The sequence below is a fragment of the Somniosus microcephalus genome, chromosome 8, assembly GCF_052327205.1.
Source record: "Somniosus microcephalus isolate GS21.2 chromosome 8, FLI_Smic_1.0, whole genome shotgun sequence".
NCBI lineage: Eukaryota > Metazoa > Chordata > Chondrichthyes > Squaliformes > Somniosidae > Somniosus > Somniosus microcephalus.
Window position 1 is genome coordinate 69099987 of NC_140994.1, and position 72089 is coordinate 69172075.

The 72089-nt window shown below is 49.0% G+C and overlaps 1 pseudogene; it reads left to right on the top strand.

Annotated features, from left to right (window-relative positions):
• Positions 1–6574: 6574 nt before the first annotated feature.
• LOC147113615 (interferon-induced protein with tetratricopeptide repeats 5-like) lies at positions 6575–57985 on the top strand (annotated as a pseudogene).
• The last annotated feature ends 14104 nt before the right edge of the window (positions 57986–72089 follow it).

Sequence of the window (72089 nt, forward strand, 5' to 3'; positions counted from 1 at the left end):
ACCAGCCCCCAGGTTTATTCTGCCCCGTAACTGTAACTGTGGGGGCATTAGTCTCGTGGGTCAGCCCCAACATCCCAGGATTATTCCCAGGGTTAGGGTTATTCCTAAGATTACTCTGGCCATCGCACTGGCTTACTTATCTTATTCCGTCTTCTGTTGTTGGTGCACCATTCCTAGAAGAGAAGGGGGAAGCGGGGTGTTTAGTACTATATGGCTTAACCTGCGTCCAATGCTTCCATCTCATACCTGTGGGTTCCTGTAGACAAACACATGTATCACTTGTCATTAGTACCGTATCCGGCCCCATCTATCGGGGCTTCCTCCCTCTCCTTCATATGACCTGCATCATTACCTGCTGACCTATCTTGGGTAGTTCATCTGGTTTAGTCCCGACATTTTGTCTTTCCAGGTCCTTAATTTGTTACTGATTTAATACCTCCTTGCTCAGAGCTTGTACTTCCTGGTTTAATCATATTAGATACCTTCTCAACCTATCTTGTATTGGTCTGTTTCTCCTTTTCCCCCTACTAGGTCTTCTGGTAGCCTCATTGCTCTGCCTGTCATTAATTCATAGGGTGTTAGTCCGGTTGCTCATCCCAGGGTTGTTCTTAATCTCATTAGTATACTGGGGAGTAATTCTGACCACCCTTTTCCGGTTTCCTGTATTGCCTTTGCCAGGGTGGTTTTTAAGGTTCTATTCATTATTTCCACCATCCTGGAGCTCTGCGGGTGGTATGGGATGTGATACCTCTGGGTTATCCCTAGCAACTTACAAGTCTCCTTCATTATTTTTCCAGTAAAATGCGTACCATTATCAGATTCAATTTGGAGTGGGACTCCCCATCTGGGTATTACTTCACTGGCTAGTATTTGTGCTACTGTCCTTGCTGAGCAGTCTCGTGTGGCAAATGCTTCCACCCATCTGGTAAATTGGTCAATTATTACCAGACAGTATTTCTTTCCCCTGTCCTGGGCTAGTGGTCCAGTAAAGTCGATTTGAAAGTTTTCCCAGGGCCCCTGTGGTCTCGGTTGGTTCCCCATCCTTACCTTATAACCTCGTCCCACATTATTTCCAGCAAATATTATACATGTCTGGTGATGCTTTGCCACATCCCTTCCCATTCCGGGCCACCACCAGTATTGGGATAGTAGGTGTAGCATGTTACTCCTTCCAGTGTGGGTTATCCCATGATTTAGTGTCAGCAGTTGTTGCCTACAGCACTCTGGTGCTACTACCTGATTCCGTTGTCCCTATTTCCATATCTCATCCTGCTTTTGTGCCCCCGCCTGCAGGGTTTAATCCACCATCTTTAACAATCTGTACGGACTTATCCTTCCCACGCTGCTCTTCGGCTATCTGATATTGCTCTTAACCTTCCAGTATTAAGTAGGATATTGTTTGTGGTTTGTGGGTTTCCTCCTTGATCATGGCAGGTGTCATATCGACCCTCCCGCAATCCTGTTTGTGTCTAGCCCTTACCTCTGGAAATTGTGAACACACAAGCCCAAAGACGCCCTCAGCCGTCCAATGCAAATTCCATGTAACTCTTCACTTAAACTTCAATTTCAATTCCTCTAACAGGTACCAGTGTGTTTAACTCTATTCTGATTGTTTCATTAATTAGATAGTTTCTCGGTGGAGTATGTGTCAATGCAGGGACACAAATGTCTCCAAGAGAAAGCTACCAATTTACTATTCGTAACTACACTTTTCTGACTTTCACTAGAAAGGTAGGAAAATTCTCATTATCCCAAAATCCAAACAGCAGTATTGTTGAACTGACAGGTTTTGTCAATGTTCAATTTCATTTCTATCAATTTATCTTATCAATTCCAATTTCAGAAACAAGTGATTCCCAGGCTAGGTGGTTTACACAGTGTTTTAACATTAGAGACAGAAGTGCTACAATTAGTTTACAAGGTAACTTCCATATAACAAAAGAAAGCAGAGAATCCATTGTGGCACTGCTTAAGAGCCCAAGGGGTTAATTTATCAAATCTTAATTTTCCTTCCGTCACTGTGGGGAAATATTAATATAAAATTAAGACACTTAAATTTAATAACGTCCAATATCTTTAAATTTCATTCAGCAATACTAAAGTTGTTGCTCGATGAACTTAAACAGCTGTCAGAGGAAAGAGTTAACCCCTTTGTAGATTTTTTAAGAAGGCAGAGCAAAACATTATCAGGTGCACGCAATTGCATCGCTTCACGTAAATTTATAAAATAAAAAAAGACTTTCACAAACGAAAAAGACTTTCACACTTTAACTAAACATGAACAGAAGAGATAAAACAAAACAAAATAGCACATGCTTGTGGAAAACAAAGGGATTAATTAAGAAGGGGAAAATAGAATATGAGAGTAAGCTTGCAGGGAACATAAAAACTGACTGTAAAAGCTTTTATAGATATGTGAAGAGAAAAAGATTGGTGAAGTCAAGTGTAGGTCCCTTGCAGTCAGTATCAGGGGAATTTATAATGGGGAACAAAGAAATGGCAGACCAATTAAATATATATTTTGGTTCTGTCTTCACAAAGGAGGACACAAATAACCTCCCAGAGATGTCGGGCAACATAGGGTCTGATGAAAGGGAGGAACTGAAAGAAATCAGTATTTGTAGGGAAATGGTGTTAAGGAAATTGATGGGATTGAAGGCCGATAAATCCCCAGGGCCTGATAATCTACATCCTAGGGTACTTAAGGAAGTGGCCCGAGAAATAGTAGATGCATTGCTGATCATCTTTCAACATTCGATGGAATCTGGAACAGTACCCTTGGTTTGGAGGGTAGCTAATGTTACCCCACTATTCAAAAAAGGTGGTAGAGAGAAAACGGGGAATTACAGACCGGTAAGCCTGACATCGGTAGTGGGGAAAATGCTAGAGTCCATTATAAAAGATGTAATAGCAGAGCACTTGGAAAACAGTGACAGGATTGGACAAAGTCAACATGGATTTACAAAAGGTAAATCGTGCTTGACTAATCTACTGGAATTTTTTGAGGATGTAACTGGTAAAATAGATAAGGGAGAACCAGTGGATGGAGTGTATTTGGACTTTCAGAAGGCTTTCGATAAGGTCCCACATAAGAGATTAGCGTGTAAAGTTAAGGCACATGGGATTGGGGGCAAGGTATTGACTTGGATAGAGAACTGGTTGGCAGACAGAAAGCAAAGAGTTGGAATAAACGGGTCTTTTTCTGAGTGGCAGGCAGTGACTAGTGGGGTACCGCAGGGATCGGTCCTTGGGCCCCAGCTATTCACAATATATATTAATGATCTAGACATGGGAACTAGATATAATATCTCCAAATTTGCAGATGACACAAAGCTGGGTGGGCGCGTGTGCTGTGAGGAGGGTGTCAAGATACTCCAGTATGATTTGGGCAGGTTGGGTGATTGGGTAAAAGCATGGCGGGTGCAATATAACGTGGATAAATGCGAGGTTATCCACTTTGGTGGCAAAAACAGGAAGGCAGATTATTATCTGAATGGCAATAGATTGGGAGAAGGGGAAGTGCAACGAGACCTGGGTGTACTTCTGCACCAGTCGCTGAAGGTAAGCATGCAGGTGCAGCAGACGGTTAAGAAGGCAAATGGTATGTTGGCCTTAGTAGCGAGAGGGTTTGAGTACAGGAACAAGGATGTCTTGCTGCAGTTGTACAAGACCTTGGTGAGACCACATCTTGAGTATTGTGTGCATTTTTGGTCGCCTTATCTGAGGAAGGATGTTCTTGCCATGGAAGGAGTTCAGTGAAGATTCATCAGGCTGATACCTGGGATGGCAGGAATGACGTATGAGGAGAGATTGGATCGATTGGGCTTGTACTAGCTGGAGTTTAGAAGAATGAGAGGGGATCTCATCGTAACTTATAAAATTCTAACAGGACTAGACAGACTAGATGCTGGAAGGATGTTCCCGATGGTTGGGGAGTCCAGAACCAGGGGTCACAGTCTAAGGATAAGGGGTAGGTCATTTAGGACAGAAATGAGGAGGGATTTCTTCACTGAGAGAGTGGTAAACCTGTGGAATTCTCTACCACAGAAGGCAGTAGAGGCCAATTCATTAAATATATTCAAGAAGGAGTTGGATATATTTCTCAAGGCTAAAGGGGTCAAGGGGTATGGGGAGAAAGCAGGGACCGGGTACTGAATTTGGATGATCAGCCATGATTGCATTGAATGGCAGAGCAGGCTCGAGGGGCCGAATGGCCTACTCCTGCCCCAACTTCTATGTTTCTATGTTTCTATGTAAAACAGTACATAACATCATATTTCTTATTGTCCTTTCTTCAGATGCCTTTCCAAATGACTGTAAAAACATTGAATACAACTGGAGAAAAATTCGTTTTTCATATTTAAATAAATTGCTTTGGAGGATTTCACTATAGCAACCGCGACTCCAAGGTTAAATCTTAGACTGAAACTTAATCTTTTGTTAAACAAGCTATTTTGTTTTTCTCAGTTTTTCCACACCAGCTTAACTTAAATTGTAGTTTGAAGTTTTGTTTCAATTCTGGGTGCACAATCTTATTTGCACATTCTTAAAACTTCCAAAATCCAAGATAAGACAAAAATGCTTTTTTAACACAGAGAAGTGGGTGGAGCACATACAACAGACATTTTTCTTTTTTTAAGGACAGACTTTCAGACAAAAGGAATACTGTAACTTCTTAAACATCCATAGTCAGGAAAACTTTCACACTTTAACACACACTTTCACACAAACTAAAATTTCAGCATTTTTTAAGGTTCCTTTCACTCAGCAATCTTGTGTTTTATTTCTCTCAGCACAGACGTTAATAACTTCTGTGTCAGTAAAACTTTAGGTTTATATTTTTCAGGTGGCCCTGACAAAGAACCACTATTGCTTTCTCCTCCTTATTTTTGCTTTCCTTACTCCACCAGTTGTTTTTCCACGCAATTTTCTGTTTCTCATCATATCCCTTCTTTACCATCTTTTTCTTAACTTTCTCATTTTTATCACACACAAAGTCATACGGCAATTTAAACCTTATGCCGTCCTGTTTGTTGCTTTCTCTAGTCAAAGCTTTGTCTCTTACAACAGCATTTTCATACTTACAATGCCTTATGCGCATCCGCCCCGGTTATTTTAATTGGGGTCCGGACTCCACTGTTTCAGATTCGTTGGATCTCCGGCGTCGGGCTCCTTTAGCGAGGAGAACTCTGTGAAGTAGCTCTCAACTCGTGGTCTAGTAAGGAGGGTTCTGGATTTAAGCGGCCCTCGACACTTCTGCTCATCCGGGAGATCCTGCCGACTACGCCAAGTTGCCCACCGGTAATGAACCACTCAGAGTCCAGGGTTTCACTAGAGTAAAATAGCTTTTATTATGAGTTACTGGGAGACACTCATCCAAGGACAAATGCTTTCTGAACACAGTTTCCCTTTAGGTTTTGTACAGTTTGTGGCATCGTTGTGCCGTGGGCAGAACCCATGTTTCAGGTGCAAGGTATTCTGTACCGAGTGCAATGCCCTTGTGTTGGGTGCATAACAGTTCAATCACAACTCCATATCTAGCATAACAAGTCCTAGATGGATATTTCCAGGCCAACTTCCTTATCACTACATTTCTGTTGACTCTTACAGCGTGTTCTCACATTTCAGCTGTCCCTTTGTTCTGTTTTACTCTAACTACACTTATATGCACATTGTGCATATTAGCACAAAGTTGTTAACCATTTAGTTCCCTTAGTGTCCAATTTTATCCCCTTTCAAGGGGTCACAATCTCAGGATACAGGGTAGGACATTTAGGACTGAGATGTGGAGAAATTTCTTCACTCAGAGTGTGGTGAACCTGTGGAATTCTCTACCACAGAAGGCTGTGGAGGCCAAGTCACTGAATATATTTAAGAAGGAGATAGATAGATTTCTAGACACAAAAGGCCGTCAAGGGGTATGGGGAGAGAGCGGGAATATGGTATTGAGATAAAGGATCAGCCATGATCATATTGAATGGTGGAGCAGGCTCAAAGGGCCATAAGGCCTACTCCTGCTCCTATTTTTTTCTATGTTTTTCTTTCTTTCTCTTTTTTCTTTCTCTTTTTTCTTTCATTCTCTTTTTTCTTTCTCCTTTTTCTTTCTCTTTTTTCTTTCTTTCTCTTTTTCCCTCCATCCTTCCTTCCTCCCCCCTCCCCCCCGCCCCCACTCTCCCTCTCGCCAGATTTCCCCATCCCTTTGTGTGAAAAAGTGCTTCCTGATTTCACTCCTAACTGGCCTAGCTCTAATTATAAGATTCTGCTCCCTTGTTCTGGATTCCCCCACCAGAGGAAATAGTTTCTCTGTATCGACCCGATCGAATCCCATTATCATTTTAAACATGTCAATTAGATCTTCCCACAACTTTCTAAACTCAAGCATGTACCAAACAAGTTTATTCAACGTGTCTTTATAATTTTACCTTTTAAGCCCTGGTATCATTCTGGTTAATCTTCAAATGTGAGTGTCTATTGGGAAATTGGAAATTCTGTTCCTCTTGCAGTCTCAGCCTCTCAGGTTTTGTGGGTGGTGTGAAGATGTTATAAGGTATGGGCAGAAGTGGGTTGGACTAAGATGGCTTCCATGGCCCCAATGCCTGCTCCGTTCAGCGCTGATGAATTTCCAGGCGAGTTCCTGAAACAGGGGCGAGTTCCCTCATTAACATATGCAGGGGGCCTAATGCCTGTTTTAGGCAGCCATCAGGAATGCCTGAATATCATCGACCCAATGGCGCGGATGTATTTCAGGCACACTTGGGTACATGAGAGACAGCGCTGGGAAATTGATGCTTTTTGCCCTCATTATGTACCCAAAAAAACAGGTTCTGCATGGTCCAATTTCCACTCCACTTACTACAGAAAGTAAGTTGGTGTCTGTACACCTGGGGTACAGTTCATGGAAATTATCTCATCGCTCCGCTATCATCATAATTCCACCCACTTAACATTCAATGAATTATTTTATGAAGTTCAGCCATTGTTCCTATGCAGCAGAATATAATATCAACAGAGCAACCAATATTCACACAGCAAGTTCAGAACAACACGTGAATCATTACATAATCCAGGATCTGTTATGTATGTACCTTTAAGGGAAGAACTGGTTTTAGACTGCAGTACCGGCAGTGACCACCCCTGTATAAAAGGCCCTAGCAGGCTTCTGTATTTCAGTCTGACGTTGCCCTCCTGTTAGAGCTGCCTCAGTCAGCAGGAGGAGAAGGAGCAGCCAAACCAGGAGAGTGGAAAGTGGTGGTCTCCTGACCAGGGAGAGGAGGAGAAGGAGAAACCACAGACCACCACTACCACAACAACAACTACAACAACAACTACTGAGGTGCCTGGGGAGAGAGGACAGAGGAGAGGAGAGGGAAAAAGGAGGCCAACACCGACCAGAGGAGAGGCCTTTCCACCACTGCCTCCCCAAATTGGCCTCCATTCCAGGAGAGGGAGAGAGGGGAGAGAAGCAACAACCAACACCCACCATCAACTGCTTGGAAGGAGGGAAGGATAACATCTTCACTGAACATCTGCAGGTGGGTGTTATTTGGTGCACTCTCCAAAAGACTTTGTACTGTAGGTGGGGGGAGGAAAGAAGACCGGAACACCAAGGGGTGTCTGTGTGTGTGTGTGGCTCTTGTAGAACACTAGGCCACACACACCACTATCAAACAGCCCCTTCTATTGCCTGGCCTGGGACAGCTGGAGCTGCCTAGGTGAAGTGGTTAATTTCCATTAAACATCATTAAGACCTGGTGCAGGACTGAGTCTGGGCATCTCCAGCTTTCCCAGGTGAAGACATCTTCTCCCCCTGCCAGAAGACCACCAACAGAGACTTTGTTTATTCCATCGGAGAGTGCACCCCTGCCGACACCCACCCACCCACCATCCTGAGTGGCAACCCTGCACTTGCGGCCTCTCTCCTTCCCACCCCCCCTCTCTCTCTCTCTTTGTCTCTCTCTGCTCTCTCTCTCAAGAGGCACCTCTATTAATCTTTTTGTTGATTGCCACTTGAGCAGAGGGGAGAAGGCCCCTCTCCCAATTCCAATCAATAAGGGGGAGAGCTGTGCCTTCAATTTAACAGCTCCCTCTGCTCAAGGGAGGACTTTAAAATAATCCGAGGCCATTAACACCTTCAGGCCTGTGACTTGGGGTGAGTGTAGCTCTTTTTAAAAAAAACGCCCCATAATGGCGTCTGCTTCATCGCCGGTGGCAGGGCCAGCTAGGTCTTATGCGGCGGTGGCAGCCACAGCCACGGCTGCTCCCGCTGCTTCTGCCGTCCCGTCACCTTTCTCACTAATAACCAAAAAGCTTGGGGTGAAGAGCTACACCCACCCCACAATGACAATTGAGGCATGTGTAAAGGCTATGGCTGGGGTTGTCAGCCCTTCAACCATCCTCGCCGCCTCAAAAATGTATGGGAAGGCTGTGTTCTTCCTGGGGTCGGAGCGGGCGGTGTCCCTGGCCGTCGCCAAGGTGCTCACCGTGGGCGGGACCTTCCTGCCGGTGGACCCCCTTGAGGCCACTGCGCAGAGGGTGGTTATTTCTAACATCCCGCCCTTTGAGCCTGGTGAGCTCCTCCTCCCCAACTTACGCCAACTCGGGGAGGTGAGGTCGGGGTCACACCCATCCCGCTCGGCTTCCGGGAAGCCAGCCTTCGCCACGTCTTCTCCTTCCGGCGCCAGCTCTTTATTCAGCTGGCGCGGGAGGAGGACACCGACGGGGCTTTCGTCATCCTCCACGAGGGAACCGCCTATCGCGTCTTCTGGACGTCAGATGGTATGCGGTGCCACGCCTGCAAGGAGGTGGGGCGCATCAGAAAAAACTGCCCCGCCTCCAAGGCCGCCAGGTCATCTAGTGCGGCCAAGGCTGGCGCCGCCGCCGCTCATCCCCCCGGGTCTGTCGGCGCATCCCGAGCAACCGATGCGCGGTCAGAGGCCGATGCCACCAAGGCCTCCAGCGGGGGGGAGGGAGCGCATCCGGGCGGAAGGAAGGCGCGGCGAAAATCAAAACACCTCAGGGTGGGTCCCCCCGTGGAGGGCTGGCCCTTAAACTTAGAGCCCCTGACACCCGCGCTCCTCGCGGAGTTGATCGGGGCAGACGCGAGTGGGAGGGGCCTCGTGCCCGAGCCTGTGGCCGCAAACGCCGTAGCGGTAACGCCAATACCTGCGGCCGGGCTCGGGCCCGAGGAACCCGACAAACCTGCTCCGCTGGAGGGAGCAGAGGAGGAGGCCTCTGCAGACATGGAGGTCTCCCTCGCTCCCTCCGTGCTAAAAAGAAGGCACGACCCCCTGGAAGAGGAGGAGGACCGGGAGGAGGAAGGTCCCTCCGGGCAGGGGGAGTCGTCGCCCGCCGCGGGTACTGCGCCACCCCCCCCGCTGTCATCATCACCAGCGATCGGCAGGTGTCGCCTGTCCCTCGGGAGGCTGAGGCAGATGTGTCTGTCCGGCACGTGCCTCCCGGGGATGGGGATGAGACCCTGCCCGTGGTGGGGGTCGTGGATCAACTTGCGGAAATTGACATTTTATCTGTGCCGTTACCCCTCGCCGGGTCGGGCGGCCTGGGGTCTGGGTTGGGCGAGTTTGAAGAAAATGAGCTCGCCCAATGCGACCCGGACATCTCCCAGGGGCTGCTCGACCTGGCCGAGGTTTTAATTCAAGACACCCCACCCGCTGGGTCAGAGGTTGGTGGCGGGGAGGAGGATGGCCCCCTGGCTGCGTCTCTGGTGCCGGACATACTAGAGGAGCTGGGAATTGTTCTCTCCCCGGTTTCTCCGGTCATTCCGGCGTCTGGGGCGGAGGGGAGCTCTGAACCGCCGCCGTCTTCTGGCCCGGCGCCCCTAGAGGAGCCCAGGGAGGAATCCTCTGCCGCCAATCCTGGGGGTGGGATCCGGACGGAGGCGGGGCCGGCTGGTGCGGCCGAGCCGTTCGCTGCGCACTGCGCGACGGATGGGTCAGCCGCTGGTGACGACCCCCTGGAGGAGGATGGGAACTCGGTGATGGGCACGGAGGACGATTTGGTCTCCACCGTCGACGAGGCGCTGGATGAACTCATGCCCCTCGCCGAGTCTCTCCTCATTCCCGTAAGGGAACTCCGGGACTTTATGGCCACGTGCCAGGGTCGGCACAATAAGGTCCGGCTGGCCCTCGACAGGTGGTCGGAACTGGCACTGCTCATCGTGTCCGTCCGCGCCACCGTTAAAATTATGGGCGCGGACGAGGGCGTGGACCCGCTCGAGCTGCGTCGGCTCAGAACGTTTCTCATTGGGCTGCTGAGGAAGTGGCGGCTGACCAGCGGCTGCACTCCCTCCCCCCGTTAGGTGTAGGTAGAGGTTGCACTATGCTTCTGACATGAAGATAACCAAAGCTAGCCTCAACATCAACGGCAGCAGGGAGGCGCGCCGCAGATTCAATAACTTCTCGGTCCTTCGGGACGGGAAGTATGCGGTGTGCTTCCTGCAAGAAACCCACACCGTTCCAGGAGACGAATCCACGTGGCTCCTGGAGTGGCAAGGAGGGGTCAGCATGAGTCACCTCTCCAACAATTCCAGCGGGGTGGCTATCTTGCTGGCCCCGCATTTTCAGCCGGACATCTTGGGGGTCAAGGAGCACATGCCAGGCCGCTTGCTCCAGGTCACTGTTCACCTGGGGGGCGTGCCGCTCCATCTAGTGAACGTGTACGCCCCTCAGACCGGTGCGCAGCAAGTGCGCTTTTGGGCTCCGTCAACGCGGGCGAGTGCGTCATCCTCGGGGGGGATTTTAACTGCACCCTCGAGGCGAGGGACCATTCAGGTGCCCCGCGAAGCCCGGCGGCGATGGAGAAGTTGAGGGACCTGGTCGGGTCCTTCGACTTGGTGGACGTCTGGCGAAATCTCCACCCCGACTCCAGCGCCTTCACTAGCGTGAGGTCTGGGGGAGGAAGGTCCAGAATCGACCGCCTCTACATTTCCCGGGCGTACGTCTCCTGCGTTCTGGCGGCTTCCATGCGGCCGGTGCCATGCACGGACCACCACCTGCTGTGGGCGGAGCTCGCTCCGCTGCGCGCATGGGGGGGGGTCCGCGTATTGGCATTTTTACAACCTGCTGCTGGCGGATGCGCTGTTCCGGGATTCATTTCGTCGGTTCTGGGCCGACTGGAGAAGGAAGCTGGGGGGCTTCCCCTCCTTGAGGCTATGGTGGGACGTGGGCAAGGCTCACGTCCGTCTCTTCTGTCAGGAGTACGCGAAGGGGTCGACCAAGAGGCGGGAAGTCCGGGTAGGGCGGTTGGAGAAGGAGGTGCTAGACCTGGAGTCCCGTCTCGGTCAGGTCGTCGAGGACCCGGCCTTGCGGAAGGTGTACGAAGAGAAGAAGGGCGCGCTGAAGGACCTGCAGCTCGTCGGGTCCCGAGGCGCGTACGTGAGGTCGCGGATCCAGCTCCTGCGGGACCTGGACCGTGGTTCCCCCTTCTTCTACTCGCTGGAAAAAGACGGGGGTTCCGTAAGCAGCTCTTGGGGCTGCTGGCCGACGACGGATCTCTGGTCTCGGATCCGGAGGGAATCAGCGCGGAGACCTGCGCCTATTACGGGGCTCTGTTCTCTCCGGATCCGTCCAGCGAGGATGCGCGCAGAGTTTTGTGGGAGGACCTGCCGAAGGTCAGCCCAGAGGGCGCCGAAAAACTGGACGCTCCGCTAAGTCTGGCGGAGCTGACCGGTGCCCTCTGCCAGCTCTCCAGGGGAATGTCCCCGGGGCTGGACGGGCTGACCGTGGAGTTCCACAGGGCGTTCTGGGACGTCTTGGGGGGCGACTACGCGTGGGTCCTGGGGGAAAGTTTGGCGACCGGGGAGATGCCCCTCTCTTGGCGCAGGGCGGTCATTGTCCTGCTGCCTAAGAAGGGCGATCTCCGCCTCCTTAAGAACTGGCGCCCGGTCTCCCTCCTCAGCACGGACTATAAAATCTTTGCCAGGGCCATGTCTGCTCGCCTTGGCACCGTGCTGGCCCACATGATCCACCCCGACCAGCCCTACATGGTCCCGGGCCGGACCTTCCACGATAACATCCATCTGGTCCGGGACCTGGTCCACCACTCCCAGAGGGCTGGTCTGTCGGTCGCCTTCCTTTCCCTGGATCAGGAGAAGGCGTTCGACAGGGTGGATCAATAGTATCTCTTCGGGACTCTGCGCGCATTCGGGTTCGGGACGCATTTTGTCGCCCGGATCCGACTTCTGTACGCCGCCGCGGAGTGTCTGATTAAATTTAATGGGTCCTTGACGGTGCCCCTTCGCTTCGGGAGGGGGGTGCGTCAGGGGTGCCCCATGTCCGGTCAGTTATATGCCGTTTGCGTGGAGCCTTTCCTGCGCCTCTTGCGGAAGAGGTTGACGGGACTGGCTCTGCAAGGGCCGGGCGTGGAGGTTGTCCTCTCGGCTTACGCCGATGACGTGCTCCTCACGGTCACGGATCCCGCTGACTTGCGGAGGATGCGGGAATGCCAGCAGATTTACTCGGACGCATCCTCCGCCAAGATCAACTGGGAGAAATGTTCCGGACTCCTGGTGGGTCAGTTGCGGGTGGACTCCCTGCCGGAGGAGTTCAGGCCTTTCACCTGGAGCACCACGCACCTCCTCTATTTGGGAGTCTACCTTAGCCCTGCCGAGGACGCCTGGCCGGCGAACTGGCAAGAGCTGGAAGCAAAAATCACCGCTCGCCTAGGACGCTGGACAGGACTGCTCCGAGTGTTGTCCTACAGGGGTCGAGTGCTGGTCATAAACCAGCTGGTGGCTGCCATGTTGTGGTACCGGTTGGTCCCTTTGATCCCTCCCCCTGCGTTTGTCGCCAAGATGCAGAAGAAGCTCATCGACTTCTTCTGGGACAAAAGGAAGCACTGGGTCGCTGCCGTGGTTCTGAGTCTCCCGCGTGGGAGGGCGGTCAGGCGCTGGTGTGCCTTCGCACCCAGGCTGCGACTTTCTGTCTTCAGACACTGCAGAGATACCTGTACATCGAGAATCCTCCGAGATGGTGTGCGCTGGCGACGTATTTCTTCCGCCAGTTGCACGGCCTCAATTACGACACACAGCTCCTGTTTGTGAAAGTGGGCTGCAGGCGTGCCGGCCTGCAGGAGCTGCCTGTCTTCTACCAGGAACTGCTATGGGTTTGGAACTACATCGCTTCCAGGCGGAGCACTCCCCCGTCAGGAGCGGCGGCTCTCCTTCGGGAGCCGCTGCTCAGGAATCCGCACCTCCACGACCGCGGGTTCGGGCGGCTGGCGGAGGGCAGGGCTGTGCCTGGCAAGGTGACCAGAGTCGGGGACCTGCTCGATGGCGGAGGAGCGGGCTGGATGGCACCGGAGGAGCTGGCGCGGCGCCTGTCCTGGGCTAATGTCCGGCTCGCGGTCGAAGCCATCGAGTCGGTGAAAGTGGCACTGGGCCCCGACTCCACTAGGTGTATTGAGGCGGCTCAAGCACATGGGGCGATCCCGTCCGAGCTTACCCCCGTTCGGACGGAATTCCTCATCGGCGCCCGGCCCCGAAACTCCCCTCGGGAACCGACACCTCACAACTTGAGCCTTCTCGAGGAAATACCCTCCGTGCCTTTTCATTCCGCGCAGAGGGGTTTCCTGTACGGGCTGCTCCTGCACACTCTCCACTTTGCCATCTTCGTCTACTGTCCGGACACGCCTAGGCGTGGCGTCTTGCCGACCGGCGGAGGCGGAGGTCCCCAATGGAGGGCTCTCTACGCGGGAGTCCTCCCTTGTTCCATCAGGGACTTGGCCTGGGGGGTGTTGCACGGAGCGGTCCCGTGCAATATGGTTTTAAGTAGGTTCACGGACTCCCAGGCCGCCTGCATTTTTTGCGGCCTGGAGCAGTCCGTGTTTCACGTTTATGTCGAGTGTGAGAGGTTGCAGCCCCTCTTTCACTACTTGAAGGGGCTGCTCCTCGATTTTTGGTTGCACTTCAGTCCCACGCTCTTGATCTACGGTCACCCGGTGCGGAGGGGAGTGGGCAGGTTGGAGGACCTCCTTGTAGGCCTGCTCCTGGGCCTGGCTAAAAGAGCCATCAATTGGTCCAGGCAGTGGGCAGTCGAGGGGGTCGTCCGGCCGGATTGCCTGCCTCTCTTCCGCGGCCATGTTCGTGCCTGGGTGGCCCTGGAGATGGAGCACGCGGTGTCCGCCGGCACGCTTGAGTATTTCCGCGAGCGGTGGGCGCTGCGGGGACTGGAGTGCATCATCAACCTGGAAAACCAAATTTTTATTTGATTTGTTAAGTTTTAGTTGAACTTTTGTTTATTTACAGTCCAATTTTTTTTTTTTTTCTTTTGTTGGGTCCAAACAAAAGAGTGCCCTCCTGTTCAGTAAAGTACCTGTTAAACTGTTCTCCCGAAGTCCGTGTATTATTGAGGCATGGACTTTACAGTGGCGACGAGTAACTTCGAACTCACCTGCAGTGTGGCATCATCTCACGGGGATCTCGCCCTGAGACGAGGGTTCTTGGAGGTCATAGTCTGAGCAACGGGCATCGACCGCGGGCAACCACCCAAAGAATTCATCGGTGTTCAGAGAATTGCGGGAGAGACTGTGGAGAGCTGTGCTTGGCTCCCCAGTTAAAGTGTTCCAGCAAATCATGCTGGTAGCAGGTAGTGTGCTGACCCTTCCGGACTGCAGCGGGCTCAAGCTCGATCGAGCGGCTCTACAAAACGAGCCGCGCAGCGTCGCTGGGAAAAGAAAACAAGAGAGAGAGAGGGTGGAGCGCACAGGGCGCAGTCGGTGCTCAAGAATCGGACAGCGGAGAGAAAATAAACGGGGGGGAAGGAAAGCGAGATGCGCCGAAGCTGCGGGTCGCCACCATTACCCCGTAGAATGCTAGGAGCAGCGCGGCAGCAAGGGGAAGAAGGAAAAGCGCGGGAGGCGCCATTTTATCCCGTTGGGGAAGAAGGAAAAGCGCGGGAGGTGAAATTTTATTCCATTGGGGAAGAAAAAAAAGCGCGGGAGGCGCCATTTTAAATCACCCAAGATGCCGAAAAGTGGCAGCATCACTGCTTTCGACAACGAGGTAGAAGACTGGACCACGTATGTGGAAAGAATTGAAGTGTACTGCAAGGCTAATGAGGTGGCCGATGGAAAGAGGGCGTCGGTATTATTGAATTTGATGGGCGCGAGTATGTACGGCCTATTGCGGAATTTAATTACCACAGCTAAACCAATGGAGAAAAGTTTTGAGGAGATTGTTAATACCTTACAGGAACACCTAAACCCTACACCGCTGCTGATAGCAGAAAGATTCAAGTTCCATAAAAGAAACCAGCACAAAGATGAGAGCAATGCTGACTATCTTACGGAACTACACAAGTTATCGAAGCACTGCCAGTTCGTAGCAGGACTGGCAGACACCTTGCGGGATAAGTTTGTCTGCGGGCTCCAGAGTGAAGGAACCCAGAAATGACTACTTTCAAAAAAGGACCTGACGCTAGAACAGGCTTTCAGCGTGGCAGTATCCTACGAAGCAGCAGCACGGGGAGCTGTGGAAATACAACAGAAACCACAAGAATACAGCGCTAACGAAATGGCGTATGGAGCAGAAAAGTGCTATCGCTGCGGCAGAACAACCCATGAGCAGAAGGACTGCTGGTTTAAGGACAAAGTATGCAGGCAATGCGGAAAAATGGGACATATAGCAAGAGTCTGCAGGTCGGGAAAGAAAACTAACACGACAAGAACTACTAAGGAACAGTACAGGAAAGTAAAGAAACTGACAGACAGTAGTTCGGAAGATCAGGAGAGTGATAAGGACTCCGGGAGCAGGAGACTAAGTTGCCTAAAGTTACACAACGTGATCGCAAAGGAAGATCACCGAACCATTTGGGTCACCCTCATGATAGCAGGATCACCAGTAAAGATGGAATTGGACACAGGATCAGCCCTAACTATCATGAATCGACGAGACTATGAGCGGCTATTCTCACACATACCCTTAAAGGACACGTCCATTGTATTGAAGACATACACGGGGCAAAAGGTCTACCCCAGAGAAAAAATAAGGGTGCCAGTTAAATATAACGGCAAGGAAACACAGAAATTATATATGTATATATTACGATATGGAGGACCACCATTATTGGGACGTGAATGGATCTGAAAAATACAATTGGATTGGCATTCCATTCTGACGCTAACTGTGACTGACAAAAAGGATGATGACGTTGCACCTGGACGTCTGTCACAAATTCTATCTGACGCGGAAGAGGTGTTCCAACAAGGACTTCGGACTCTAAAAGGAGTAAAGGCAACCATAAAGATTGAGGATAACGCAAACCCAAAATTTTTCAAGGCCAGACCGGTGCCATACGCGATCCGCCCAGCCGTTGAAGCTGAACTGGAGAGTCTGGAGCGTTCGGGTGTGCTGTCCAAGGTGGACTGGAGTGAGTGGGCCACACCCATCGTTCCTGTAATGAAAAAAGCATTGAGCAGCACACCTGGGGAGCCAAAGAAGGTTCGCATCTGCGGGGAATTCAAGGTGACTGTGAACCCAGTCCTGCACACAGTACAGTATCCACTTCCGCGGATAGAAGATATTTTCGCCTCACTATCTGGAGGGAAACGTTTTACAAAGATTGATCTGGCCCAAGCGTATCTACAAATGGAGGTGGAAGAAGCATCTAGAAAATACCTCACGATAAACACTCACAAAGGCCTTTACCAGTACAATCGACTGGTATTCGGGGTAGCATCGGCCCCGGCTATTTGGCAGAGGGCAATGGAACAAGTCCTGCAAGGGATCCCGGGGACCCAGTGTTATTTGGACGACATCCTGGTTACGGGCGAAAATGACAATGAACACCTTGCCAACCTGGAGCAGGTGCTCACGAGATTACAGGAATATGGGCTACGAGCCAACCGCCCCAAATGCGAGTTCTTCAGGAGACAAATCTCGTATTGTGGCCACATGATTGATGAGGAAGGGTTGCATAAGTCGCCGGACAAGATTGAGGCTGTAGTCAAGGCTCCAGCACCGGAAAATGTGTCGCAACTGAGGTCGTTCCTTGGGTTGGTGAACTACTAACATAAGTTCTTGCCGAATTTATCTACAATTCTGCACCCACTGAACGCCCTGCTGCAAACTGGAGTGACATGGAAATGGAGTGATGAGTGTAAGCGTGCCTTTCAGGAATGTAAATGCCTAATCACTTCAAAAGAAGTATTGGCCCACTACAACCCAACACTACCGATTCAGTTGGCATGTGATGCGTCACCCTACGGCATTGGAGTGGTACTGTCACACAAATTCCGTGATGGTTCAGGGAGGCCAATAGCCTTTGCGTCGCGCTCGCTAACCTCAGCCGAGCATAACTATGCCCAGATTGACAGGGTAAAACCAATTTTAAAACAACGGTTTTGAATCGCTACCCCACCTTCCAGTTCTGACTGCAGGGCTTATAATTATTGATATTAAAACAGACACGTAGTTTGGATGAGAGAAAAAAATCAAGTTTTATTAACTGAAAGAAACTATAATCAAAATATCAAACTATCCCACACGCACACAGTAATTACAGTAAAATTGCTTCAAATGGGGTAAGGCAGACAGCAAAAATGAGGGGTAAGTGACTACAATGTTGGTTAAACAATCTTAGTAATAGCCCCTTAAATTACCATCCCCCAAACTCCTTAACTAGGTTGCTTTGCTGAGGAGTCAGAAACTCTGCTCACCTGTGGTCCAGCGAAGTGAGAGAGAGAGAGAGAGAGAGAGAGAGGCTCGCCTATGGTCCCAGGAAGTCAAGAGAGAGCTAGCTTCTCAGCAGCTTATCTTATATATGGTGAGCCCCCCCTCCCCCCCTGCTGTTCTGTCCTGCAAGGGCTGTGTGCAAAATTCCCCACCCAAAAGGGTCCAATACACAAGAGAAAGCTGTGATTGGCTAACTCAAAGTGGTTAGACTGGGTTAATGTGTCTTCCGGAGCTCCCTGGGCTGAAACAAAAGGGAGATACAACTGCTCTATTGTCCAGTGCTGGGTGATTTAAAACCCATTCAAATGTTAAACGTTTCCCATTCAAGGTACAAAAGTCTCTTCTGCAGTTTAGATGTATCCACTCGATATACAAACAAATGCTAATAGCATTCAATTGCTTTGTAAACAAAGCATTGTCCTTTGTCTTCGGCCATGTGGTGACAGCCATTTTTATCCCTGGAAATTTAAAAGCACATCGCCCAGGGATTCTTTAATCAAAAAAATGAATCTTCAGAACTATAAATTATTGCGAATTCTTACAGTGGGTTGTGGGCAGTACTGAGGGAGACTGCACTGCCGGAGATGTTGACTTTTGGATGAGAAGTTAAAGCGAGTCCCTATCTGGCCTCTCAGTTGTATGTAAAAGATCCTGTGGCACTATTTCGAAGAAGAGCTGGGTCGTTCTCCCCGGTGTCCTGGAAATATTTATCTTGTACATTAAACTTGTATTAAACCTTGGTTAGACCACACTTGGAGAACTGTCGACAGTTCTGGTCTCCATATTATAAAAAGGATATAGATGCACTGGAGAAAGTGCAAAAATGATTCACAAGAATGATACCAGAATTGGGAGGATTTTTTATCAGGAAAAGCTGAACAGGCAGGAGCTCTTTTCTCTAGAAACAAGAAAGCTGTTGGGCGACCTGCTCGAGGTCTTTAAGATTATGAAAGATTTTGACAGGGTAAACAGGAGAATATGTTTCCACTTGTGGGGGAGACCAAAACTAGGGGCATCAATATAAGATAGTGACCAGTAAATTCAACAGGGGATTCAGGAGAAACCTGTAGAATGTAGAAGTCTCTACCACAAGGAGTAGTTGAGAGGAGCACCATAGATACATTTAAGGGGAAGCTAAATAAGCACATGAGGGAGAAAGGAATAGAAGGATAGGTTGATAGGGTTTGATGAAGTGGGGTGGGAGGAGGCTCGTGTGGAGCATAAACAGCAGCACAGGCCAGTTGGGCCGAATGGCCTGTTTCTGTGCTGTAGACTCGATGCAATTAACCAACATCACTTAAACAGATAATCTGACCATTATCACCGTCAGACAGAACATGGAGAGACTGGGGGAGGGGGGCAGTGAATGCAGGAAGGCAAAGAGAGGCAAGAAAGCCCCGAAAGCTGTTTGGAGAGGGGGGAAAAGAGCTCACAGGGGGAGAGAGGAGCTCGGAGAGGGGGTAAAGGTCAGGAGCTCAGGGCACGCTCAACCAACATCACTACAAAACAGATGATCAGGTCATTATCACATTGCTGTTTGTGGGAGCTTGCTGCTTGCAAAATGGCTGCCACATTTTCAACATTGCAACAGTGACTACACTTCAAGGATACTTCATTGGCTGTAAAACACTTTGGGATGTCCTAGTGTTGATTGGTCTTTTAATAATGTATAACTATTAAAAGGGTAGTCAAACAACGGGTTGGGCCCATTAGGGAACAAAAATTAGATCTTCTTGTGGAGGCTGAGACACTAAATGAGTACTTTGCATTTGTCTTCATTAAAGAAGATGATGCTGCCGATGTCACAATAAAGAAGGAGGTAATAGAGAAATTGGATAGGATAACAACAGATAAAGAGGGGGTACTTAAAAGGTTCGCAGTGCTCAAAGTAGAAAAGTCATCCGGCCCAGATGGGATGCCTCCGAAATTCCTGAGGGATGTAAGGATGGAAATTGCGGAGGCTCTGGCCTCAATCTTCCAATCCTTCTTAGATATGGGAGTGGTGCCAGAGGACTGAAGCACTGAAAATGTTACACCCCTGTTTAAAAAAAGGAAGATGGATAAACCTGGCAATTACTGGCATTTGATAGAGTACCACATAATAGACTTGTTAGCAAAATTGAAGCCCATGCGATTAAAGGGTTGCTTGGATATGATATGAGCTAAGAGACAGAAAACAGAGAGTAGTAGTAAACGGTTATTTTTCAGACTGGTGTGAATTGTACAGTGGTGTTGCCCAGGGGTCAGTATTAGGACCACTGCTCTTTTTGATATATATCAATGACTTGGATTTGGGAAAACAGGGCATAATTTCAAAGTTTACAGATGAAACAAAACTCAGAAATGTAGTCAAGAGTGAGGAGGATAGTAACAGACTTGAAGAGGACACAGACAGATTGGTGAAATGGGCAGGCACATGGCAGATGAAGTTTAACACAGAGAAGTGTGAATAATTTTGGTACGAAGAATGAGGAGAGGCAATATAAACTAAATGGTACAATTTCAAATGGGGTGCAGGAACAGAGAGAGCTGGTGTGTACGTACAAAAGTCTTTGAAGGTGGCAGGACAAGTCGAGAAGCTGTTCAAAAGGCATAAAAAGGGATCCTTGGCTTTATAAATGGAGGATAGAGTTCAAAGGCAAATGCTAAACCTTTATAAAACACTGGATCGGCCCCAGCTGGAGTTCTGTGGCCAATTCTGGGCCGCCTCACTTTCGGAAGCATGGCAAGGCCTTGGAGAGGGTGCAGAGGAGATTTACTGGAATGGTACCGGGAATGAAGGACTTCAGTTAACATGGAGAGACTGGAGAAACTGGAATTGTTCTCCTTAGAGTAGAGCAGATTAATGGGAGAATTGATAGAAATGTTCAAAATCATGAAGGGTTTTGATAGAGTAAATAAGAAGAAACTGATTCCAGTGGCAGAAGGGCCGGTAACCAGAGGAAAAAGTTTTAAGGTAATTGGCAAAAGAGCCAGAGGCGACTTCAGGGAAAAGAAAATTAAACCGTGAGTTGGAATGCACTGTCTGAAAGGGTGGTGGAAGCGGATTCAATAATAACTTTCAAAAGGGAATTGGAAAAATACTTGAAGAGGAATAATTTCCAGGGCTATGGAGAAAGAGCAGAGGAGTGGGACGAATTGGACAGCTCTTTCAAAGAGCCGGCACAGGCACGATGGGCCGAATGGCCTCTGTCTGCGCTGTGTCATTCTATACTTCTATGATTCTATGAAATATTGTGATGGGATCTTTCATGTTCACCTGAGAGTTTAAAATATCATCCAAAAGAACGCACCTCTGCCAGTGCAGGACTCCCTCAGTACAGCGCTGAAGAGGCAGCTTGGATTTTGAGCTCAAGTCTCTGGAGTGGGATTTAAGCCCACAACCATCTGAGTCAGAAGTGACAGAGTTATCACTGAGCCATGGCTGATACAGGTCCTTGTTCAATTGAATTTGTTTGTTTTTTCCAATGGCTCATCTGGTTAAAGCAGTGAGTAGCTCAGCCATGTAATCAGAAAAATCCCAGGATCCGACTCTGGATTCCTGCTGGCTGCAAGTTCCCTAGTATCAGCGGCCTGAGCCTTTGACGATCTTTGCTGTGACCCACTTGTGCCTATTTTCAGGGAGGCTGCAAGGCTGGCTGGTGGGGAGGGGCAATGGGGGTTGTGTTGTTAAAGTGCACCATGACGGTATGGGACAGGCTCCATGGTCCAGCTGCTCTTTTCCTGTCTGTTGTTTTCATTTGTTCCTGTGTTTGAGCTTCTGGTTGTTATTTGAGTTGTCAGCTTTTTTGGAGCTGCTTATTCCTGAGTTCCTAGGTTGGCCAGAGTGTAATCATTTCCCATCACTATTCCTATCTGAATGTGTAACAAAACTAATAAATATTTAAACATATTTCTTACAGTGATATTGAAAGTGAAATGACTTCAGCTACAATATCACTTCACGTGGAATCTGCAGGTGGAAAATGTTGAGTGGGATGATTTGCAGGAATGACTAAATTATACAATAAAGTCTGATATTGTGAAATATCAAGCCATGCCTTACAATCTACTTGCTTTTGTAAATTGTATGCAAGGCAACTGTGAGGAGTTGTTCAATAATTTATGGGACTCTGAAGAGATTCTGAGGAAGAATCACGAATTTGAAATTGAAAAATGGATCATCATCACCTATGGAAACTATGCCTGGGTATATTATCACATGGGAGAACTGGCAGAGGCTGAATCCTACCTCGACAAGCTGGAGAGGATCTGTCAACAATTTACTGATGGCTCTCGGTATACAGCACTGATACCTGAAGTATACGGGGAAAAGGGTTGGGCACTGTTGAAATTTGGCAGGAGATATTATGAAGAGGCAAATGAATGTATTGAGAAGGCTCTGGAGGGGGATCCTGATGACATTGAATGGAATGCAGCTTATGCAACTGCTCTGTTTTGACTTAAAGAAACCTTTGGATACCCACAGCATCCTGAACACTGCAAGGTAGTGAAGCAGTTACACCGCGCATTAGCACTGAACCCAAATGACTCTTTCGTCAAGATCATGTTGGCTCTATGCTACAGATTACTTGAAGAAGAGCTGCTGAAGTCTCCTGATGATCCATATATAATCCAGTATGCAGCCAAAGCTTTAAGAAAACAAGGATTTGTTGAATATTCCGTACATATAGTAATCTCGGATGTAATGCTTAAGTTATCCACCAGAGGGAGACAAATGCTAAGGGATTATATTTACTAGTATTAAGGTAACATTGCATTCTGGGAATGACTCATAGGATCCTCCATGTTTTGCTCGTGCAGTAGAATTACAATTGCATGCCTATGTAAGAGCTCTGTTCTCTCCTTATTCTGTGTAATTAAAAGTAAAGTTCTGAGTTCCTGAAGTCTCACTTATCGTAGTTATTGGACCTTACTACTCGGATATAACAGTACAGCTATTGAAAAAGGCACTGAAGGTTAAACCATCTTCTGCACTCCTTCACCACCAGATCGGCTTATGTTACAAAACTAAGCTGATTGCACTGCAGAGAAAACCTTGTCAGTACTTTGCTCGTGAAGACAGCAGAAAATTGATTGAGCTTTGCAAGTACCATTTCCAAATTGTGTTTGATCAGAAACCCTCGCTTATTTTTACAATACTTCATTTGGCAGAAATCCTGGCAAAATCTGGAGAATATTCCAAAGCCATGATATCTATGCCAACCTGCTTAGAAATAAAGATTACAACCTTTTGAATAAACAATTAATACATTGGAACTATGGATTCTACCAGCTGTATGAGAAGGGATCCCAGCTGAATGCCATTCATCATTTGAAGGAATGCTTAAAATTCAAAGTTAACAGCAGGAAGAATGAGAAATGCCGCAAAACATTGAAACAAATTGCTAAAGATCGAATGAATAAATATTCAAGAGACAGTGTAGCCTTTGGTATATTGGGGCTAAAACACCAGGTTGATGGCAAAAAATCAGAAGACATTGAATTATTTCAGAAAGCCCTGGAGTGTGATCGTGATAATGAAGAATTTCAAAGTGCTGTCAGGCTACATAGGGCAATGTAGGGGAGAGATAAGGGGGGACATGGTTGCGATTAGGGTGGAAATGGATTTCAATGAAGTGGAGAGGGAAGTGTGGTGTCAAATCTGGTTTGCAAAGCGCTCGGGTTTTGTTGAATCCCCTGATTATTTTCCAAAACTACCTAACCTTAAATTCAATGCGAGCGAATTGAGATTCCGCTCTCCACATTCACTAACATTTAAATCTGTAACATTTGGCAGACAGCTCTGACCGTGTTGTTTCCTAACATGCACAAAGCTCGCTCCTGAACAGGAGAGTTACAGCCAGGCTGTAGACAAGCAAAGTAAACTGGGTACTGCTGACTGTAACTTGCTTTAGTTTAAAGGCTCTCGAAGTGTCAACAGTCTCGCTGGAATGCTTTAACCTGCACTGACTACCCGTAGCCCTGGAACTCAGAGACACCAAATGCTGGCTTGCTGCCAAAACTGAATTTGCACATTTACTCAACAGACCGATATTTAATCAGCACACTGTTCAAACTGTACAACATGCAGATAGTTGGCAATTCAGATTAAGCCGATCAGGTAAAGCAAGAAGTAATGGCCCGAAATTTGCAGTATGGATGACGGCGAACTGGCAGCGCACGCCGTCATTTTGCCTTTGACACTGACCGCAACTTCAGGATTTAGCAGGTGCGCAGCCTAACAGCGCAATCCTGAAGTTGCGGTCTGTCATTCACTTTTTGTGCGAAGCTTACTTCGGGGCCAGCGGTGAACGCCTTTGCTTGGCCGCTGATCGCAAACTATGAGCCATTGACTTGCATTTATATAGCACCTTTCACGATCTCAGGACATTTTACAGCCAATGACATATTTTTGAAGTGCAGTTACTGTTGTAAGGAAGGAAACGCAGCAGCCATTTTGCCATTTAGCAAAGTCCCACAAACAACAATGTGATAATAACCAGATAATCTATTTTTAGTGATGTTGGTTGTGTAGTGTATGTACCTTTAAGGGGAGAACTACTTTTTACAGCTCCTGTATACTGTAGTACCGGCAGTGACCACACCTGTATATAAACCCTGAGTGGGGATCTGTACGTTTAGTTTTAGAGTAACCCTCATCCAGTAACTACCTGTTGATTGTTCCCTGCAGTCTCGTGTCTAGTTATTGAAGGACACACAACATCAAAATACACGGATCTAACATTGGCGACAAGGCAGGTTCGAACCTACCTGCAACTCTGCATTACCTCCCAGACATTCGCTCCTGGAGAACAGTGGAAGAAAGTTGAGGCCAGAAGCACGGGCGTCGACCACGAGCAACCGCCCAGTCATCCAGCAGAGATTTGACCTTCGCAGGGGAGGCTGTTGAGAGCTGGGCTTGGTTCTCCAGTCACGGTGGTCCAGCAAAACGGGCTGGCAACAGGTACGGCGCAGACCCTTCCCGGACAGCGGCGGCTAGAGCCGACCGATGGCACAGAAAAGGCCAAGCAGCATCGACGGGAGAAGAGAGAGGGTAGAGCATCACAGGGCGCAGCCGGTGTTCAGGACCGAGCGGCGTCGACGGGAGAAGAGAGAGGGTAAAGCGCACAGGGCACAGCCGGTGTTCAGGACCGAACGGCGTCGATGGGAGAAGGAGAGGGTAGAGCGCACAGGGCGCAGCCGGTGTTCAGGACCGAACGGCGTTGACGGGAGAAGACAGAGAGGCGCGAAGGAAAATGCACAGAGCGCAGCCATTGTTCAAGGGATGAGCAGCGTCAGTGGGGAAGAAAGGGAAACGCGCAGAGTGCAGCCTGTAATGGCTTCAGCGGCACTTCCCTCTGCTCGCCGCCTGAGGGCGGTTTTTGAGGCTTTGGTGCGCTGCTGCTGTGCCTTTGGGCCCCTCTCCTCACCTGTTTCTCGAGTAATTGTTCTCATCAGAGTAAATTAGGCTAGTTAATAAAGTTGGTTCGGTCCAGTTCCTGTTTCCTGTCCTCTGTGCTCAGTCCTGGGTTCGCCTGCCTGCAAGTAACAGCTCTTGCTGTGTCTCTGGCGTTCTCGAGTCTCTCTGTGTTTTCGAGTCTCAACTGAATCTCCTTTCGAGTGTTACCATGTCTCTGTGTTTTTGAGTCTCAAGTGAATCTCCTCTCGAGTGTTACCCTGTTTCTATGTTCTCGAGTCTCAAGGAAGCATCTTTCGAGTTCTACCCGGTCTCGAGTCCTTGGATAGGTTTCCTGCGCTTGGGTCCACTACCGTAACCCTAGCAAAACGGCCCCGTGAATGCACGGCCCCGTGACAGTAGGACTGAGGCATACATGGACCCAGCAGAAACCAACCAGCCAAGGTTTGAAACTCTCAAGTTAATTCGCGAGCTCTCTTGGGCAATTATTTGGTCTCCTAGGAAGAAGACTCCCCGCTGTGTCTTTGTGTTTAATTTTTGAGTCTCCTAGAAAGAAGACCCCCACTGTGTTAATTTTCGAGTGAACTTTCAAGTGTCCTATGTTAAATTCTCAAGTGAACTTTCAAGTTTCCTGGGCCTCCTGTTGTGTTAAACTTTCAAGTAAAACTTTCAAGTCTCCTGGGCCTTCATTGTGTTAAAATTTCGAGTAAACTTTCAAGTCTCCTGGGCCGTCGTTGTTAAATTCTCAAGTGAACTTTCAAGTCTCCTAGGCCTTCGTTGTGTTGAATTTTTGAGTCAACTCTCAAGTCTCCTGGGCCTTCATTGTGTTAAACTTTCGAGCCTCCTTCATTGTGTTAAATTCTCAAGTGAACTCTCTAGGTTCCTGGGCCTCTACAGTGTTTAATTCTCAAGTGAACTCTCAAGCCTCCTGGACCTTCGTTGTGTTAAATTTTCGAGTGAACTTTCAAGTCTACTGGACCCTCATTGTGTTAAACTTCCAAGTCTCCTGGGCCTTCATGGTGTTAAACTTTCAAGTGAACTTTCAAGTCTCCTGGGCCTTCATGGTGTTAAACTTTCAAGTGAACTTTCAAGTTCTCCTGGGCAAATTAAGTTTTCAAGTTCTCCTGGGCAAGTTAAACTTTCAAGTTGTCCTATTTTGTACCGATAAACTCTCGAGCACTCTTGGGCAAATGTTTGGTCTCCTAGGAAGAGGACTCCCCCCTGTGTTTCTGTGTTTGGTTCTCGGGTCCCCTAGGAAGAAGACCCCCACTGTGTTTTGCTACTCTCCTGGGCAAGTTAAGTTCTCGAGTTCTCCTGGACAAAATAAACTCTTGAACTCTTCGGTTTTGGTATCAATAAACTTTCGAGCTCCCCTGGATAAGAAACTTGAGCTCCCCTGGATAATAAACTTTCGAGCTCTCCTGGATAAGATACTCTCAAGTTCCCCTGGACAAGTTAAGCTCTCAAGTTCTCCTGGTTTGTACCAATAAACTTTCGAGCTCTTCTGGATCATATAAACTCTCGAGTTCTCCTGGACAAGATAAGGAGTAAAAAGAAAAGAAGAGTTTTCAAGTTCTCCTGGGCAAATTAAGTTTTCAAGTTCTCCGGGGCAAATTAAGTTTTCAAGTTCTCCTGGGCAAATTAAGTTTTCAAGTTCTCCTGGGCAAATTAAGTTTTCAAGTTCTCCTGGGCAAATTAAACTTTCGAGCTCTCCTGGACAAGTTAAATTTTCGAGCTCTCCTGGATAAGCTAAACTCTCGAGTTCTTCTGGATCGTATAAACTCTCAAGTTCTCCTGAATAAGTTAAATTTTCGAGCTCTCCTGGACAAGATAAAGAGTAAAGAAAAGAAAGAAGAAAATAAGTTTTCAGGTTCTCCTGGGCAAATTAAGGTTTCAAGTTCTCCTGGGCAAATTAAGGTTTCAAGTTCTTCTAAAAAAGATAAACTCTCAAGTTCTCTGGGACAAGATAAAACTTTCGAGTTCTCCTGGACAAGTTAAACTTTCGAGCTCTCCTGCACAAGATAAACTCTCAAGTTATCTTGGGCAAATATTTGGGCTTTTGTTGTGTTTTGTGCTGTTGAACTCTCGAGCGATCCCGAGCTCCTGCTGTGTTTCTTGTGTTTAATTCTCAAGTCTTGCTAAAAAAAATAAAGTTTAAAAAAAATAAAAAATAAAAATAAAATAGTGATCATCTTAGGCTTATGGGACATCAGGTGCCGTCCCTAAAGGGGGGGGGGTTAATGTAACGGCTTCAGCGGCACTTCCCTCTGCTCGCCGCCTGAGGGCGGTTTTTGAGGCTTCGGTACGCTGCTGCCGTGCCTTTGGGCCCCTCTCCTCACCTGTTTCTCGAGTAATTGTTCTCATCAGAGTAAATTAGGCTAGTTAATAAAGCTGGTTCGCTCCAGTTCCTGTTTCCTGTCCTCTGTGCTCAGTCCTGGGTTCTCCTGCCTGCAAGTTACAGCTTTTGCTGTGTCTCTGGCGTTCTCAAGTCTCTCTGTGTTTTCGAGTCTCAACTGAATCTCCTTTCGAGTGTTACCATGTCTCTGTGTTTTTGAGTCTCAAGTGAATCTCCTCTCGAGTGTTACCCTGTTTCTATGTTCTCGAATCTCAAGGAAGCATCTTTCGAGTTCTACCCGGTCTCGAGTCCTTGGATAGGTTTCCTGCGTTTGGGTCCACTACCGTAACCCTAGCAAAACGGCCCCGTGAATGCACGGCCCCGTGACAGCAGCCGGTGTTCAAGGGCTGAGCAGCCGCAGCGGAGAAGAAGGGAGAGCGTGGGAAACGCCATTTTGAGCCGCAGCGGAGAAGAAGGGAGAGTGCGGGAAAACGCCATTTTGAGCCGCAGCGGAAAAGAAGGGAGAGTGCGGGAAAACGCCATTTTGAGCCGCAGCGGAAAAGAAGGGAGAGCGCGGGAAAACTCCATTTTCAGCCAGTCTAACCACACCCAGGGATGCCGAAGAGTGGCAGTATCACAGCGTTCGACAATTAAGTCGAAGATTGGACGACATATGTCGAACGCATAGAAGTGTACTGCAAGGCGAATGAAGTGCCAGATGAGAGGAAAGCGCTGGTATTGTTGAATTCCATGGGTGCAAAAACATATGGCTTACTGCGAAACCTAGTAACCCCAGAGAAGCCAGTGGAAAAGGATTTTGGAAACATAGTGTCAATCCTACAGAACCACTTAAACCCCACACCGCTGCTGATAGCAGAAAGATTTAAGTTTCACAAAAGGAACCAGCATAAAGATGAAAGTAATGCTGAGTATTTAACGGAACTGCGCAAGCTATCGAAACACTGCCAGTTTGGAACGGGACTAGCACATACTTTAAGGGACAAGTTTGTGTGTGGGCTTCAAAGTGAAGGAACCCAAAAACGACTTCTATCAGAAAAGGATCTTACACTGGACAAGGCTTTCAGCATGGCAGTATCACATGAAGCAGCCGCACGGGGCACTGCAGAGATACAATGGAGACCGCAAGAATATGGCACAAATGAAATGTCATACGGAACAGTGAAGTGCTATTGCTGCGGCAGAACAACACGCGACCATAATGATTGCTGGTTTAAGGACAAAGTGTGCAGGCAGTGTGGAAAAGTAGGACACATAGCAAGAGTCTGCAGGTCGGGAAAGAAAACCAGCAGCAAGAAATCTCCACAGGAGAAGTACAAGAAGGTACATAAGGTGACGGAGAGTAGTTCAGACAAACAGAAAAGTGATACAGACTCCGGAAGCAAGGAGCTGGGTTGTCTGAAACTACATAAGGTGATCAAAACGGAGGATCACCAAACTATCTGGGTCACGCTCAAGATAGCCGGGGTCCAAGTGAAAATGGAATTGGACACAGGATCAGCCCTAACAGTCATAAACCGAAGGGACTACAAGCGGCTATTCTCACATATACCCTTGAGATATACAGAGATTGTCTTGAAGACGTACAGGAGGCAAAAAGTCTACCCCAAAGGAAAAATAAGGGTGAATGTTGTATATAACGGTAAGGAAACACCAAAAATGGACCTATATGTATTGCCAGATGGAGGACCACCACTACTAGGACGTGAATGGATCCGGAAGATACAGCTAGATTGGCATTCCATACAAGCACTGACTGTAGATGCCAAAAAGGATGATGACGCCACACCTGGACGACTGTCAAAAATGCTAACTGACGCACAAGAAGTGTTCCAGGAGGGACTTGGAACACTAAAAGGCATAACAGCGATGATCAAAATAGAGGAAAATGCAAGCCCAAAGTCTTTAAGGCCAGACCGGTGCCTTATGCGATCCGCCCAGCCGTCGAAGCAGAGCTGGAAGGTTTGGAACGTTCAGGAGTACTCTCCAAAGTGGACTGGAGCGAGTGGGCCACACCCATCGTTCCTGCAATGAAGAGGTCGTTGAGTAATACACCTGGAGAACCAAAGAAAGTTTGCATCTGTGGGGACTTTAAGGTGACAGTAAACCCAGTCCTTCACACGGTACAATATCCACTTCCGCGGATTGAAGATATTTTCGCCTCGCTATCTGGAGGGAAATGCTTCACTACGATTGATCTGGCCCAGGCGTACCTGCAAATGGAGGTAGAAGAAGCCTCGAAACAGTACCTCACGATCAACACTCATAAAGGTCTCTACCAATACAACCGGCTGGTGTTCGGGGTAGCATCAGCTCCGGCTATTTGGCAAAGGGCAATGGACCAAGTCCTGCAGGGGACCTTGATGTGTGGATCCCGAGTGGTAATTCCACCCAAGTTAAGGGAGAGAGTGCTCAATGAGCTTCAAGAAGGCCATCTGGGAGGGGTGAAAATGAAAAGCCTTGCTAGGGCTTATGTGTGGTGGCCGGGGATCGATCAGCAAATCGAGGACCTGACAAAGAGCTGCTCAGGATGCCAGAAGGTCCAAAATGCACCACCACATGCCCCTCTACTCCCATGGGAGTGGCCCTCATCTCCATGGCAACGGGTGCATATTGATTTTTCTGGTCCATTCATGGACTCAATGTTTCTAATATAGAAACATAGAAACATAGAAGATAGGAGCAGGAGTAGGCCATTTGGCCCTTCGAGCCTGCTCCGCCATTCAATGTGATCATGGCTGATCATCCAAATTCAGTACCCTGTCCCTGCCTTTTCCCATATCCCTTGATCCCTTTAGCCTCAAGAAATATATCCAACTCTTTCTTGAATATATTTAATGAACTAGCCTCCACCGCCCTCTGTGGCAGAGAATTCCATAGGTTCACCACTCTCTGGGTGAAGAAATTCCTCCTCATTTCAGTCCTAAATGGCTTACCCCTTATCCTTAGACTATGACCCCTGGTTCTGGACTCCCGGCCATCAGAAACATCCTTCCTGCATCTAGTCTGTCCAGACCTGACAGAATTTTATAGGTTTCGATGAGATCCCCTCTCAATCTTCTAAACTCCAGTGAGTATAAGCCCAATCGACACAATCTCTCCTCATATGTCATCCATAGCCGTGGGTGCGCACTCGAAATGGCCTGAGGTGATCAAAATGTCGTCCAGCACCACGGAGAAAACTATTGCAGTCCTACGGACCATATTTGCCAGGAACGGCTTGCTAGAGCAGATTTGCTCTGATAACGGACCACAGTTTGTGTCCGAAGAGTTTCGAAGATTCATTAAAATGAATGGGGTAAGGCATTACACATCCGCCCTGTATCATCCAGCCACAAATGGATTGGCTGAGAGGTTCGTACAAACCTTTAAGAAAGCAGTAAGGGCCATGTGCGATGACGACATTCCACTGCAGCATAAGGTGGACAATTTCCTGTTAGCCTACAGAAATGCGACACATGCAGTCACCAACCAGACCCCGACCATGATGTTCTTTAACCGAAGGTTGAGATCTCGTCTGGACTTGCTCAGACCAAATGTACGAAGAGATGTTGAGAATAAGCAATTCCAGCACATCAATGAGAAGCCAACAAGGAGCTTCAATGTAGGGCAACCAGTCTTGGCCCGCGACTACTGAACAGAGAAATGGCAACCAGGAACGATATGCACACGGCAGGGGCCATTAATGTACACAGTGGATGTTGGGGAGACCATTGTGAGATGCCATGTCGACCAGATCCTAGAGTCACGGGAACGAGTCAACCCCATGTCTCGCGCACCTGGTGATGAACCCGACATACAGGTAGCATCTATCCCAGAAACATTAGCATCGGAAGCTGATGAACCAACTGATGACAGGGGGCCTCCGCACCAAGAACAAAACACTCAGGAAAGGTGCTATCCAGAAAGGATCAGGAAGCTGCCCCAAAGACTGAATTTATAAATGGACTATTTTCAGTTAATGTGTATGTTAAAAGTGTTAATTGTTAAATGAATGTTATGGTCCTGTCAATCTAAAAGGGGAGGAATTGTAGTGTATGTACCTTTAAGGGGAGAACTAATTTTTGCAGCTCCTGTATACTGTAGTACCGGCAGTGACCACACCTGTATATAAACCCTGAGTAGGGATCTGTACGTTTAGTGTTAGAGTAACCCTCATCCAGTAAATACCTGTTGATTGTTCCCTGCAGTCTCGTGTCTAGTTATTGAAGGACACACAACATCAAAATACACGGATCTAACAGGTTGAGGAATAGATATTGGTCCGGACACTGGGGAGATCTCCCCCGCTGTTCTTCGAAATAATGTCGTGGATGGACCAGGCCACGGTTTAAAGTCTATTCCAAAAGTGTAGTGTAGAACTCCCTTAGTACCGCACTGGCACGTCAGCCTAGATTTTCCGCTCCAGTCATTGGAGTTGAACTTGAACCCATAACTTTCTGACAAAGAAGGCAATGGACTGAGCCACAGCTGACAGAGGTACTAGGAATGGTAGCACAGTGGTTCAGGAGTTCAAATCCCACCACGGCAGCTGGGGAATTTAAATTCAGTTAATTAAAGAAATCTGGAATATAAAAGCTAGTATTAGTAATGCTGACAATTATTGTAAAAACCCATCTGGTTCACTAATGTCCTTTAAGGAAGGAAATCTGCCGTCCTTACCCGGTCTGGCCTATATGTGACTCCAGACCCGCAGCAACGTGGTTGACTCTTAACTGCCCTCTGAAATTGTAAAGTCTGTAGGTATTATGGCAAATTAATACACAGACTACAAGAGTAACTTTAACAGGACTTTACTATTCGAAGGTCAGGGCGAATCTGCCCAATAAATCCTGACACAGCACTTATATACCGGTGTGGTCACCGTCGGTATTACAGTATACAGCAGCCAAGATCAAATAGTGCCACACCTAAAATAGTTCTCTTAAAGGGGGACGGTTACATACAATAGTTCTCTTAAAGGTAGAACAGTTACATACACTACAATCCTCCCTTTTTAGCTTACAACATACTTATTCCCCATTAAACATAACATATATTCACTTCATGTAAAAACAGTTCACAGATATAGTCTCTGCGGAAAACAGTTCACAGATTTAGTCTCTGCGGAAAACAGTTCGCAGATTCAGTCTCTGCGGGAAACAGTTCCTTGTGGTGTAATCGGTTCACGTTGCTGGAGTGACTCATCCAATAGTCCTTCCCTAACTTAACAGCTTGAACTTCCATCACTTCTGAACCAGCATTGTTGACTTTTACAAACAGCTAGATTGCCTTGGGAAATTTCTCTACTTCCCAACTGATTTGGCTCCGTTCGGAGGGACCACGTGCATGATCTGGTAGAGGTGATAATGGTTCAGATGGTCATCGTCTTCTGCTTCGTCTTTTCCTTTTCTGCTTCCTGGAGACTCTCTGGGCTCCACTGTCATCCTCCTTTTCCCGTAGTAGCGCCACCATCTCCCGATGTTCCTTAGACTTTAGGTGATTCATCATGGTTTCGGCACTTTGGGAGCTTTCAGCACAAGCTGGGCAGACCAGGTCATCGTAATATTCAGTGTCGCTCAACAGGTCATGGTAATATTCGGTGTCGTCCTGAGCTAGACCAGCGAGAGGGTCTTCTATTTCCTCCTTACCCAGCTGGACGTTAGCCAACTTTTGTTCCAAATCCAGACATCTTTCCTGAAGAGACTTCTTCATGCGTTCAGCTTCATCCCGCTTTTCCTGGGCTTCCTGCAAGTCTTTTACTAATGACCTCATTTGTGATTTCAATACTTCAACTTCATTCGGAGATTGATTGATCGGACTATTCAATCCTTCTATTGAAGTAGCTGTTTCAGCATTCCGTTGTTCTACATTGACGCGAGTCAGCATACTTTTGGCATCCAAGGGCTGCTCTGCTGCAGTCTTCGCAGTCTGTGTTGCCACCTCAGCTATTTCAATAACTTTTGAGAGCTCCGAACCCCTTTTCTTTGAAGATTGAGACTCGTGTTCCAGTTTTTTCCATTTTAGAGTCTTGTCCCTCAGCATATGAAGGAGTTGGCTGACTGTTAATTCTTCTGCCATCATCCATTTCCCATTAGCTGCAGGGCTGTTTATAACCTTGCCCTGGGGCTCCTTTGCTGTTTCTACTTCGCCATCATCCGCAGCCTCCACCATTCGAATTTCCACAATTGAATCGTCCGGTGATGCTGCACCCAACTTCAGTAGGAGCTCGGAAGTCATGTTGACCAACTCAGCCTTTTCTGCCTGCAACCTGCTAACAAGCGCCTTCAGTTGCTGAACATCATGTTCCACCAGATTAGAGCACGCACCTTCAGAACCCGAATCAGCTTTGATTCGTTTGGCCTCCTCGCGCAGACGGTTTGTGTGCTCCTGCTCCCTTTTCTCCCTCAGCTGCTTCTGTTGTCTTTCCAGATTCTCCCATTCGGTGTCCAAGAACTTTTGCATTGCTTTCATCTCTTGCTCACGACGGCAACTCAATTGTTCTAATTGCTGTCGTAATTTGCAATGGAGTTGAGTTCGAGCTCGGTGTTCCTCAGTAATGTATATGTCTGTAACCTGGACAGACTCAGAATTCGCTGTCAAACTATGTTGTTGTTGTTCAGTGGAATTCTGTTCTGCAACTTTGTTCTCCTCTGGAGCATAAACATTTATGCACGCCTTCTGTAAAGTCTGTGGGTTGTGCAGTTAATTACGACACAGACTTCAGGAGTAACATACAACAGGACTTTACTATTCGAAGGTCAGGGCGAATCTGCCCTATAAATCATGCCACAGCACTTATATACCGGTGTGGTCACCGTCGGTATTACCGTATACAGAAGCCAAACAAGTAGTGCCACACCTAAAATAGTTCTCTTAAAGGTGAACGGTTACATACAATAGTCTCTTAAAGGTAGACAGTTACATACACTACAATCCTCCCTTTTTAGCTTACAACATACGTATTCCCCATTAAACATAACATAGATTCAACTTCATGTAAAACAATTTACAGATATAGTCTCTGCGGAAAACAGTTCACAGGTTCAGTCTCTGTGGGAACAGTTCACAGATTCAGTCTCTGGTCTTGACTCAGTCCGAACAACATCTCTGTGGTGTAGCCGGTTCACATTGCTAGCGTGACTCATCCAATAGTCTTTCCCTTGACGTAACAGCTTGAACTTCCGTCCTGCTGAACCAGCAGTGCTGACTTTTACAAACAGCTGGACTGCCTTAGTAATTTTTCCCTACTTTCCCATTAGAAGTGATAATGATTTAGATGGTTATCATCTTCGGCTTCGTCTTTTCCTTTTTTGCTTCTTGGAGACTCTCGGGGCTCCCTTCTCAGCTGCCAGCTGTAGCGCCACCATCTCCCTATGTTCCTTAGACTTTAAGTGCTTCATCCTGATTTCTGCACTTTGGGAGTTTTCATCACAAGCTGGGCAGACCAAGTCCTCGTAATATTCCGTGTCACTCAACAGGTCATGGTAATATTCGGTGTCATCCTGAGCTAGTCTAGCGAGAGGGCCTGCTACTCCTTCCTTACCCAACTGGACGTTAGCCGACTGTTGTTCCCTCCCTAGACATCTTTCCTGAAGGGACTTCTTCATGCGTTCATAGTCATCCCGCTCTTCCTGGGTTTCCTGCAAATCCTTCACTAAGGACCTCATTTGTGATTTCAATACTTCCCCTTCCATTGGGGATTGATTGATCGGGCTATTCAATCCTTCTACTGGAGCAGCTGTTTCAACATTCTGTTGTTCACATAGACGTGATTCAGCGTACTTTTGGCATCCCAGTAAAATCTGTGTTGCAACCGCAGCTATTTCCATAACTTTTGAGAGCTCCGAACTCCTTCCCTTTGAAGATTGAAGCTCGTGTTCAGATTGTTCCCATTGCAGAGTCTTGTCCCTCAGCATATGAAGGAGTTGGCTGACCGTTAACTCTTCCACGGAAACACTGTGGATCAGAGTCTTCTCCATTTCATCCACCTTTTCCTCCAATGCTTTCACCTTCTTTTCCTCTTGTACTTTGGCTTTCAGCGCTCGGAGAAGTTGCGCCTTGATGCTCTCTAGCTCATGTTCAGGGGCCATTCTTACAGTCTCTGTGTTTCTTACAGTTTCCTTTTCTTCCACTGAAAGGATTCCCAGTTGAATCTGTTCTTCAAGTTGTTGAACCTCGGTCATTGCCGCCTCATATTTGTCTTGGGTTTCCTTCAATATTTTTATGAGTTCTTGGACATCTTGTCTTTCATGTTCTTGCCATGTCTTTCACCTCTAATTTCTCATCTATGGATGGAACTTCTACCGATGAGTCTGTCTTGGCCTTGAGCTCATCAAGAATTTCCTGCAGCCTTTGGACTTCTTGCTCATGTTCAACCTTTAGTTGCTCATATGCTTCTACTGAAACTAGCTTTTCGGAGGTTGCCGAGTTAACCCCCTCCAGAATTATAGCCTGGGCCTGTTCATACTGTTCTTTCCACTTCTCACACTCTGCTTGTAAGGAGTCATAGAGAAGAACTGGAATAAAATCCTGGCTTCCTGAAGATTCCTCTTCATTTGCTTCTTTCGCAATTTTCTGTTGGAGTTCAGCCAAGGCTGCTATGCTATCTGCCTCTCGAAGTCTCACTGCCATCAAATCTTCTTTATTCTTGCAGTCTATCTCAACCATTTTCCCTTTACTTTCATTTAACTGAGTGAGTAGTCCCTTATTCTGGGCTGAGAGATATTGCACCTTCTCCTGTAGACCATTGCACTCCTTCTCTGCTCGACATAGCTGGTTACTGCTGATTTGGTTCTGTGTTTCAAGTTCCAACATCCTTTGCTTAGCTTCTTTCAGTTTCACCCCTATAAGCTCCTCTTGCAACATGGCCACATTATTCTCATCAGGTAAAGAAGCGTTTCTCTTTTCTATGTCCAAGATTTTTTTCTGCGTCTCTTTAAGTGCACATTGCGATTCAGCTTCTCTTAACCTTGCCTGCACTAGCTCCGTCTCCAATTGCAGGACAAAATCCTCAGTGTAGCGTGGTTTGCCTTTATGCTGTATCTCTAGATCATGCAAATATTCTAACTCCTGAACATAAGAAGGGAGATGTGATCGGTAATTGGTCACGATGGCTCTATGGTCGCTCTCTGCTTGAGCCAGCAGGTTCTGTTGTCTTTCCAGACTCTCCCATTCGGTGTCATAGAACTTTTTCATTGTTTTCATCTCTTGTACGAGACAGTAACTCAATTGTTCTAATTGTTGTCGTACTTTGAGATAACGTTGAGTTCGAGCCCGGTGTTCCTCCGTAATGCATATGTCTGTAACTTGAACAGACTCAGAATTCTCTGTCTTTATACATGCCATCGTTTTTCCAACCTTAGTCAGTGAGTTCATGTTAACCTTGTTTTTCATACTTGGGCTGGACTTATCGTCTTCCGGCTCAGAGTCTGAGCTGCTTGTCTGCACCGAGTCCTCACTCGTCATTGCTTGTAGGTAGTGCCATTCCATGTCTATTTTCTTGATCCACTCCCGTCCTAGAAGTGGTGGTCCTCCCTCAGGTAGTACGTATAAGTTCATTCTTGGGTGTTCTTTACCCCTATCTCTCACCTTGACCCTTATCTTTCCCATGGGGTATACTTTATGCCCCGTGTATGTCTGCAATACGAACTTGGTATCTCTTAAGGGTATATGTGAGAATAGCCTGTGGTAATCCCTTCGATTTATGACTGATACAGTTGATCCAGTGTCCAACTCCATTTTCACTTGGACTCCAGCTATTTTTAGCATGACCCAGATAGTTTGCAGGTCAGCTTCCTTACTCACATTATGAATTCTCAGACTACCCAGCTCCTGGCCGTTTGGGTCTGAGTCTGAATTCTGTTTGTCTGAACTCTTCTCAGCCACCTTGTGTACCTTGTTGTACTTTTCCTGTGATGGCTTCCTTTGGTTGTTGGTCTTCTTCCCTGACCGGCATACCTTAGCGATGTGACCCAGTTTGCCACATTTCCTACATTCCTGGTTCTTAAACCAGCATTGGTTCTGATCGTGTGTTGTCTTCCCACAGCGATAGCATTTTGTTATACTCGAGGTAATTTGGTCCAAACCGAGTGCCGCTGCCTTTAGCTGCATTTCCGCAGTTCCTTTCGCTGCGGCTTCGTGCGATGCTGCTATAAGGACAGCCCTGTCAAGTGTAAGGTCGTTCTCTTCGAGTCATCGCTTTTGCATCCCTTCCTTGGACAGTCCGCATACGAACTTGTCTCGCAATGCCTCTGTCAGATTCCCTTCAAACTGGCAGTATTTCGCTAGTCTACGCAGTTCGACCAAGTGTTCCGCGTTGCTTTCGTCTTTCCGTTGCGTTCTCGCATAGAATTTGAATCGTTCAGCCAACATCAACGGCGTGGGGTTCAAGTGATCCTTCAGAACAGCCACTATCTCATCGAAAGTCTGATCCGCCGGTTTAGCTGGTGATAGTAGATGCTTCAAGAGCCCGTATGTCTTTGCGCCCATCGAGTTTAGCAAGGTTATAGCTTTGTCGTCTTCTTCTATTTTGTTGGCCTCACAATAGATCTCAATGCGTTCCACGTACGTGGCCCAGTCTTCTATCTCCGAATTAAAATCGTTGATGTTACCACGCTTAGGCATCTTCCTCTCTTTGGGAACAACACAAGTATTTCTTTAAATTATTATTTTGTGGCGACACGCCACCACTGGACATAATCCGCTCACGGCGGCACAGACAGTCTAAGCAGAAGCCCCCAGCCGGGGGCCCTTTCCTCCAGCAACTTGTTTCCCGCAGGGACAGGCTGCCGGGAGCACTTCCTGTCTGGGAAGTATTTAAGTGGATGTGCGGGCTTTTCTAGTTCCTGTTTACCATGTGGTCAGAATAAAGCAGTTGTGTTTTCAATAGCTCTGTCTCGACTCCCACGTTTGCCGCGGTATCTCAACACTGGTGACCCCGACGCTCAGGACGAATCCTAAGCTAGCATGGCGGATACAAACGTAGTCACGGTTAAATTACCTGACTTTTGGGAGAACCTCGCCGAAGCCTGGTTCGTTCAAGCTGAGCCCAGATTCCGGCTGAAAGGCATTACAGTCGACGCCACGAAGTACGACTACCTCGTCGCCTCGCTCACCTACGCTACAGTCCCCAAGGTTTGGGCAGCGCTGCAGAATCCACCAACGGAGGGCAAGTACGAGCATCTGAAGGCTGCGCTACTTAAAAAATTTCAAACGTCCTCTTACCAGCGCCACTGCCAACTCCTGGACCTCCCCGGCCTTGGTGACGCTTCACCATCAGACCTGCTTTCCCACATGCTGTCCCTCTCCGACGACAAAAATCCCAGCGCCCTTTTTCGCACGCTTTTCATTCGGCAGCTCCCCGCCAGCATCCGCCCGCTCCTTGTGGAGTCTGACTCCACGGACCTGAATGAGATAGCCAAAAAGGCCGACCGGCTGCTCTCTGCACAGGCCGCTCGCGACGTCGCGCCCGACCTCACGGCAACGACCACGCGGTCTTCCCGGGCCGCTAGGCCCGACCGCCCTACCACTCCGGGTCACTGCCACTACCACACCCGTTTTGGCGCTAGGGCTCAACGCTGCACGCCACCATGTTCCTTCAAACCCCCCCCCCCCCGCACCGGCCCCCGCGATGGCCGCGGGGCAGAAGGAGCCCCTACTGTACGTCACTGACGACAGAACCAACCGCCGATTTCTGTGCGACACAGGGGCCCAGCACAGCATCACCCCCGCCTCTGCCCTCGAGATCCAACGCGGCACACGGGGTATCACACTGGCTGCAGCCAACGGCTCTGAAATCCGCACATATGGCAACCGCATGGTCACGCTCGACCTCGCGGGCCGCCGCTACCACTGGGAGTTCCTGACAGCCAAGGTCCTCTGCCCACTCATTGGCGCCGACTTTCTACGCGCCCACGGCCTCCTTGTCGACATTCCGAGGCACCGCCTCGTCGACATCAACACTATGGCCCCCATCCCCGGCGCCTTTACCCCGGCCCGTTCGGCCGGCCCGACGACCTACTGCCTCGCCAGAGCCACGGACGACTACTCGGCACTCCTAGCTGAGTTTCCCGCCCTCACTAACCCGACCTTTTCGGCCAAAGCCGCCAAGCACGGTGTGGAACACTATATCCCCACCACCGGCCCCCCAGTTTCTGCCCACGCCCGCAGACTCAACCCGGCCAAGCTGGAAATCGCGCGGGCCGAGTTTACCAACATGGAACAACTCGGCATCATCCGCCGCTCCAGCAGCCCTTGGGCCTCGCCCCTCCACATCGCCCCCAAGCCCGGCGGAGGCTGGCGCCCTTGCGGGGACTACTGCCGCCTCAACGACGCCACCACCCCCGATCGGTACCCGGTGCCACAAATCCAGGACTTCTCGGCCCGACTGGCCGGACGAACCGTCTTTTCCAAAGTCGACCTGGTGCGCGGTTACCACCAAGTCCCCGTACACCCCGCGGACATCCCCAAAACGGCCGTCATCACCCCATTCGGCCTGTTCGAGTTCCTGAGGATGCCCTTCGGCCTCAAGAATTCAGCACAGGCTTTCCAGCGCCTTATGGACTCAGTCCTCCGGGACCTGAACTTCCTATTCGTCTATCTAGACGACATTCTCGTGGCCAGCTCCTCCAAACAGGAACACCTCGAACACCTTCGCATCCTGTTCGGGCGCCTAGCCCAACACGGGCTCATCCTCAGCCCGGCGAAGTGCCAATTCGGCCTAACCGAGATCGATTTTCTCGGTCACCACATCACCCCTGCTGGGGCCGTCCCCCTGCCCAACAAGGTGCAGGCCATCCAGCAATTGCCCCACCCCACAACCATCAAGGGCCTCCAGGAGTTCCTCGGGATGGTGAACTTCTACAACAGGTTCATCCCCAGAGCCGCAGCCCTTATGAAGCCCCTATACGACTCCCTCCGAGGAAAATCCGGCAAGATGGACGTAGCCTGGACCACTGACACGGCAGCCGCCTTCGACGCCACCAAAAACGCGCTCGCCGACGCCACTCTGCTCGCGCACCCGAGGGCCGATGCCCGGGTCGCGCTCACCACCGACGCCTCCGACCACGCGGTCGGGGCCGTGTTCGAGCAGTGGGTCAATGGCGCGTGGCAGCCACTTGCCTTCTACAGCCGCCAACTGCGCCCCCCGGAGGTCAATTTCTCCACTTTCGACCACGAGCTTCTCGCACTCCACCTGTCGGTCCGCCATTTCAGGTTCCTCCTGGAAGGCCGCCCCTTCACCGCGTATGTGGACCACAAGCCACTCACATACGCGATGGCCAAGCACACCGAACCCTGGTCCGCTAGGCAGCAACGCCAGCTCGCGGCCGTCTCCGAGTTTACGACGGACATTCAGCACGTCTCCGGTAGAGACAACGTGGTCGCCGACTGCCTTTCCCGTCCCGCCGTCTGTGCGAATCACCTCGCGGTCGACTACGCACAACTAGCAGCGGCCCAGCTCACGGACCCAGACCTCCTCTCGGCGGCTACCAGCCTGCCAGGGCTACGCCTAGCCAAGGTCGCGCACGGGCCCGAAGCCACGGCAGTCACGTGCGACGTCTCACTCGGCCAACCCAGGCCGGTCGTCCCTGAGACCTGGCGCCGCCGCGTCTTCGACGCGCTCCACGGGCTCTCTCACCCGGGTTCCCGCGCATCCGTCAAACTCCTCTCCAAGCGCTTCGTCTGGCGCGGCCTTAGCAGAGATGTTCGGACTTGGGCCACCTCCTGCCTCGCCTGCCAACGGGCTAAGGTACAGCTGCACACCAAAGCACCCCTGGGAGACTTCGAGGTACCCAGCCGCCGCTTCGACCACGTACACGTCGACATCGTCGGTCCCCTGCCGCCATCGCAAGGCCAAACTTATCTCCTCACGATGGTCGACCGCTACACATGCTGGCCTGAGGCAGTGCCACTGACCTCCACCACCACAGCCGACATCGCCAGGGCGTTCGTTAACACCTGGGTTGCGAGGTTCGGCGTACCGGCCGACATAACCTCCGACAGAGGCGCCCAGTTCACCTCCGAACTCTGGACGGCCACAGCACGCAACCTCGGGGTGACGCTCCACTGCACCACGGCGTACCACCCGCAGGCCAACGGACTTTGTGAACGCTTCCACAGGTCACTCAAGGCCTCACTCCGCGCCGGCCTGCAGGACAGTACCTGGACTGACCGCCTACCGTGGGTGCTACTCGGCCTACGCACCGCGGTCAAGGAAGACCTCCAGTCCTCGGCAGCGGAGTTAGTCTACGGACAACCGCTGCGCATCCCAGGCGAATTCCTTCCGGAGCCTACCAAGTCTTGGTCGGCCGAACAGCAGCGGCTCGACTCTTTCTCTTCCGCTCAGCAGTTCGCCCCACTTCCGGTCAACTGACACGGCGAACTCGCACCTCACGTCCCGCCAAATTTACAGCAGGCGCGCTTCGTCTTCGTGCGACACGACGCGCTCCGCGGGCCCCTGCGACCCCCGTACGATGGTCCGTACGAGGTACTACAAACCGGGGACAAGGTATTCAAGCTGCGACTCGGCGACAGGGTCGAGACAGTCTCCATCGACCGGCTCAAACCAGCACGCACAGAACCAGGGGAACAGGTCCCCGTGGCCCAGCCTCCAGCCAGAGGCCGTCCCCCCGGCAAGCCAGCACAGCCGGCGGCGAACCGCCCGACCCAACCAACCAGACCGGCGACCACTCAGAGCCGCTGCGGCAGAACCATTAGACCACCGTCACGACTCGTCCACTCCTCCTAAGCGGATTCTGGGGGGAGCTCTGTGGCGACACGCCACCACTGGACATAATCCGCTCACGGCGGCACAGACAGTCTAAGCACCGGGGGCCCTTTCCTCCAGCAACTTGTTTCCCGCAGGGACAGGCTGCCAGGAGCACTTCCTGTCTGGGAAGTATTTAAGTGGATGTGCGGGCTTTTCTAGTTCCTGTTTACCATGCGGTCAGAATAAAGCAGTTGTGTTTTCAATAGCTCTGTCTCGACTCCCACGTTTGCCGCGGTATCTCAACAATTTCTTTTTTTTCTAAGATGGCGGTTTTCCCGCGAAAATGGCGGTTTCCCACTCTTATCTTCTCTCCCCGCCCACTTCAATGGCGGTTTCCCGCTTCTGTCTTCTTCCCCGCCTAATGGCGGCTTCCCGCGTTTCTTCCCTGGCGGGAGGGGTACACTTTCCCCCACGGGCGACGGCCGCTCGCTTTCAGGTTCACAGCCTGCGCGTCGGCTTCAAGGCTTTCCCTTTTTTTTTTTAATTTTATGGCAGGGCGACCGGCTCTGGGTACCCCGTTGACGGCGAACAGGTTCAGCCGCTGGGCTGGCTCTCGCACAGTTCCCCTTGCTCGGCTCTGTCTCTCTCCCGCTCGCTCGGCTCTACCGGCGCTGGGTACACCCCGTTGACGGAGGACAGTTCAGCCACTGGACTGGCTCTCGCACAGTTCCCCTTGCTCAGCTCTGCCTCTCTCCCACTCGCTCGGCTCTACCGGCGCTGGTTACACCCCGTTGACGGAGGACAGTTCAGCCGCTGGACTGGCTCTCGCGCAGTCTCTCTTGGTCGGCTCTGCCTCTCCCGCTCGCTCGGACCCCAATCGCGCCTCCCAGCCCTCTCGCAGTCCGGTGCTTCTCTCCCCGGCTGCAGCTGAGTTTCTCTCTTCCTGCGCCTACGCTCCCGGTCGCAGCGCTTCGTGGCTTCGGTCACCGCCCGGCTTTTCCCGCCGGTCGCGGTCTCTCACGACGCCGTTGGACCCGACTTTTTTGTCCGGCTCCTTTTCCCCCTCGACCGTGGTCGAGTGCCCAGCCCTTATCCTCCGGCTATTCTTTTCACTTTCCCTTGCTCACAGTCACCGTGGCAGAAGGGACAGTCAGTGCCTGTTGCTGATGGAAGTTTTTGTCGCTAAAGTCTTCCTCCTTTCTATTGCTGCAGCCTTGAGTTTTCTCCCAGCCGAATGACGAGGGTGGTTGCCTCTTTTCGACGCTCTTTCGTTGCTTGAAAATATTGTTGCCGCAGGGTACGATCGGACTCGTCGCCACTGTAAAGTCTGTGGGTTGTGCAGTTAATTACGACACAGACTTCAGGAGTAACATACAACAGGACTTTACTATTCGAAGGTCAGGGCGAATCTGCCCTATAAATCATGCCACAGCACTTATATACCGGTGTGGTCACCGTCGGTATTACCGTATACAGAAGCCAAACAAGTAGTGCCACACCTAAAATAGTTCTCTTAAAGGTGAACGGTTACATACAATAGTCTCTTAAAGGTAGACGGTTACATACACTACACCTTCGTTTTTCCAACCTTAGTCAGCAAGTCCATTTTAGACTTGTCTTTCGTACTTGGGCTGGTCTTATCGTCATCCGTTTCAGAGTCTGAGCTGATTGGCTGCACCGAGTCCTCACTCGTTATTGCTTTTAGGTAGTGCCATTCCATGTTTATTTTCTTGATCCACTCCCGTCCTAGAAGTGGTGGTCCTCCTTCAGGTAGTACATATAAATCCATTCCTGGGTGTTCTTTGCCCCTGTCTCTCACCTTGACTCTTATCTTTCCCATGGGGTATACTTTATGCCCCGTATATGTCTGCAATACAAACTTAGTATCTCTCAAGGGTATATGTGAGAATAGCCGGTTGTAATCCTTTCGATTTATGACTGATAGGGCTGATCCTGTGTCCAATTCCATTTTCACTCGGACTCCGGCTATTTTTAGCATGACCCATATAGTTTGTAGGTCAGTTTCTTTACTCACATTGTGAATTCTCAGACTACCCAGTTCCTGGCCGTTTGGGTCTGAATCCGAATTCTGTTCATCTGAACTCTTCTCAGCCACCTTGTGTACCTTGTTGTACTTTTCCTGCGGTGACTTTTTTTTGTTGTTGTTGGTCTTCTTCCCTGACCGGCATACCTTAGCTATGTGACCAAGCTTGCCACATTTTCTACATTCCTGGTTTTTAAACCAGCATTGGTTCTGGTCGTGTGTTGTCTTCCCACAACGATAACATTTCGATGTACCCGAAGTAATTTGATCCACACTGAGTACCGCTGCCTTCAGCTGCATTTCCGCTGTGCCTCTTGCTGCGGCTTCATGCGATGCTGTAATAAGGACAGCCCTATCAAGTGTAAGATCGTTTTCTTCGAGCAGACGCTTTTGTGTTCCTTCCTTCGACAACCCGCACACGAACTTGTCTCTCAATGCCTCTGTCAGATTTTCCCCAAACTGGCAGTATTTCGCTAGTCTACGCAGTTCGACCAAGTATTCCGCGTTGCTTTCCTCTTTCCGTTGTGTTCTCGCATAGAATTTGAATCGTTCCGCCAACATCAGTGGTGTGGGGTTCAAATGATCCTTCAGGGCAGTAACAATATTAGCGAAAGTCTGATCCGCCGGTTTAGCTGGTGATAGAAGATGCTTCAATAGCCCGTATGTCTTGGCCCCCATTGCGTTTAATAAGGTGAGAGCTTTATCATCATCTGCTATTTTATTGGCCTCACAATATATCTCAATACGTTCTACGTACGTGGCCCAATCTTCCACCTCGGAATCGAAGTTGTTGATGTTACCATGCTTAGGCATCTTCACTATCTCTCACTATCTTTCTGCGAAACAACAACGAATTTGTTCGTTAACTTTTTTTTCCAAAATGGCGGTTTCCCGCGCTTGTCTTCTTCCCCGCCTACTGGCAAAATGGCGGTTTCCCACGCTTGTCTTCTCCTGGTGGGAGGGTAAGCTTTTTCCCTCGGGCGACGACCGCTGGCTTTCGGGGTTCGCAGCCTGCGCGTCGGCTTTAGTGCGTTCTTTGTTCCCTATTCTCGGCAGGGCAACTGGCGCTGGGGACAACCCATTGACGGCGAACAGTTCCAGCCGCAGGCTGGATCTCGCTCGGTCTCCCTCGCTCGGCTCTGTCTCTCCCGCTCGCTCGGGCTCTGTCTCTCCCTCAGCGGCTTCCAATCGCGCCTCCCAGCCCTCTCGCAGTCCGGTGCTTTCCTCCCCGGCTGCGGCTGAGTTCACCGCGGTTTATTTATTTTTATATCTTCCCGCGCCTTATGATCCTAGTCGCAGCGCCTCGTGGCCTCGGTAGCTGCCCGGCCTTTTTCGCCGGTCGCGGTCTAGCTGTCTCACGACGCCGTTGCGTCTCCCAGCCCGCTTGTACCACGGCTTCCGTGCTCCACGCTGCCCCAGTCTCAGCGCCTGTGGGCCCGACTTCTGTCCGGCTCCTTTCCCCCGACCGTGGTCGAGTTCACCGCCCTTATCCTCCGTTTATTTTTTTTATTTTCCCTTTACTCACAGTCACCGTGGCCGACTTGCTTCTCGTGCTGATCGGCTCACTCACCACCGTGGCAGAAGGGACAATCAGTGCCTGTTGCTGATGGAAGGCTTCGTGTCTGAATTCTTCCTTCTTCCTTGCTCTGCAGACTCGAGTTTTCTCTCAGCAGAACGACGAGGGCGGGTGCCTCTTCTCGACGCTCGTTAACTGCTTCGGAAGTATTGTTGCCGCAGGGTAAGATCGAACTCGTCGCCACTGTAAAGTCTGTGGGTATTATGACGAATTAATACACAGACTACAAGAGTAACTTTAACAGGACTTTACTATTCGAAGGTCAGGGCGAATCTGCCCAATAAATCCTGACACAGCACTTATATACCGGTGTGGTCACCGTCGGTATTACAGTATACAGCAGCCAAGATCAAATAGTGCCACACCTAAAATAGTTCTCTTAAAGGGGGACGGTTACATACAATAGTTCTCTTAAAGGTAGAACAGTTACATACACTACAGAAATGGCATAGCAAGCCACTCAGTTGTACCAAAAACTGCGACGACAAAGTCGCTGTGGAAGTACCTTCACCACACGGACTGAAGTGGTTCAAAAAGACAGCTCACCTTCTCCAAATAGTGTGAGGGAGGTAGAGGAGTAAATCTGCAGGGAAATCGCAGAGATATGCAAGAGCTATGGAGTGGTGATATTAGGGGACTTTAATTACCCAAATATCGCTTGGGATAATGCTAGGGTAAAGGGAAAGGAGGGGGAGGAATTTCTGAAATGCGCTCAGGAGAATCTCCTTGGCCCATATGTTCTTGGCCCAACTAGGATGGAGATATTGCTGGATCTGGTGCTGGGGAATGAGGTGGGCCAGGTTGACCAAGTGTCTGTGGGAGAACACTTGGGTACGAGTGATCATCGTATCATAAGATTTAGATTAGCAATGGAGAGGAGCAAGGAGCAATCTAGAGTGGATCTTCTAAACTGGAATAGGGCTAACTTCAATGGGATGCAAAAGGATCTAGCCCAGCTAAAGTGGAACCAAAGACTGACAGGAAAAACTAGAATGGAACAATGGATGATCTTTAAGGAGGAGATGTTCCAAGTATAGGCTAGGTTTCAACAAGAGGGAAGGGTATGGGAACCAAAGCAAGGGCTCCTTGGATGACAAGGGAGATAGAGAAGATGATGAAACAAAAAAAGAGGGTATCTGATGCTTGCCAGGTGAATTCTTTAAGGAAGAACCAGACCAAATACAATAAGTTGAGAGGGGATGTGAAGATGAAAGTAAGATTGGCAATGAGAGCATATGAGAGTAGAATGGCGGTTAATATAAACGGGAACCCAAAAATGTTCTACCGGCATGTAAAAGGTAAGCGGGTAGTAAGAGGCGGGGTGGGGCCTATTAGAGACAAAGAAGGTGATATATGCTTAGAGGTGCAGGGCAAGGCTAGAATATTCAATGAGTACTTTCTATCGGTGTTTACTAAAGAGTTGGATCCTGACAAAATATCGGTAGAAGTGGAAAAGGTAGAAGCAATGGAAAGGGTGAAAATTGATAGTCAGGATGTACTAGAAAGGCTGGGTGTGCTTAGAGTGGACAAGTCACCTGGTCCAGATGGCTTGCATCCCAGGTTGCTAAGGGAATTGGGGGAGGAGATGGCGGAAGTGCTTGCAATAATTATCCAATCTTCCCTAGATGTGGGGGAGGTGCAAATGTGACACCACTGTTCAAGAAAGGGTGTAAGGACAATCCTAGTAACTACAGGCCATTCAGTTTAACATCAGTGGTGGGTAAAGTTTTAGAAACAATAATCAAGGAAAAAATGAATAGGCACTTGGAGAGGTTTAAGTTAATTAAGGAGAGCCAACACAGATCTGTAAAAAGCAGATCGTGTTTGACTAATCTAATTGAATTTTTTGATGAAGTAACAGAGAGGATTGATGAAGGAATGCAATGGATGTTGTCTACATGGATTTTAGGAAGGCGTTTGACAAAGTACCACATAGAAGGCTGGTTAACAAAATTGAGGCTCATGGAATAGGTGGGTCAGCGGCAGCTTGGATAAGGAATTGGCTTAAGGATAGAAAACAGCAAGTTGTGGTAAATGGCTGTTGTTCAGACTGGAGGATGGTAGACAGTGGTGTTCCCCAAGGGTCAGTGCTGGGGCCACTGCTTTTTTGATATATATAAATGACCTGGATACTGGAATACAGAGTAGAATTTCTAAATTTGTCAATGACACCAAACTTGGGGGTGTGGCAAACAGTGATGATGATACCAATTGACTGCAACAGGACATAGAAAGGCTAGCAGAATGGGCAGACAAGTGGCAGATGGAAATTAATACAGAGAAGTGTGAGGTGATGCATTTTGGCAGAAGGAACAGGGAGAGGCAATATACACTTAATGGCGCAGTTTTAAAGCGTGTGCAGGGACAAAGGGACCTGGGAGTTAATGTGGATAGGTCCCTGAAGGTGGCAGGATATATTGAGAGAGTGGTTAACAAAGCATATGGGATCTTGGGCTTAATAAATAGAGGTATTGAGTACAAAAGTAGAGAAGTTATGCTGAACATTTATAAAGCGCTGGTTAGGCCACAACTGGAGTATTGCATCCAGCTCTGGTCACCACACTTTAGTAAGGATGTGAAGGCCCTTGAGAGGGTGCAGAGGAGATTTACCAGAATGGTTCCGGGGATGGGGCATCTTAGCTATAAGGACAGGTTGGAGAAGCTGGATTTGTTTTCATTAGAGCAAAGGAGGTTGAGGGGTGATTTGATAGAGGTGTACAAGATTATGACGGGTTAGGATAGGCTAGACGGGGAAAGGCTGTTTCCACTGGTTGATGGTACAAGGACTAGGGGACACAGATTTAAGGTTTTGGGCAAGAGATACAGCGGGGATGTGAGGGAAAACTTTTTTACGCAACGACTGGTGGTGACCTGGAATTCGCTGCCGATGAAAGTGGTGGAAGCGGAGACACTCAATGATTTCAAGGGGAGACTGGATCGGCACTTGAGGGAAATAAACTTGCAGGGCTACGGGGATAGGGCGGGAGAATGGGACTGACTGGATTGCTCTACAGAGAGCCGGCATGGACTCGATGGGCCGAATGGGCTCCTTCTGTGTCGTTATGACTCTATGACCTTCTCTAGGGCAATTAGGGATGGGCAATAAATGCCGGCCTTGCCATCCTGTGAATTAATTTTTAAAAATTGAATGAGTTTAATTTTCCTGATAGCTCATCTGTTTAAAAGAGTGAGTAGCTGAAGGAAATATCTGTTTTAAACATCTCTAACAACAGGAAGAACTGTAATACAAAAGAGAAATTTAATGCTGGCTAAACCACATTAAACTGCAAGCTGAGAAACGTGGAATATGGAGGAACATTTTGACAGACATTATGTTAGAGAAAGGCAGCTTGTAACCAAGGAAAAATCTTGGGTTGCTATGGGACCAGCAGAACTGGCTGACACTGTCTTGAGATAAGACACCACTAAACTGCAACAAGTGACACACATGAAGTAACTCCACTAAACTTTTAACCAAACATGAACAACAAGGGGAATATCCACACTTGAAGGAACCAAGCATTGAGCTGTGCATGTGAAAATCACGAGGGAATTGTAGACACAAAGGCCTAGAGGTTCAGTTGGTAGCGCCAGCCGCTAGCGTCTTAAGAGGGCGATAAGTGGGGCGCGAAGCGGCTTGCACCCGGGCGCGGCGCGATCTGCGCCTCTCGTGAACTTGAGTGAAGATTTAGCAATGGCGCAAAACCGTAGCGCCCGCTCAGCTGCGCGCGCAGATCCTGACGTCCTTTCATGGTGCAACGCCCTTGGTGCGCCCCGAACCGGAACTTCAGTGGCGCCACCCTTCTGTGCACCTAGCGCTCCCAGCGACTGGTTGAGCGGAAAGGTTCCCAGTCGCTGTGGGGCGCAGGGGGTGCTATTTAAAGGGGACTCTTCCTCCATTCTTTGTGGCAGCCATTTTGTTCCACTCCTTCTGTGTGAGAGAGAGAGAGATTTGCAGAGAGACAAAGGGAGAGAGCTTTCTGCTTTGACTCAGCGCTCGCACAGGTACTTCTGGCTTAAGGCCAGAGCTTTGCAGTTGGATTTAACTTTCAGTGCCATAGCCTTGAGTCGCCACATATAATGGGGGCTGCAATGGGTGGAAATGTTGGCTTTCTGCATTGCATTCAAAGGGCTCAGAGACACCGAGAGAGAATGCCAGTCATGGCCAGACGGAGAAGGGCCAATAAGTGTCGGCACAGGAGGCCTTACCCACCCAGGGTATACCGCCAGCTGTTCTCATATCTGAACAAGTCTGAGGAGCAGTGTGTTCGGAGGTTGCGATTCAGAAGGGAGGTGGTCACAGAGATCTGCCACCTGCTTCAGAGAGATCTGCAGCCACAGCTGAGGAGCAGGACGTCTCTGTCGGTGGCAGTGAAGGTGACGGTGGCTCTCGACCTCTATGCCACCGGCTCCTTCCAATCCGCTACTGGGGACATTGCCAATATCTCCCAGTTCGCGGTACATTGCTACATCCGCCAGGTGACGAATGCCCTCTTCAGAAGGAGATGTCAGTACATCTCTGTAATGTATATACCTTTAAGGGGGGAACTATCTTTTACAGCTCATGTATACTGCAGTACCGGCAGTGACCACACCTGTATATAGCACTGAGTAGTAATCTGTACAGATCAGTTCCCAGTGTGAGCCACATTGAGTAAACACCTGTTGTACCGTTCTCCTGCAGTCTGTTTCTTATTATACACAGACACAACATTGGCGACAAGGCAAGTTCGAACCTACCTGCAACTCTGCATCACCTCCCGGGGATTCATTCCTGGAGATCAGTGGATTGGAGGTCAAGGCCAGAGACTCGGGCGTCGACCACGGGCAACCGCCCAGTCATCCAGCAGAGACTCGAGAATTGCGGGGGAGGCTGTCGAAAGCCAGGCTTGGCTTTCCAGTCGAGGTGGTCCAGCGAAATGGGCTGGCAACAGGTAGTGCGCAGACCCTTCCCGGACAGCGGCGGGCTAGAGCCCGACCGAGCGGCACAACAAAGGGCCGAGAAGCGTCGACGGGGAAGAGAGAGAGAGGGCAGAGCGCACAGGGCACAGCCGGTATTCAGGGGCCGAGCAGCATCAAAGAGAGGGAGAGAGAGACGCGCAGAAACCAACGACGCGCCGCCATTGCCACGAGGACCGCCGAGAGCGGCGTTGGCAGCAGCGGGGGAGGAAGGAAAGCGCGGGAGACGTCATTTTAAGCCATTGGGAGACGCCATTTTAAAACACACCCAAAATGCCAAAGAGTGGCAGTATCACCGCGTTTGACAATGAAGTCGAAGATTGGACTACATATGTCGAACGAATAGAGGTATACTGCAAGGCAAATGAGGTGTCAGATGGCAAGAAAGCATCGGTATTGTTAAATTTAATGGGTGCAAAGACATATGGTTTATTACAAAATTTAGTAACCCCAACGAAGCCAATGGAAAAGAGTTTTGAAGATATAGTAACGATACTACAGGAACATTTAAACCCCACACCGCTGCTGATAGAAGAAAGATTCAAGTTTCACAAACGGAACCAGCATAAGGATGAAAGCAATGCTGATTATTTAACAGAACTGCGCAAACTATCGAAACACTGCCAGTTTGGAGCGGGACGGGCAGATACATTAAGGGACAAGTTTGTGTGTGGGCTTCAAAGTGAAGGAACCCAGAAACGGCTTTTATCTGAAAAGGACCTTACGCTGGAAAAGGCTTTCAGCATTGCGGTATCATATGAAGCAGCAGCACGGGGCGCTGCAGAGATACAACAGAGACCGCAAGAATATGGCACAAACGAAATGTCATATAGAACAGAGAAGTGCTATCGCTGCGGCAGAACAACACACGACCAGAATGATTGCTGGTTCAAAGACAAGGTGTGCAGACAGTGTGGAAAAGTAGGACACATAGCATGAGTCTGCAGGTCAGGAAACAAAACCAGCAATAAGAAACCTACCAAAGAAAAGTACAAGAAGGTACATAATATGACGGAGAATAGTTCAGACGAACAAAAGAGTGATAACGACTCCGAAAGCAGGGAACTGAGTTGTCTGAAACTAAATAATGTGATCACAACGGAGGATCACCGAACCATTTGGGTCACTCTCAAGATAGCAGGAGTCCAGGTAAAGATGGAATTGGACACAGGATCAGCCCTAACAGTCATAAACCGATGGGACTACGAGCGGCTATTCTCACACATACCCTTGAGAGACACAAAAATTATTTTGAAGATGTACACGGGGCAAAAAGTCTACCCCAAAGGAAAAATAAGGGTGACCGTTATATATAAAGGTAAGGAAACACCAAAACTAGACCTGTATGTATTGCAAGATGGAGGACCACCATTACTGGGACGTGAATGGATCTGGAAAATACAACTGGATTGGCATTCCATACTGGCACTGACTGTGTCTGACAAAAAGGATGACGACGTCACACCTGGGCGACTGTCAAAGGTCCTAACTGACGCGAAAGAAGTGTTCCAGCAAGGACTCGGAACACTAAAAGGCATGACAGCGACGATTAAAATTGAAGAAAACACAAGCCCAAAATTTTTTAAGGCCAGACCGGTACCTTATGTAATCCGCCCAGCCGTCGAAGCAGAGCTGGAGAGTCTGGAACGTTCAGCTGTACTGTCCAAGGTAGACTGGAGCGAGTGGGCTACACCCACCGTCCCTCTGATGAAAAAGTCGTTGAGCAGCACGCCTGGGGAACCAAGGAAGGTTCGCATCTGTGGGGAATTTAAGGTAACAGTGAACCCGGTCCTTCACACCGTACAATATCCACTTCCGCGGATTGAAGATATTTTCGCCTCGCTATCTGGAGGGAAACGCTTCACTAATATTGATCTGGCCCAGGCGTATCTGCAAATGGAGGTAGAAGAAGCATCAAAAAAATACCACACTATCAACACCCATAAAGGTCTCTACCAATACAACCGGCTGGTATTCGGGGTAGCATCAGCTCCGGCTATTTGGCAGAGGGCAATGGAACAAGTCCTGCCAGGGATCCCAGGGACCCAGTGTTATTTGGACGACATCCTGGTCATGGGCGAAAATGACAGTGATCACCTTGCCAACCTGGAGCAGGTGCTCACTAGATTGCAGGAATATGGGCTCCGAGCTAACCGCCCCAAATGCGAGTTTTTCAGAAAACAGATCTCGTATTGTGGCCACGTTATCGATAAAGAGGGGTTACATAAGTCCCCAGAGAAGATTGAGGCAGTAGTCAAGGCTCCAGCACCGGAAAATGTGTCACAACTGAGGTCGTTCCTCGGGCTGGTAAACTACTACCATAAGTTCTTGCCAAATTTGTCTACAATACTACACCCACTGAACATCCTGCTGCAAACTGGGGTGCCATGGAAGTGGAGTGACGAATGTAGACGAGCTTTCCAGAAGAGCAAAACACTAATCACATCGAAAGAGGTATTGGCCCATTACAACCCGGCATTACCAATTCGGTTGGCATGTGATGCGTCACCCTACGGCATTGGAGCGGTGCTTTCGCACAAATTCTCGGACGGCTCAGAGAGGCCAATAGCCTTTGCGTCACGATCACTAACCTCAGCCGAGCGTAACTACGCCCAGATTGACAGGGAGGCCCTCAGCCTAGTGTGGGGAGTGAAAAAGATCAATCACTATCTGCACGGGCAGAAATTCACCTTGCTGACTGATCACCAGCCTCTTGTCTCCATTTTTAATCCGAAGAAGGGCGTTCCACTGATGACTGCGCAACGACTACAAAGATGGTCACTTTTTCTTGGGGTGCACCACTATGAGATTGAATATAAGGGCACGAAACAGCATGGAAATGCTGATGGGCTATCACGCCTGCCACTGCCTACTGCGGAGGAAGCACCAGCAGTTGATCCTGTCGAAATATTCCATTCGACTATAGTTGAATACCTACCGGTAACTAACGCTTGTATCAAAAAGGAAACCCGAAATGACCCGACACTGTCTCGAGTATATTATTTGACGGTGAAGGGATGGCCAGCACATGGCGACTCACTGTTGCCAGCTTTCTCGACAAGGAGAGAACAGCTGTCAGTGTGTCGGGGGACCTTGATGTGTGGATCCCGAGTGGTAATTGCACCCAAGTTAAGGGATAGAGTGCTCAATGAGCTTCATGAGGGTCATCTGGGAGGGGTAAAAATGAAAAGCCTAGCCAGGGCTTATGTGTGGTGGCCGGGAATCGATAAACAAATCGAGGACCTGACCAAGAGCTGCTCAGGATGCCAGAAAGTCCAAAATGCACCACCACAGGCCTCTCTACACCCATGGGAGTGGCCCTCATCTCCATGGCAATGGGTGCATATTGATTTTGCTGGTCCATTCATGGACTCAATGTTTTTAATAGCCGTGGATGCGTACTCGAAATGGCCTGAGGTCATCAAAATGTCCTCCACCACCATGGAGAAAACTATTGCAGTCCTACGGACCATTTTTGCTAGGAATGGCTTGCCAGAACAGATTTGCTCCGACAACAGACCACAGTTTGTGTCCGAAGAGTTCCGGAGGTTCTTGAAAAAGAATGGGGTAAGGCATTACACATCCGCCCCGTATCATCCAGCCACAAATGGATTGGCTGAGAGGTTCGCACAAACATTTAAGAAGGCAATAAAGGCTATGTACAATGACAACATTCCGCTGCAGCACAAGGTGGACAATTTCCTGTTTGTCTACCGGAATGCGACACATGCAGTCACCAACCAGGCCCCAGCCATGATGTTCTTTAACCGAAGGTTAAGATCTCGCCTGGATTTGCTCAGACCAAACGGACAAAGAGATGTTGTGGGTAAACAATTCCAGCACATCCATGAGAAGCCAACAAGGACTGGAGAATGCACTCACCCTCCGGGGAGAAGGCCGCCGAGCGTCCCCACCCCTCCCGCGTTGCTGCAGCCTGCTGGGCCCCGGAGCTTCACCCTCATCAGATCCTTCCCCCCTGCTCCCCGCCAGGGAAGACGTGTCCCCATCATGGCCATGGGCTGCGTCGGCTGAGGGTGGCACTGATGGGCCGGCTTCCTCTTCCTCCTCCTCGAATTCTGAATCAGACACAGTGCCAGCTTGAGGGCCCGCCTCCTCACCTGGCGAATCAGCATCTGAAAGCAGGGAGGCACAAGAGTTGCTTTAGAGTGAGGACAGGGCGGCAGCGAGGGAGGCATGAGTGCTGCTATGCACTGCATTGGTTCGAGAGTGGCAAAGGATGCTGGTGTGAGGCACAAGTGGAAAGAGAGAGGTCAAAAACGTGATGACCTTACCATTGCTGTCCAGACCGGGGCTGGCATCTCCAGTGGCGACGGGGCCAATCAGCCGGCCTGCCATGATCCGCTCCACTCACTGCTCCAGGTCGCTGAGCTCTTTAAGGTCAGGATGGCCTCCCCCGGTCCGTCGCTGCTGCCTGCGATTGTGGGCCAGCTTGCCCTGCAAGAGAAAGGACGGACTCTAAGTACACTGTCAAGCCCTGATCTTGCCTCCACTTCCTCCCATGGTGGAATAGCCCTGACAGTGTCAAGCCCTCATCTTGCCTGCACTGCCTCCCATGGTGGAATAGCCCTGACAGTGTCAAGCCCTCATCTTGGCTGCACTGCCTCCCATGGTGGAATAGCCCTGACAGTGTGTAAAGTGCTGAATGTGCAAGTGATTTTCATGAGAGTCCCATAGCTGTTGGATGAGGGCTGGGCATTGGGGCTTTCAGGTCCCTTTGGCCATAAAGTGAGGTGCACAAGCAGGGATGAAGAGGATACTGGAAAGGGTACTCACCCTGACAACCCGAGTGAGGTCGTTGAACTTTTTTCTGCATTGCACAGGAGTCCTGGCAACCATGCTGTTGGAGGTCACCCTGTTTGCCACCTCCCTCCAGGCTTTTCTATACTCGCTGGGCAGTAGCCTCCTGCCACTATCAGGGAAGAGGAAGGTCGCCTGCACTCCACTGCGCCAACCAGTAGCTTCAGGGCACCCTCGCTGAAGCGCTACGCTTGCTCCCTAGCCTTATCCATAGTCCTGGGCGTTGAACTGGTGAAGCAGCTATGTTGAGGCCTTGATTCAGGACTGCAGTGTGCAGGGTGTCGCAGCAAAACAAATCGACCCTCCCCCTTTAAGAGCTGACCGGTGCCAGCATGTCTGCCTTCAATCAGCAACTCGCCGCACCTGCGCTGCGCCCGCCCTCGGTGGTAGCGCCCCGGCTTGCCGGCTTAGCGCCTTATGATAGTCGTGCACTGCCTGCTTTAGCACAGCAGCAACCTCTTGGGGCGATGCAACTCAATTTCGGCGAAGGTGGCGCTAAGCTGCGCCGGTCGCTAAATTTAGCGATCGCCCGGCTGCAGCGTCCCAAACGTGGCGATACTGAATTTCTAGGCCAAAGAATATAAGAACTTAACAATACCTAGTTCCTTTTACTGCAGTCGATGATGACAAACGTGTCCTGTTCTAATGGAAATAAGATGTCCAAAATTTCAACAGACTTCGGGTTTTTGTCAGTTTGGCCACCGGGCACTTCAGGACTTCAAAACAGCTCAAGAAACTTACAGCACAGAGCAAGGCCATTCGGCCCGGCGGCCTGTGCTGGCAAGTTGTGTTTCTTATTTAATCCGTGTGTTAATGTTAAAATAAAAGATCTCTGTGAGAGATCTGTGTGTTTCTGTTAACTTGGATTCAGTTCTATGTCCCCACTCTAACACCCAACGTGGGAGCTGTGAAAGTCATAAATAATTCCTGCATAGCTCAGCCATGTAAGCAGAAAGATCCCAGGATCCGATTCTGGATTCCCGCTGTATGCAAGTTCGTCACAGAAAAGGGGTCTAAATGATGAAATATGCTCCTGAAACACTGGTGAAAATTCTGGAATGCCAAGTAATTAAAGAGAATTTACCCCATTCTATTAGCATAGTGGCATTGATTATCAGTCTATTTTCAGGGAGGCTGCAAGGCTGGTTGGTGGTCAGGGGTAATGGAGGTTGTGGTGTTAAAGAAGCTGGGGTTGTTCTCCTTACAGCAGAGAAGGTTGGGAGGAGATTTGATAGAGGTGTTCAAAATCATAAGGGGTCTAGACAGAATAGAGAGAAACTGTTCCCATTGGTGGAAGGGTCAAGAACCAGAGGACACAGATTTAAGGTGATTGGCACAAGAACCAAAGGAGAAATGTGGAAAAACATTTTTACGCAGCAAGTGGTTAGGATCTGGAATGCACTGTCTGATAGAGCGGTGGAGGTAGACTCAATCGTGGCTTTCAAAAGGGAATTGGATAAGTACCTGAAGGAAAAAATTTGCAGGGCTATGGGGAAAGGGCAGGGGAGAGGGATGAGCTGAAGTGCTCTTGCAGAGAGCTGGCACGGGCTCGACGGGCCCAATGGCCTCCTTCCGTGCTGTAACCATTCTATGGTTCTATGATTTTATGACGGTGTGGAACAGGCTCCATGGTCCAGCTGGTCTTTTTCTATCTGTTTTTGTTTGTTTGATACTGAAAGAGATTCCCTTGTAAGTGAAATGACTTCAGCTACAATGTCACTTCATGTGGAATCTGCAGATGGAAAATGTTGAGTGGGATGATTTGCAGGAACGACTAAATTATACAATAAAATCTGATATTGTGAAATATCAGGCCATGCCTTATAATACTTGCTTTTGTAAACTGTATGAAAGGCAGCTATGAGGAGTCATTCAATAATTTATGGCAAGCTGAAGAGATTCTGAGGTCGCTTAGTGTATTCAATATATTGTGTTATTCCTCAAAGCCAAGGTATATCGATTGGAATAACTGAATTCAATTGTAATTGTTGCTCTGTTTTATTAACTCGCTGTAAAATAAAGTAGTTTAATGATGTGCAATGGGTCTCGTCTTACACGGTGTTTGCTCAAAGAGATTGAAGAAGTCCCTGTGAGAAAGACACGAATATCTGATTCAACTCAACAGGGGACACATAAGATGGGCTTTAATTATTTTGTGCTTTCTTGCAGCAACACACTGAACGATTGCTTGAAAGCAAAACCTGTCTAGCTTCAGTGTCAATTCATGTTGGGCCCATAGAAAGAAAGCATTAACTGGGACGACATGAAGTATGGATTACAAGATTTATTACAGGCTGGTGTGAAATATCAGGCCATGTCTTACAACCATCTCGCTTTTGTAAACAGTCTGCAGGGTGACTGTGAAGAGGCAATACAAAACTTAAAGGAAGCTGAAAAGATTCTGAGGGAGAATCATAAACATGAATTTGAAAGAAGATGCATCATCACCTATGGAAACTAGGCCCAGTCCTACCTCGACAAGCTGGAGATGATCTGTAAACGATTTATTAATGGCTCTCGGTATACAGCACTGATACCTGAAGTATACGAGGAGAAGGGTTGGTCACTGTTGAGTTCTGCTAGTCAATATTATGAAGAGGCAAAGGAATGTTTTAAAAAGGCTCTGGAAGAAGATCCTGATGACACTGAATGGAATGTTGGTTATGCGACTGCTCTGTTTCGTCTGGAAGGGTTTTCTGGTACACCAGAGAGCCGTGAACGCAGTCAATCAGTGAAGCAGTGGCGATGTGTGCTGGAGCTTGATCCAGATGACTCTGTAGCTATGGTGCTGTTGGTTCTAAAACTACAAGGGCTAAAAATTGAGTAGCGCCTCAACTGAGGCGCTAAATTCGCCGGGGCACTAAAAGTAGCACCCCGGAAAAATTAGCGTCCCTGCGCCGGAAATTGAGTGGTTGCACCCCAAGAGGGAAGCGGGGCGCTACTGGAAGTGTCCCGCATCCATCTTTGGGCGCTGTGAGTCAATATTGCGGCGTTATATGCCGCAGTGCCACACGCTGCGGCACGTTGCGCTGTGGTATTGCAGGCCTTCATCCCCTTCTTAAAGGGGAGGGGCCTCGTGCAGCATGACCTGGAGCCCAGCTGGGCCCCTGGGGATCGGGAGCACAGGCAAAAGAGCCCGGCACTCAAAAGAAGTGCCGGGCTCTTGGAGCACAGCCAGCACTCTGCAGGGGGGCGGGGGGGCGTTTCAGGAGGTCTGGGACGGGAGCGCAGGCAGGTGCTGGCAGGCAGCCAGCAACAAAAAATGGCCGCCCCGCACCTCGCCTTTAAATTGCACCTCCCTGGCCGCAGGTACGCCTCCCTGACCCCGTCGGACATAGCGTCCGGTGGTAAGTCAGGGGGCGCTCCCGAAGATCGTGGCCAGGGTGTGAACAGGGCGCTGCGCACGCCAATGACGTCATCGCCAGCAGCGCAGCGCTGCAGGGCGCTACCGGTTAGCGCCAGCACTAACCTCCCGCTGAATTTTGCAGGAGGCGTGGGCAGTACTGCGCCCAGGCGCTAGCTGGTTTGCGTTCTGTTAGCGCCCTCTTAAGGCGCTAACGGGAGGCGCAACCAACTGAATTTTTCCCCCCAAGAGTTCAAGGAAAAGGAGGAAGCTTTCAAATTAGTTGAACAAGCATTGCAGAAGTCCCCTGACCTTCCATATGTAACGCGTTATATAGCAAAATTTTTGAGAAGAGAAGGAGATGTGAAAAAGCTGTGGCGCTGTTGAAGAAAGCATTAGAAATTAGGCCAAACTCTACCTTCTTACACCACCAAATAGGTCTGTGTTAGAGAAAAAAACTATTTCAACTGATCAACAATCCAGGCAGCAAAAACCATCGCAATCCTGCTTTTCAACAGAAAGCTGAATTGATTAAACTATGTAAGTACCATTTTAAAAAGGCATTTGAGCTCCGCCCATTAACTTTTATTTTTGCAAAACTGGATTTTGCAGGAATCTGTTCATTAAATGGAGAATATCTCAAAGCAGAGGAGATCTACAGCAATCTACTGAAATTAGAGGATAATCGTCCTGATAATGAGCAGGCAATATGTTTCCAGGCTGGGTTATTTGAACTGCGTCACAAAAGATCTGAATCAAAGGCCATCACACATTTTCTGGAAGGACTTAAAATCTAACGTGGCACAAAAGCTTGGGAATTGTGTTGCTCAAACTTGAGAAAGATTGCAACAAAACAAATTGACAGGAATCCCAGAAACAGCAAGGCGTTTGGTGTTCTTGGGTTACTGCACCAGCTGGACGGGGAAAAGTGTGAAGCTATTGATTGCTTTGAAAAGGCCTTGGAGTTTGATCGTGACAATGAAGAATATCGACGTGCTCTTTGTGAATTACGCCTTTCTATCCAGGTCAACGCTGACATTCCCAGCTGAAACTACACACAGTGGGGTAGAGTTTCTGCTTCGGGCTCAAACTGCACTTGAAATTTTGCTGGTTATGTTACAGTTCAAGTTTCCGTTAAAATGCATTTGCGTAAATACTATCGTAAGAGTGTTGTGCCTTTCACCTGTTTAATGCTCTTTAGAACAAACTACACATGTTTGATTTATGTAACCTACTGGTTCAGATACGATCATTTAGCACAGTGCAAGTTTTACTACTGGATTGCAACATTTATCTGTTGTTATTATTGATCTTTTGGCCCCTTTCAGGTGGTGTTGATTGCTAGAGATCTGATTGGTCGATAGGAATCACATGACCCGCAACTCTTCTTCTTCTGCCAATACGTTGGTCGATGTGATGTGACTCATATCTTTAATACTGCTCTAGTGATCTGATTGGTCTGTGGGAACGTGTAACCTACGGGAGGGGCCTGACTGGTTTCTTTTCTTTCAATAATGACAGCCACTCTGATTCCTTGTTTTATCTGTGCCGTGCTCCCGTGACAACATTACCAGTCTGGGGCCGGAAGGGTTGCCCTCGGGGGCTTCAGGCTGTTGGTCTCATGTGCCCTGCCCTGTTCACTGTGTGCAGATTATTTTGTATATTTAACATTTTTGAATACAGCGACACTGAGCGGGCTGCAAAGGATCAGGGACTCAGCTTTTTTTTCTTCTGGTGGGACGGCGAGTTGGTGATGGGGGGGCATGTCCTGGAAGTGTCCACTCCCTATATATTAATGGCCCTGACCCCGGGATTGGGGATGGTGTCAGTTCTAGTGCAGACTGGTTGTCGGGAAGGTCTGCCCCAGCCCAGTTCCAGTAGCTCAATAGCCCGACTAGAATTTCTAGCTCTAGGTGTTAGAGACACTGAGATCAATTTACCATGGAGATGCCACTGAAGCATGTCGTATCAGTGGATTCCAGAGGAGGTGACTGAGGAATATGGTGACAAGGTAGAGTTGAGATCAACCAGACAGGTTGGGTTTTGTTGGTTCTTTCTCTGTTGGTCAACAGGCCTATGTTGGGAATAGGGCCCATGGAGATTATGACATCAAACACTTCTCATGTTCTGGCACCACTACCCCTGGTAAGCAAAACAGTGGTGGTTGGTTTTGTTTAACAGTTTCAGTTTCGAGTTTCACATTCAGGAGACAATTAAGCTGGAAATGATAACACACTGAGCACTGTTCTCAATCAACATACCATTAGAGGTAAAGTTGAAGAAGTAATTTGTCAAATTTTCGATCCAATCGGCATGATGAGGTAAAGATCATTGGAATTCCATCTGTATTTAAATTTACATGTAGACTATTGAACAAGGAGCTTGTTTTCAGAAATACAATAGTATACGTTGCAAAGCAGTTGAAACGCATAGAGCTGGGATTATTTGTTCACAGTGAGACATACAAATAAGGGTATACTGCTGCACCAAGACTGCTGATTGTCAGAAGAAATGAGGGCAAAGGCAGATCTGTTTATAGTATTATATCATGTCAGATTTCAAATACAATTAAAATTAATCTCCACTTAGACTTTGCAGATAATACAAAGTTAAACTTAAATTCTAAACTATCATAATGCTCCTTAAAACCTACCTCTTTGGCCAAGCTTTTGGTCATATGCCCTAATATCTCCTTATGTTGGTCGATGTCAAATCTTAGTTGATAACACTCCTGTGAAGCTTGGTATGTTTTACTATGTTAAAGGTGCTATATAAATACAAGTTGTTGTTGTTGCTATACATACTCAGTACTCACAGCTACTTTCTTACCTGCAAGTGGGTAGCGGTGTTCACAGTGCTTTTGCTGAGAGTTCACCTACTACACTTTGGAGCTCTGATCTATCAGATCAGGGTGGGTGCCGCTTATGCTGCATTAGACTGGACCTCAGATGCGGATCAAGATGACCAGCAACAGCACCAGCACCAGCACCAGCCTGCGGTCACAGACCGGTAGCTGCATATCAGAGAGGGCAGCAGCAGAGAGGGCAGCAGCAAAGAGGGCAGCAGCAGAGAGAGCAGCAGCAGAGAGAGCAGAAGCAGAGAGGGCAGCAGCAGAGAGGGCAGCAGCAAAGAGGGCAGCAGCAGAGAGGGCAGCAGCAGAGAGGGCAGCAGCAAAGAGGGCAGCAGCAAAGAGGGCAGCAGCAAAGAGGGCAGCAGCAGAGAGAGCATAAGAACATAAGAACATAAGAAATAGGAGCAGGAGTAGGCCAATTGGCCCCTCGAGCCTGCTCCGCCATTCAATAAGATCATGGCTGATCTGATCCTAACCGCCAATCCACTATGACAGGATTATCTCCTGAATCTAACAGCATTAGACACACGAAAACAGGAGCAGGATCAGGCTACACGGCCCCTGGGCCCGCTCCGCTACCCACAGGGCCATGACCTATCCGAACCTAGACTCATGTCCAAATTCCTGCCCGCTCCCCGTAACCCTTAATTCCCTTTTCTACTAGGAAACTGTCTATTTCTGTTTTAAATTTAAGTAATGATGTAGCTTCGACAGCTTTTTGGGGCAGCATATTCCATGGACCTACCACCCTCTGAGTGAAGTAGTTCCTCCTCATCTCAGTTTTGAAAGAGCAGCCCCTTATTCTAAGACTATGCCCCCTAGTTCTAGTTTCACCCATCATCTGGAACATCCTCCCTGCATCCACCCGATCCAACCCCTTCATAATCTTATATGTTTCAATAAGATCGCCTCTCATTCTTCTGAACTCCAATGAGTAGAGTCCCAATCTACTCAACCTCTCCTCATATGTCCATCCCCTCATCCCCGGGATTAATCGAGTGAACTTTCTTTGTACTGACTCGAGAGCAAGTATGTCCTTTCTTAAGTATGGACACCAAAACTGTATGCAGTATTCCAGGTGCGGTCTCACCAATACCTTGTACAACTGAAGCAATACCTCCCTATTTTTATATTCTATCCCCCTAGCAATGAAAGCCAACATTCCATTGGCCTTCTTAATCACTTGCTGCACCTGCATACTAACCTTTTGAGTTTCGTGCACCAGGACCCCCAGATCCCTTTGTACTTCAGTACTTTCAAGTTTCTTGCCATTAAGATAATAACTTGCTCTACGATTTTTCCTGCCAAAGTGCATAACCTCACACTTTCCAGTATTGTATTCCATCTGCCAAATCTCTGCCCACTTACTTAGCCTGTCTATGTCCCCTTGCAGGTTTTTTATGTCCTCCTCACTCACTACTTTCCCTCCCATCTTAGTATCATCTGCAAACTTTGATGTGTTACACTCGGTCCCCTCCTCCAAATCGTTAATATAGATTGTAAAGAGTTGGGGACCCAGCACTGACCCCTGCGGAACACCACTGGTTACTGATTGCCAGTCTGAATATGAACCATTTATCCCAACTCTCTGCCTTCTGTTAGATAGCCAATCCTCTATCCATGCCAGAATATTACCCCCAATCCCGTGATTTTTTATCTTAAGCAATAATCTTTTGTGTGGCACCTTGTCAAATGCCTTTTGGAAGTCTAAATACACTGGCCTAGAAATTGAGTGCCCTTAGCGCCGATTTTGCGGCGCTAGAGGGCCTAGCGCTGCAATTGGCGCCGGCGCCGAAATTGCCTGGGGCCCTTCCGCCGCGGTAGACCGGTAGCGCTGCGCCGGCCCCGATGACGTCATCGGTGTGCGCAGCATCCCGGTTGCCATGCCGACGGGCCCCAGCGCCGAAATTCAGTTGCGGCCGCCTCGCCCGTGGCAGCCGCAACTAAGACTCTGGCAACAGAGTCTTACCTGACTTTGCGCCGGCGCATTAAAGGCCCCGCGGCGGCCGGCCGCTTTCCCGCCGGCCGCCTGGCCGCAGCTCACTCCCCGGACTTCCCCCCCCCACCCCCCCCCGGAACAGAAGCAAGCCCGGCACTTGTCCGAGGTGCCGGGCTCATTTTTAAAACGAGTATCGCGGGCCGCGGCCGGGTGCAGGCAGCTCCTCCTTAAGGGAAGGAGGAGGCCTGCACTTCCCGAACCTGCCGCACCGCAGCGGGCGCCGCAGCGCTGGAATAGCGCCGAAATTCAGCGCATAGCGCCAGTTTTCAGGCGCTAACAGCTTTCAGCAGCGCCGGCAGCCGTTTGGGCGCAGAAGTTGTGAATTTTGGGCCCGACCAGCGCGACTTAGCTCCGGCACTAGCTTCCGGCGCTAAAGCCCTGGCTGCGCCAAAACTCAATTTCTAGGCCACTACGTCCACTGGTTCACCTTTATCCACCCTATATGTTACTTCCTCAAAGAACTCCAGCAAATTTGTCAAACATGACTTCCCCTTCATAAAACCATGCTGACTTTGTCTTATTAAATTATGATTATCCAAATGTCCTGTTACTGTCTCCTTAATAATGGACTCCAAAATTTTACCTACCACAGATGTTAGGCTAACCGGTGTATAGTTTCCAGCCTTCTGTCTACTGCCCTTTTTAAATAAGGGTGTTACATTAGCAGTTTTCCAGTCTGCCGGGACCTTTGCTGAGTCCAGGGAGTTTTGGAAGATTATTACCAATGCATCCACAATCCCTACCGCCACTTCCCTCAAAACCCTGGGATGTAAGCCATCAGGTCCAGGTGATTTATCCGCCTTGAGTCCCATTATTTTACCAAGTACTACTTCCTTAGTGATTTTAATCGTATTTAGCTCCTCCCCCCCTATAGCCCCCTGCTTGTCAAGTGTTGGGATATCCTTGGTGTCCTCTACTGTAAAGACTGATACAAAATATTCATTCAGTGTTTTTGCCATCTCCATATTTCCCACCATTAATTTCCCGGTCTCATCCTCTAAGGGACCAACATTTACTTTAGCCACCCTTTTTCTTTTTATATAACTATAAAAACTCTTACTATCTGTCTTTATATTTTTTGCTAATTTACTTTCATAATCTATCTTCCCTTTCTTAATCAATCTTTTTGTTATTTTTTGCTGTCTTTTAAAGTTTTCCCAATCCTCTATCCTCCCACTAGATTTGGCTACCTTATATGCCCTTGTTTTTAGTCGAATACTATCCTTAATTTCTTTACTTAGCCACGGATGGCTGTATTTTCTTTTACACCCTTTTTTTCTCAGTGGAATATACTTTTTTTGGAATTTGTAAAATAACTCCTTAAATGTACACCACTGATCATGTATCGTCTTATCCTTTAACCTATTTTCCCAATCCACTTTACTCAATTCCGCTCTCATACCTTCATAGTCTCCTTTATTCAAGCTTAGCACGCTTGTTTGAGATACAGCCTCCTCACTGTCTAACTGAATATGGAATTCAACCATGTTATGGTCACTCATTCCAAGGGGATCCTTTACTAGGACATTTTTAATTAATCCTGTCTCGTTACACAGGACCAGATCTAAGGTTGCTTGCCCCCTGGTTGGTTCAGTTACATACTGCTCAAGAAACCCATCCCTAATACACTCAATGAACTCATCCTCAAGGCAGCCCTGCCCAATTTGATTCGTCCAATTTATATGATAGTTAAAATCCCCCATAATTATAGATGTTCCCTTATTACAAGCCTCAACTATTTCCTGATTGATACTCCGTCCAACCGAGTTGCGACTGTTCGGAGGCCTATATACTACACCCACTAGTGTTTTTTTCCCCTTATTATTCCTTATCTCCACCCAAACTGTTTCATTATCCTGATCCTTTGACCCAATATCATTTCTCTGTATTACAGTGATTCCTTCCTTTATTAACATAGCCACCCCACCTCCCCTTCCTTCCTGCCTGTCCTTCCTGATTGTTAAATAACCTGGTATGTTTAATTCCCAGACATTGTCACCCTGCAGCCATGTTTCTGTAATGGCCACAAGATCATACCCATATGTAGCTATTTGTGCCTTTAACTCGTCTATTTTGTTACGAATGCTACGTGCATTCAGATAGAGAACTTTCAAATATGTTTTGTGACACTTAGTTCCTGCTATTGCCCTTTTTATTACTTTACCTTTTACTCCACACCTTCTACCCCTTCCTGACACGCTCTGGTTTTTAATTTCCCCACTGCTACCTAAGTCTATGACCTTCTCTGTCGTCATTTGTATTATTTGCTCTCTGGGAACCTCCCCCCCACTAGTTAGTTTAAAGCCCTCTCTACAGCCCTAGTTATATGATCCGCCAGGACTCTAGTCCCAGCACTGGCCAAGTGAAGCCCGTCCCAACGGAACAGCTCCCTCCTGTCCCAGTACTGGTGCCAGTGTCCCAGGAAGCAAAACCCATTTCTCCCACACCAGTCTTTGAGCCACGCATTTAACTCTCTTATTTTATTTGTCCTAGCCAAATTCGCTCGTGGCTCAGGTAATAATCCAGAGATTATTACCCTTGTGGTTCTGCTTTTTAATTTGGCCCCTAGCTGCTCAAACTCCCTCAGCAGAACCTCCTTCCTTGTCCTATCTATGTCGTTGGTAGCAACATGGACCACGACAACTGGATCCTCCCCCTCCCACTCCAAGTTTCTGTCCAGCCCAGAGGAGATGTCCTTAACCCTGGCACCGGGTAGGCAACACAGCCTACGGGACTCTCGCTCTTGGCTGCAGAGAACTCTACCTATCCCCCTAATAATACTATCCCCTACCACTACAACATTTCTATTTACTCCCCCCTCTTGAATGGCCCCCCTCTCCACGGTGCTGTGGCCAGGTTGCTCATCCTCCCTGCAGCCCCTGCTTCCGTCTCCACAGGGAGTAAGAAGCTCGAACCTGTTGGACAAGAGCAAGGGCTGCGGCTCCTCCAACACTACCTTCTGGATCCCCGTACCTGCCTCACTCGTGGTCACACCGTCCAGTCCCTGACCATGGGCTACATCTGAATTAATTAACTTCATAGGTGTGACCACCTCCTGAAACACAGAGTCCAGGTACTTCTCCCCCTCCCTGATGTGTCGCAGTATCTGAAGCTCAGACTCCAGCTCATCAACACGGAGCTGGAGATCCTGTAGCAGCAGACACTTGTCACAGATGTAATCACCGTAAGCCTCAATGGGGTCTACCGGCTCCCACATCTCGCAACAGTAACACATCATCTGCTCCATTCTATGTAATTAATTATAATTTTTTTTTATTTAATTAATTGGATTTAAATTAAATCAATCCCTCTAAATTACACCAGTTTAATGGTTAACCAACTGTCTCCCTTACAGCACAGACCCTAGAAAAAAACCGCCGAATTTAAGCTTGTAATAAAAAGAAGAAATACTCACCAACCAATCCAACCAATCACCTACCTGCTTCCTGGTGACGTCACTCTTGGATTATTTTTTACCTCTATCCTCTGCTGTTGATTTGGTATGCCTCTGGTCGCTGCCGCTGGTTTTTATGCCGGGTTATAGCTCCTCCTCCTGACCTCGCTGCTCACTCCTAGGTCCGATGCTGGTCTCGGGCCTCTGGTCGCTGCCGCTGGTTTTTATGCCGGGTTATAGCTCCTCCTCCTGACCTCGCTGCTCACTCCTAGGTCCGATGCTGGTCTCGGGCCTCTGGTCGCTGCCGCTGGTTTTTATGCTGGGTTATAGCTCCTCCTCCTGACCTCGCTGCTCACTCCTAGGTCCGATGCTGGTCTCGGGCCTCTGGTCGCTGCCACTGGTTTTTATGCCGGGTTATAGCTCCTCCTCCTGACCTCGCTGCTCACTCCTAGGTCCGATGCTGGTCTCGGGCCTCTGGTCGCTGCCGCTGGTTTTTATGCCGGGTTATAGCTCCTCCTCCTGACCTCGCTGCTCACTCCTAGGTCCGATGCTGGTCTCGGGCCTCTGGTCGCTGCCGCTGGTTTTTATGCCGGGTTATAGCTCCTCCTCCTGACCTCGCTGCTCACTCCTAGGTCCGATGCTGGTCTCGGGCCTCTGGTCGCTGCCGCTGGTTTTTATGCCGGGTTATAGCTCCTCCTCCTGACCTCGCTGCTCACTCCTAGGTCCGATGCTGGTCTCGGGCCTCTGGTCGCTGCCGCTGGTTTTTATGCCGGGTTATAGCTCCTCCTCCTGACCTCGCTGCTCACTCCTAGGTCCGATGCAGCAGCAGAGAGAGCAGCAGCAGAGAGGGCAGCAGCAGAGAGGGCAGCAGCAGAGAGAGCAGCAGCAGAGAAGGCAGCAGCAGAGAGGGCAGCAGCAGAGCGGGCAGCAGCAGAGTGGGCAGCAGCAGCAGAGAGAGCAGCAGCAGAGGGGCAGCAGCAGCAGAGAGAGCAGCAGCAGGGAGGGCAGCAGCAGGAAGGTGCAGCTCGCAGGAGGCCATACCCACCACACCGGGTGCCCAGGCAGAGGATAAGCCTCTTCCACATGACAGAACAGCAGTGTCTCAGGAGGTTCAGGTTGTTGCGTCAGGTGGCGGCAGACATCTGCAGCCTGATGGAAGATGACCTGCTGTCAGCTGGGCCTGATGGCCATGCTTTAGCACTGGCTGTCAAAGTGACCAGCGCCCTCAACTTTTTTGCCTCGGGATCCTTCCAGGGCTCTACTGGAAACTTTTGTAGGATCTCCCAGCCGGCCGCCCACAAATGCACAAGACAGGTGACTGATGGCTTGTTCGCCAGGGCTGCCAATTATTTAAATTTTGCCTGCGCTGATGCCAGTCAGAATGAGCGAGCACTAGGGATTGGGTCTCTGGCTGGCTTCCCACGGGTGCAGGGTTTCATCGTCTGCACACACGAGGTAATCAGGGCACTCCGCAGATCAACCAGGAGCATTTGTCAACCACAAGGGCTTCTAGTCCATCAATGTGCAGCTGGTGTGCACCCACAAAAAGATGTTAATGCAGGTGTGTGCAAAATTCCCAGGCAGCTGCCTTGATGCTTTCGTCCTGTGGCAATCCACCCTCCCAGATGTCTTCACACCTGGAAACAGAGTTAACTGGTGGCTGCTTGGCGACAAGGGATATCCACTTCAAACGTGGCTGATGACACTGCTCAGAAACCCGAGGAATGATACCCGAGAGCACTATAATCAATGCTGTATTACCACCAGAAGTGTCATCGAAAAAGCCATCAGCTAAAGATAAGCTTCAGAGAGGTGCGAGAACTATAGAGTAGTGATAATGGGGGACTTCAGCTATCCTAATATAGACTGGGATAGTAATAGTGTAAAGGTCAGAGAGGGGGAAGAATTTCTTAAGTGTGTTCAGGAGAGCTTTCTTGATCAGTACGTTTCTGGCCCAACGAGGAAGGAGGCATTGCTGGATCTTGTCCTGGGGAATGAGGTGTGTCAAGTGGAGCAAGTGTCAGTAGGTAAATTGGAATCAAAGATTGGCAGGCAAAACTGTAATCGAGCAATAGGCTGCCTTAAAGAGGAGATGGTTCGGGTACAGTCGAGGTACCTTCCCAAGAGAGGGGAAGGTAGGGCAACCAAAGTCAGAGCTCCCTGGATGACAAAAGAGATAGAGAGCAAGATGGAGTAGAAAAAGGGGTGTATGACAGATGTCAGGTTGAGAATACAAGTGAGAACCAGGCTGAATATAGAAGGTTCAGAGGGGAAGTGAAAAAGGAAGTAAGAGGGGCAAAGAGAGAGTATGAGAATTGATTGGCAGCTAACATAAAAAAGGAGTCCAAAAGTCTTCTATAGGCATATAAATAGTAAACCGGTAGCAAGAGGAGGGGTGGGCTGATTAGGGACCAAAATGGAGACTTATGCATGGAGGCAGAGGGCATGGCTGAAGTACTAAATGAGTACTTTGCATCTGTCATTATCATGGAAGAAGAAGCTACCAAAGTCATAGTGAAAGAGGAGGTAATTGTTAAAGAGGAAGTACAAGAAAGGCTGGCTGTATTTAAAGTAGATAAGTCACCAGGACCGGATGGGATGCATCCTAGGATGCTAAGGGAAATAAAGGTGGAAATTGTGGAGGTACTGGCTATAATCTTCTAATCCTCCTTAGATGTGGCAGTGGTGCCAGAGGACTGGAGAATTGCAAATGTTATACACTTGTTCAAAAAAGGGTGTAAAGATAAACCCAGAAACTACAGGCCAGTCAGTTTAACCTCAGTAGTGGAGAAGATTTAGAAATGATAATCCGGGACAAAATTAACAGTCAATTGGACAAGTGTGGAATAATTAAAGAATGCCAGCATGGATTTGTTAAAGGCAAATCATGTTTAACTAACTTGATTGAGTTTCTGGAGAAGGTAACAGAGAGGGTTGATGAGAGCAATACTGTTGATGTGGTGTACATGGACTTCCAAAAGGCGTTTGATAAAATGCCACATAATAGGTTTGCCAGCAAAGTTGAAGCCCATGGGATAAAAGGGATGCTGGCAGCATGGATAGAAAATTGGCTAAGTGACAGGAAACAGAGAGAAGTAGTGAACGGTTGTTTTTACGACTGGAGGAAGGTACACAGTGGTGTTCCCAAGGGGTTGGTACTAGGACCACTGCTTTTCTTGATATATATCAATGACTTGGACTTGTACAGGGCACAATTTCAAAATTTGCAGATGACACAAAACATGGAAGTATAGTGAACAGTGAGGAGGATAGTGATAGACTTCAAGAGGACATAGACAGGCTGGTGGAATGGGCGGACACGTAGCAAATGAAATTGAACACAGAAAAGTGCGAAGTGGTACCTATTTCTTTGAGAGATAGAATTCTGGCCAAACCTCATACTGAACATTCAGGGATGGTCAGTACGAAATCAATTGCAAGAAGCTTCCTTTACTGGCCTGGATTGGACAGTGATCTTCAATCCCTTGTCAGCAAATGCGGCGTTTGCCAAAATTGCAGAAACAAACCACCCAAAACTACACTATAACCCTGGTCATGACCAAGCAGGCCTTTTCAGAGAGTACATGTAGCCTTCTGTGAGAAAGCAAATGATTATTTTCTGGTATTTGTAACAGAGCAACTATTACAATTCAATTCAGTTATTCCTCTCCTGTGCAACAAATTCTGTGGCATTTACTATGTTGGGAGGGTCTTGGATCATGCAGGAGTCCAAACTCCGATCCCATCCGATCCCGGCCCCGGTGTCCTGCCATTGCCGCAAAAAGGCAATCGACATACCCGTTGGGCAGATCCGTTCCGACCCCCACACACGCACGTAAATGCCCTGCTCCTCCTTCCACCACTTGTTCCAGCACACTTCCACTCCCCCATTCGTCCCAGTCTGTCGGTACATATCGTCCCCCACTCTCTCCCAGTCCGCAGATCTGTTACCCCTGGCCTGGTCCAACTTACTCAACCAACACCACTGTCGCAAGGGAATGTGTCCCTCATATTTTAAACAAACGTGCTTCCCCTCGGTCGCCCTAACCCGTGTGGCTATGATCTGCAGCTTGGGACACGGTATGGATGCTTCCCCAAATGTGAAACCGGTGTGGCTGGAGTATCTAGTCGAATTCGACCCGAACAACCCCAGCCACCTTCCCTCGTGGAAGTAAGCAGCCATCCCGTCTGTATCCCCTGTCCTACCCCCCTGTGTCACGGTGGGTCCGTTTCCTCATGTGCAGCCATAGAGGAAGGACACCTCGGTGTCTCCTCTCTTCATGTGTCCCGTTCCGACTAGAATTATGAGCACGCTCAGTCTTCGTGTTGTCTCCATCTTACTTCTCCGGTTTCTTCTGATTACTATATTAAGACAAACAGAAAAAGCAACACCGCTCTGTGAGAAGTTTTTCCTCCACAGATCTGGCTTTCGTTATTTACATATATTTATATATAGTTTGTTCCACGTTATCGAGTGCCCTCGGTTAAAACCTCTCCAGCCGGGGCCTCTTGCGGCTTGCGGTCGGTGAGTAAGGAGGCGTCCATGGCACCCTAGGCCATGGTATCCGACTGCTTCTCCTTACCGCTCCGTCCTCCGGGTCATCATCATCGTCCCACACCATGGGAGGAAGACCCGCATCCACCAGGCTCATTATCGTGCCCTGGTTTCTCCTTGCCTTTGTTTCCCCCTCCTTGGGGTTAAACAACTTGCACTGGTTGATGTGATACCATTTCATGCGTTTCGGGAGTCTCACCGCATATACCATGGGGCTTGACTTATCTATGATGTTATAAGGCCCCATGTCCAGTGGCTCGAATGCCCCTACGCGGACATAGTTCCTGACCATTACCTGGTCTCCCACCTTCCACTCGTGGGTTCTCTGGGGCTGTAGCAACAACCGATTTTTTCGGTGCTGGCTCCCCAGGTTACTGGCTGCCTGCCAGTGAATCTGTTTGAAAGTGTCAAACAGATTCTGGA